Raw genomic sequence first — 72,089 nt, forward strand, 5'->3', positions numbered from 1 at the left:
ATCCGCCTCACTCCCGCCTCAATAACCCTATAATAAATAGTATTAACCCCTAATCTGCCCTCCCTAACATCGCCGACACCTAACTTCAAGTGTTAACCCCTAATATGCCGACCGGACCTCACCGCTACTCTAATAAATTTATTAACCCCTAAAGCTAAGTCTAACCTTAACACTAACACCCCCTAAGTTAAATATAATTTAAATCTAACGAAATAAATTAACTCTTATTAAATAACTTATTCCTATTTAAAGCTAAATACTTACCTATAAAATAAACCCTAATATAGCTACAATATAAATTATAATTATATTGTAGCTATTTTAGGATTAATATTTATTTTACAGGCAACTTTGTATTTATTTTAACCAGGTACAATAGCTATTAAATAGTTCATAACTATTTAATAGTTACCTAGTTAAAATAATTACAAAATTACCTGTAAAATAAATCCTAACCTAAGTTACAATTAAACCTAACACAACACTATCAATAAATTAATTAAATAAACTATCTAAAATTATCTACAATTAAACCTAACACTACACTATCAATAAATTAATTAAATACAATACCTACAAATAAATACAATTAAATAAACTAACTCAAGTACAAAAAATAAAAAAGAACTAAGTTACAAAAAATAAAAAAATATTTACAAACATTAGAAAAATATTACAACAATTTTAAACTAATTACACCTACTCTAAGCCCCTAATAAAATAACAAAGCCCCCCAAAATAAAAAAATGCCCTACCCTATTCTAAAATTAAAGTAGAAAAGCTCTTTTACCTTACCAGCCCTTAAAAGGGCCTTTTGCGGGGCATGCCCCAAAGAATTCAGCTATTTTGCCTGGAAAAAAAACATACAATACCCCCCCACCAACATTACAACCCACCACCCACATACCCCTAATCTAACCCAAACCCCCCTTAAATAAACCTAACACTAAGCCCCTGAAGATCTTCCTACCTTGTCTTCACCACGCTGGGTTCACAATCCGTCCACCGAAGTCTTGATCCAAGCCTCCGAAGTCTTTATCCAAGCCCAAGCGGGGGCTGAAGAGTGACGTCCATCCTCCGGCTGAAGTCTTGATCCAAGCGGCGGCTGAAGAATTCCATCATCGGGCAGAAGTCTTCATCCTATCCGGGCAGAAGAGGAGATCCGGACCGGCAAACATCTTCATCCAAGCCGCATCTTCTATGTTCTTCCATCCGATGACGAGCGGCTCTATCTTCAAGACCTCCAGCGCGGATCCATCCTCTTCTTCCGACGTCCTAAAACAGAATGAAGGTTCCTTTAAGGGACGTCATCCAAGATGGCGTCCCTCGAATTCCAATTGGCTGATCGGAACAGCCAATAGAATGCGAGCTCAATCTGATTGGCTGATTGGATCAGCCAATCGGATTGAACTTGAATCTGATTGGCTGATTCCATCAGCCAATCAGAATTTTCCTACCTTAATTCCTGAATTCTTGGATGACGTCCCTTAAAGGAACCTTCACTCTGTTTTAGGACGTCGGAAGAAGAGGATGGATCCACGCTGGAGGTCTTGAAGATGGAGCCGCTCGTCATCGGATGGAAGAACATAGAAGATGCGGCTTGGATGAAGATGTTTGCCGGTCCGGATCTCCTCTTCTGCCCGGATAGGATGAAGACTTCTGCTCGATGATGGAATTCTTCAGCCGCCGCTTGGATCAAGACTTCAGCCGGAGGATGGACGTCACTCTTCAGCCCCCGCTTGGGCTTGGATAAAGACTTTGGAGGCTTGGATCAAGACTTCAGTGGACGGATCAGTGAACCCGGCGTGGTGAAGACAAGGTAGGAATATCCTCAGGGGCTTAGTGTTAGGTTTATTTAAGAGGGGTTTGGGTTAGATTAGGGGTATGTGGGTGGTGGGTTGTAATGTTGGTGGGGGGGTATTTTATGGGTTTTTTTCCAGGCAAAAGAGCTGAATTCTTTGGGGCATGCCCCGCAAAAGGCCCTTTTAAGGGCTGGTAAGGTAAAAGAGCTTTTCTATTTTAATTTTAGAATAGGGTAGGGCATTTTTTATTTTGGGGGGCTTTGTTATTTTATTAGGGGGCTTAGAGTAGGTGTAATTAGTTTAAAATTGTTGTAATATGTTTCTAATGTTTGTAAATATTTTTTTATTTTTTGTAACTTAGTTCTTTTTTATTTTTTGTACTTGAGTTAGTTTATTTAATTGTATTTATTTGTAGGTATTGTATTTAATTAATTTATTGATAGTGTAGTGTTAGGTTTAATTGTAACTTAGGTTAGGATTTATTTTACAGGTAATTTTGTAATTATTTTAACTAGGTAACTATTAAATAGTTATGAACTATTTAATAGTTATTGTACCTGGTTAAAATAAATACAAAGTTGCCTGTAAAATAAATATTAATCCTAAAATAGCTACAATATAATTATAATTTATATTGTAGCTATATTAGGGTTTATTTTACAGGTAAGTATTTAGCTTTAAATAGGAATAATTTATTTAATAAGAGTTTATTTATTTTGTTAGATAAAAATTATATTTAACTTAGGGGGGTGTTAGTGTTAGGGTTAGACTTAGCTTTAGAGGTTAATAAATTTATTAGAGTAGCGGTGAGGTCCGGTCAGCATATTAGCGGTTAATACTTGGAGTTAGGTGTCAGCGATGTTAGGGAGGGCAGATTAGGGGTTAATACTATTTATTATAGGGTTATTGAGGCGGGAGTGAGGCGGATTAGGGGTTAATACATTTATTATTGTAGCGGTGAGGTCCAGTCGGCAGATTAGGGGTTAATAAGTGTAGGTAGGGGGAGGCGACGTTGGGGGCGGCAGATTAGGGGTTAATAAATATAATATAGGGGTCGGCGGTGTTAGGGGCAGCAGATTAGGGGTACATAGGGATAACGTAGGTGGCGGCGGTGTACGGAGCGGCAGATCAGGGGTTAAAAAAATATGCAGGTGTCAGCGATAGCGGGGGCGGCAGATTAGGGGTTAATAAGTGTAAGGTTAGGGGTGTTTAGACTCGGGGTACATGTTAGGGTGTTAGGTGCAGACATAGGAAGTGTTTCCCCATAGGAAACAATGGGGCTGCGTTAGGAGCTGAACGCTGCTTTTTTGCAGGTGTTAGGTTTTTTTTCAGCTCAAAATGCCCCATTGTTTTCTATGGGGGAATCGTGCGCGAGCACGTTTTTGAAGCTGGCCGCGTCCGTAAGCACCGCTGGTATTGAGAGTTGCAGTGGTGGTAAATATGCTATACGCTCCCTTTTTGGAGCCTAACGCAGCCCTTCAGAGAACTCTAAATACCAGCGGTATTTAAAAGGTGCGGGGGAAAAAAAGCCAGCGTTAGATACGCGGGTCGTTACCGACAAAACTCTAAATCTAGCCGTTACTTTGTTAGCTATTAATACTTTACAGAAGAAAATGTTCTTTTAATTTTAAAATATATTGTATATTTATATATATATATTTATCTGTCTATAAGTGGGAGGACACAACTGAAAAGAAGGCATACTTCTTGTCCGCAGTCATCATTCTGATTGACGCCTACGATTAAAATGGCTGCCGGTCTGAGGTCTCCCATAAACTGCACGATAACACAAATTGCTGGCATTCCTGGAGGGACCTTGAATGAAGTTAACTCGAGATCTCCTTAACCTTGAACTATCTCAACAAACTCTTACAAAGAGACTTTTTATATTTTCCTCCTTTCTGGCAAACAAAGCCCTAGGTTTGAAAAAGCATTTATATTCTGACACCATTGCTATCTTCATTATAGGAATGCTGACAATAACAATTAGACATTCAGTTGCATTCTGTTCTGTTACCTAAGTTTACTATAAGCCCAGTACATATAGTTTTATTTGCATGTATGAATCTGTTTTGATTGTTTATCACTGTTGTAGTTCTAGTTATCATACTGAAGCTCTAGATTTGATATTATTCTTAGGTTATATTGAATTGATTATACGGTTTCCATCGTTACACTCCCATATAGTAAAATAGATATTATTATTGACACACTGCCATTACGTATGTATATATGTATGTATGCATGTTTATATGTATGTATGTATATATGTATGTATGTATGTATATATGTATGTATATATGTATGTATGTATATATGTATGTATACATGTATTTATATATATGTATGTATACATGTATTTATATATATGTATGTATGTATGTATATATGTATGTATATATGTATTTATGTGTGTATGTATATATGTATGTATATATGTATTTATATATATGTATGTATGTATATATGTATTTATATATGTATGTATGTGTGTATGTATATATGTATGTATGTATATATGTATGTATGTATATATGTATGTATGTATATATGTATTTATATATGTATGTATGTGTGTATGTATATATGTATGTATATTTAAAATAATACTGGTTCCTCCCTCGTGGCTAGCGGCCAGAGCCGCGAGAGTGACATAAACAAGAGAACCCTTGAATATTGCATGATAATGTGTGTCTTAGTACGCAGGAAGCTATTTGCACTTATATAACCTCTATGTGGAATATGAAACTGTTTGTTTTGACAATGATTTAGCACCGTTGTTTATACTCCTAGTACTCACTCACACTGGTTAGTATTTTGTATAGATCGTTGTTTCTCAACTCCAGTTCTCTTTCTAAATCATGAAAGAAAAAAATGTGGGTTTCATGTCCCTTTAAGCTATAATGAATATCTGGTCTGTTAAAGTGAATGTAAATTTTCATGAATTAGTGCCCGGTTTTTAAAAATACTAAAAAAAAAACAGGGGCACTTTCATTCATGAAAGTTTACATTGCAGCATTGTTTTACAAATACTTACCTTTCTCTTCAGCAAAGCCGGCTCGCCGATCTCCCGCCTACTTCTCCTGCTGTACTTACACAGCAATGACAAAACCGGCTTCCTCCAATCACAGCGTGGCCTCACAAGATGGACACTCTGGGGGGGAACCCATGATTGGGGGAAGCCAGTTTCGTCATTGGTGATGTAAGTACAGAGGAACTGCGGGCAGGGGATCGGCAATCCGGCTTTGCTGAAGAGAAAGGTAAGTGTTTGTAAAACTACGCAGCAATGTAAACTTATATGAATTAAAGTGTCCCTGTTTTTATTAGTACTTTTAAAAACCGGGCACTAATTCATGAAAGTTTACATTCACTTTAAGGGTCCTGAGGACTGGAGTTGAGAAAAACTGGTATAAAGCATTTCCTTAAATCCTTAATATGGTATACAGCCACCCTATACAATACTCAACATAGTATATGTCCTTTTTTATATATACTGTATATTATCATACCCCATCCCTAACCACAAACATGCCGCTCCTTCTTATAAGAAATAGGTCAGAGCAGGGTGTAATTTATTTTAGTTCTCAATTGATATCATAGGATCTAGTTATGGCCTCTAATCAGCAAATCCTATTATATAAAAGGCCAAGTGTGTTTGACCGAAGCTGTCATGCGCAGTACAGACAGCACGAGGACAAACACACCTGGCCTTTGAGCCCCTGGCCCTGCTGGTGAATGATCTCAGATCTGCGCCTCGGCAGAAGTGGACGTGGCCGGGCGGGGGCGTGACCGGGCGTGGATGGTCGTGAAGGGGGCGTGGTCTGATGTGAAGGGGGCGTGGCCGGGCACGGTTGGAAGATGGGAGAGAGATAGAGAGAGGGGAGAGAGAGATAGAGAGGGGAGAAAGAGAGGGGGAGAAAGACAGCAAAAGACAGGGGGAGAGAGAGACAGTAAAAGAGAGGGGGAGAGAGACAGCAAAAGAGAGAAGGGGAAAGAGACAGCAAAAGAGAGGGGGGAAAGAGAGCAAAAGAGAGGGGGGAGAGAGACAGCAAAAGAGAGAGGGGGAGAGAGACAGCAAAAGAGAGGGGGAGAAAGACAGCAAAAGAGAGAGGGGGAGAAAGACAGCAAAAGAGAGAGGGGGAGAGAGACAGCAAAAGAGAGAGGGGGAGAGAGACAGCAAAAGAGAGAGGGGGAGAGAGACAGCAAAAGAGAGGGGGAGAGAGACAGCAAAAGAGAGGGGGAGAGAGACAGCAAAAGAGAGAGGGGGAGAGAGACAGCAAAAGAGAGGGGGATAGAGACAGCAAAAGAGAGAGGGGGAGAGAGACAGCAAAAGAGAGGGGGAGAGAGCGCAAAAGAGAGGGGGGGAAGAGCGCAAAAGAGAGGAAGGAGAGAGAGCGCAAAAGAGAGGGGGGAGAGAGACAGCAAAAGAGAGAGGGGGAGAGAGACAGCAAAAGAGAGGGGGAGAGAGACAGCAAAAGAGAGGGGGAGAGAGACAGCAAAAGAGAGAAGGGGAAAGAGACAGCAAAAGAGAGGGGGGAAAGAGACAGCAAAAGAGAGGGGGGAGAGAGACAGCAAAAGAGAGAGGGGGAGAGAGACAGCAAAAGAGAGAGGGGGAGAGAGACAGCAAAAGAGAGGGGGAGAGAGACAGCAAAAGAGAGGGGGAGAGAGACAGCAAAAGAGAGAGGGGGAGAGAGACAGCAAAAGAGAGGGGGATAGAGACAGCAAAAGAGAGAGGGGGAGAGAGACAGCAAAAGAGAGGGGGAGAGAGTGCAAAAGAGAGGGGGGGAAGAGCGCAAAAGAGAGGAAGGAGAGAGAGCGCAAAAGAGAGGGGGGAGAGAGACAGCAAAAGAGAGAGGGGGAGAGAGACAGCAAAAGAGAGGGGGAGAGAGACAGCAAAAGAGAGGGGGAGAGAGACAGCAAAAGAGAGAGGGGGAGAGAGACAGCAAAAGAGAGGGGGGATAGAGACAGCAAAAGAGAGGGGGGATAGAGACAGCAAAAGAGAGGGGGGGGATAGAGACAGCAAAAGAGAGGGGGAGAGAGACAGCAAAAGAGAGGGGGGGAGAGAGCGCAAAAGAGGGTGGAGAGCGAGAGCGCAAAAGAGAGGGGGGAAGAGCGCAAAAGAGAGGGGGAGAGAGAGCGCAAAAGAGAGGGTGGAGAGAGAGTGCAAAAGAGAGGGGGAGAGAGAGCGCAAAAGAGAGGGGGAGAGAGAGCGCAAAAGAAAGGGTGGGAGAGAGAGCGCAAAAGAGAGGGGAGAGAGAGCATAAAAGAGAGGGGGGAGAGAGCGCAAAAGAGAGGGGAGAGAGAGAGGGTGGGAGAGCGCAAAAGAGATGGGGGAGAGAGAGAGCGCAAAGAGATGGGGGAGAGAGAGCGCGCAAAAGAGAGGGGGAGAGAGAGCGCAAAAGAGAGGGGTAGAGAGAGAGCGCAAAAGAGAGGGGGAGAGAGAGAGCGCAAAAGAGTGGGGGAGAGAGAGAGGGCAACAGAGAGGGGGGAGAGAAAGAGCTCAAAAGAGATGGGGAGAGAGCTCAAAAGAGAGGGGGGAGAGAGAGCGCAAAAGAGAGGGGGGAGAGAGAGAGCGCAAAAGAGAGGGGGAGAGAGCAAAAGAGAGGGGGAGGGAGAGAGCGCAAGAGGTGGGACTGCTGTACTGCAAAAAATGGCCAGTGTGAATGGGCTTTAGGACTAGTTTCATAATATTTGGGTTAAATAGTTCTGGTTATGTTTACCTCTATACAATCCCTATATCTCTTCTATCTAACAACAATAAGGATCCAAGAGTGATCCGTATTCTTATTAACAGGGACAAAAATTAAGACAGTTATCTAAGATGTACAAATATGTTTTCTAAATAATGTCTGCATCTTTGCTAACTGTATAATCTTATGTAAGTTTGATATTTGTATAGTGTAACTTCTCAATAAAAAACAAAACAAAAAACAGTTTACTTCAGGTCTCAAGGTACGCTAAATATTTTAGCGCAGTTTTGGCTTGTGCTCAAGCGCAAACTAAAACTTTCAACTTGTAATACCAGTACAAATTAGTGTGGTTGTGATATCCTTTGAGAGTATCGGTTGCGCTTGAGCGAAGTCTGACGCGGTAACCCATCTCTGGTAAATGGCATTTTACCATAGACTTGTAATATCATGTTGCCTGCTAATAATAGCGTGGTCAAGCAATACTGCTTATCATTTGTGCGCCACTTGTAATCTAGCCCTTTATACTCTGCAGCTGGTATAACAAGACATTAATCGTGCAGTACTCTGTCCCTTTAAGCTGCTGGATACTACACCAGAATGGTCACTACTCACCGTGCTAGCGTATTTCCTCTTGTGTCTGTAGCTCGCCTCAGAGCTGTTCTGTAATTTTAACCCTTTACAGGTGCCAATGGGTGAAGTTCTGCATTTCTGTACTGGGCACCACTCTCTTGGTGCTCACATACTTGCATCTCATGGCAGAAATGGTTACCATTCATAGATCAGTGATGTTGCCGGCTTTTAAACACACATTTTTTGCAGTTTTATACTCAGTTTAAATGTTAAAGGAACATTCTAGTCAAAATTAAACTTTCATGATTCAGATAGAGCAGGCGATTTTAAGCAATTTTCTTATTTACTCCTATCATCCATTTTCTTTGTTCTCTTGGTATCTTTATTTGAAAAAGCAAAAATGTACGCTTAGGAGCCGGCCTAGTTTTGGTTTAGTACCTGGGTAGCGCTTGCTGATTGGTGTCTTAATGTAGCTACCAATCAGCAAGCGCTACCCAGGTGCTGAACCAACTCTTACATTTTTGCTTTTTCAAATAAAAATACCAAGATTACAAACAAAAAGTTGCTTAAAATTGCATGCTCTATCTGAATCATGAAAGTTTAATTTGGCTAGACGAAGGCCTATATTTTACAAAGTCTGGCGGACCTGATCAGGTCCGCGAGACCTCGCTGAATACGGAGAGCAATACGCTCTCCGTATTCCGCATTGCACCACAAGAGCTGCTGGTGCAACGCCGCCCCCTGCAGACATGCGGCCAATCGGCTGCCAGCAGGGGGTGTCAGTCAACCCGATCGTACTCGATCGGGTTGATTTCCGGCGATGTCTGTCCGCCTGCTCAGAGCAGGCGGACAGGTTATGGAGCAGCGGTCTTTGTGACCGTTGCTTCATAACTGCTGTTTCTGGCGAGCCTGCAGGCTCGCCAGAAACACGGGGCACCAAGCTCCATTCAGAGCTTGATAGATAGGCCCCTATGCCTTTAACTAAAAAAAACAACAAAAAAACAAAAACATCCACATGTAAACATATAAAAGAAAGTCCCCCCCTCACCTCCCTGTTCCAGAGAGATTCCAGAAAATGTTGGGAGATATGTATAGGTATTCACTGTCTTCAAGGCTACAGAAACAGCAACATACAAACCAGTATCCGAGAGTACAATTCCCACAATCCTCTGCTGCCAAATGCAGCTATTTTTTATGTCTTCATTATTATTTTTTTTATCTTTTTTCTTCTACTGAGCACACTCACAATATATTAAAGGGAGTTTTTTTTTTTTTTTTTTTTTTATTGTTTTATTCTTTTCACATCTGTTCAAGAATAATTCCTGAAACTACAATCAATTCTATAGCACAAGAGAAAAAAAAAATATCACAAACTACAAACAGCTCATCGCTTGTTCATTTTGTGATAGTACATTAGGAAGAAAGAAAAATAAAAAAAGAAAGAAAAGAGAGAAGAAAAAATAAATAAAAGTGAGTTTTCAGTGTTACTCTTTATTGTGATAAGGGACATAAAATAATAATTAAAAAAAAGCAAAATTTCAATAAATTACACACTATTGTGTTGAACTGATTTAAAAAAGAGAGTTTGAACCATTATATTTCAGCAACTACTGTTCATCTTTTCACCAAAAAATACTAGACAATAATATTTATTTGCATGCCAAAATTCATAAAGATTGATGAAGAGGTTTTTAGTGTAGGTATTACTAATAGTTTCATTGTTAAGAGACAGGTGGAACTGGTTTTTACACTGTTTTGACTCAAAAAATGCTCAATAATTTACATATAGTTTTCAGTTTCTACAAAGAAATGAGTTTACACAATCCAAAGTTAAAAAGTTAAAGGGCCATGATACCCAAATGTTGAGGCTCTTGAAAGTGACGCAGCATAGCTGTAAAAAGCTGACTTGAAAATATCAACTGAACATCTCTATGTAAAAAAGTTAGATATATTTTCCTCAAAATTTCCTAAGTATTCACACCCCATTGTAAAGGGAGCAAACAATCAGTAAACTAGTCCCAGGACTTGCAAGGGAGCATGCATCTGGCATGTGCCGGTGTTCTGTAATATTTGCCTACCTTGTTACGTTTTCCTACCTACTTAACGCGTACGGCCAAGCCTTAATCTAGATAGAGCACTTTCATATCCGCCATGTTTGTTTGAAATGGAGGCTGGTGTTAAAATAGTGATTGGATGGTTATATTTGGCTGTTTTGAGTGCAGATGTCGCTGAAACATAAAACATTAAAAGATAAACACAAAATATTATGTATGTCATTAGCTTGTGATGATAGCATTCATTTTTTTTATGTATTTTTCAGGCTAGAGATATGTTTCAATTATTTGTTTTTACATAGCCTGAAAAATACATTAAAAAAATGAATGCTATCATCACAAGCTAATACCATACATAATATTTTGTGTTTATGTTTTAATTTTGTATGTTTCAGCGAGATCTGCACTCAAATCAGCCAAATATAACCTCTGTTTGAAACAAAAAAAGGCAGATACGAAACCGCTCTATTTCCTCTGCGTCTGCGGGATTTACATGTAGGTGTGGCCGTACTTTACTTTACTTTGGAATCACAGGATTTCAGTGAAATCTCATGATATGACAGCAAAGCATAGCATGACATCAGCACTGCTGATGCTGATTGGCTATAGTTTTTTCAGCTTGCAGCTGTACAGTAGCTGAAGTATAACTGGTCACAGAGCACTTACTCTGGTGAGCTTAATAAATGTTGCTGTAAAATATCTTCCTTTTTAACATAGAGAAGCTCAGGTGATATTTTATTGTCAGCTTTTTACACGTATACTGCATCACTTTCAATTATTTTAGCATATGGGTATTATGTCCCTTTAATATTGCAAATTTTATTACAATTGTATGCTTGGGCTGCATTTGTTAGAATCTTCCTTTAAAACCTTACATGCCACTATAAATATTACCTTTAATATTCCCCATGTCCTCTATGCATATATTCAAGCTTCTGTGTAGTGCTTTGGGTGGGTAATATAGGATTGCAAGTGAAAAAGGAAAGACTTAAACATATTACCTCTAGTAGTATTTAGCACAAATATATTGTAGCCTTTTATGGCAGCCAAGGGGTTAAAGGGAAAAAAAATGAAACACAGACAAAGAACAAGGAAATCCAGAAGGTCTCCCATAAATTTGCACTCATTGGCATCTAGACAGTTTTGTTGTGTCCAAGGCTCTTGTGCTCCTGATCTACATTTTGAATGGAAGTAATTATAGGCTCATTCCGAGGAAAAATCCCCTCTTGCTTGTTCTGTGCCTGTGATAGAATCCCAAAGGAAAGGGCGTAAAGTAATTATGTCCTGCGGTGCCTCATTTCTAGTATAAATGTGCACTGAGTATTAATGCTGGCGATTATTCATGGGTAATACAGCTGAAGGCAGCACGTAGGCCAGTGGTGACTTTTGCCTTGTTCTAGTCCCTTAAAGGGACATTATACACTCATTTTTTCTTTGCATAAATGTTTTGTAGATGATCTATTTATAAAGCCCATAAAGTTTTTTTTAAAATTTTTTTTATAGTTTTGCTTATTTTTAAATAACATTGCTCTGATTTTCAGACTCCTAACCAAGCCCCAAAGTATTATTTGAATACCGTCAGCTACCTTCTCCATCTTGCTCATGTTTGTGTAAAGGGTCTTTTCATATGCAAAAGAAGGGGGAGAAGTGTCTTATTTCCCACTTGCAGTGGGCTTTCCAGCTACCTTTTCAACAGAGCTAAACTAAGAGGTTCTAAGTAAGTTTTTAAACAGTTTTATACTGGATTTTTCTATCAGTATCTGTGCATCTTATTCTTTATAGTAGTGTCTATTACATGTAGTTATATAAATATGAGTGTATAATGTCCCTTTAAGTCTGTTCCCAGATCTGTTTCCAATGATTTATCTAAGATTATTTCACGTTAACACTCTCAGACCACTATTGTAAACACACGCCGTTTAACTGTCTCATTTTTCTGTTCCCTATGTCATTTACATAAAGTGTGCATACAATTCAGTACAAACAAATGACAACACCCAGGGATATGTAGAGAGTAAATGTCTGCAAAAGCTGATGACTTAAATAAACCAGAATTTAAATAGAAGTCACCCAACTCAAAAAACAGAATACATATAAAATATATAGTTGATGCATACTGTCTTGTTCTTTTTTTATTACTACATTTAAATTGTTACTTTATTTTCATTAATATACAATGGTACAGTAAATACAGTATGATACAATAGCAAACTGACATAATGATACAGGAGGATTTGAGAACCCTGTTCCATAAGAACTTACAATGTAGGTGGTTAAAGGACCATTAAATACAAAATAATTGACTAATTAACGTGTGTATAATAAAAAGACAATACAATAAAACAATGAATTTCAAATAAGTAGTAGATTTCTGATAAAGCTTCCTTTCATTCCCCTGTCCTCTGTATCATGTGACATCCATCAGCTAATCACGGACTCATACAATTTGTGTATAAAAAGACTGTATACAATTTGATAATAGAAGTAAATTGGAACTATTTTTCATTGCATGCACTGTCATTAAAGGACCAGTAAATACAGTAGATTTGCATAATCAACAAATAAAATAAATAAATAAAATAAAATAGCACTTAATCTAAACTTCAAATGAGTAGTAGATTTTTTCTCTGTCAAATTACAAAGTTATGTCTATTTCCACTCCTCCTGTATCATGTGACAGCCATCAACCAATCACAAATGCATATACGTATAGTCTGTGAATTCTTGCACATGCTCAATAGGAGCTGGTGACTCAAAAAGTGTAAATATAAAAAGACTGCGCACATTTTGTTAATGTAAGTAAATTGGAAAGTTGTTTAAATTTGCTGCTCTATCTGAATCACTGTGTTACAAAGACAAAAAAACGTTAGGTTTATTTGCTCTAAACATTAGGAGGACAAATTGAAAATTATCACTGGGTAGAATGTTGTGAGCATATGTTATATAAGTATCTGCATGAACATCAGAGTCCCTTATGATCTAAAATTCTGGCAGGATTATATTTTCAGTACTGTGAAGTCCCACTAAAAAATTGAAAGGCAAATTTTAATTTGAAAGGTTTTTATCTTGCTATGTAGGGTTCTGGTGTGTTGGAGAGACACCTACTTTACAATACAATACCCAATAATCATCTGTCCCCAGTGGCGTCACTAGGGTTGGTGTCACCCGGTGTGGTACGTTATGGTGTCACCCCCCCTCTCCCAGAAAGCAAACACACAAACACAAAAGCACAGGCACACACATACAAACACTCAAACACACTTAAAAACACACTCGGATGCACACACAAACACTCGGAAAAACACTCAGACACATGCACAAAAACACTCATTCACACACACAGAAACACTCAGATACACACACACACAAAAACACTCAGACACACAAAAACACTCAAACACATACAAAAACACTCAGACACACACACATACAAAATATGTAAACTGCACTGCATTAATTATAAAGCTCATTCCTAGAGCTGCTCCCTGGCTCAGCAGAACATCAAATGAAAGATAAACAGAGCACTCTAAAAATAAATCACTAAAGAAAAGGTTTAGGCGCAAACTATGAAAATTCTGCTCTCTGACTCTGTTCCAAGTCTGTCAGTGCACAGCCCCGGGCTGCGTGTCTACCGCTTCTTATGGCCAAGCACCTCTACTCTCTGCTCACCCCCAGACCCCCACCTGCCCTCCCCTCCTACCTCTTCAGTCTGAACTTAGTGTACCATTACTTTAGAGACAGTGTCAGACAGTCATCCCCCTCATGATTTCCCAGTTCCCGATTAGAGAGACCGCACAGCAGTGAGTGACTCCACTGCTCCACATGCCACTGAGCAGTGAGCACAGATAGGCAGTCAGGTTTAGGCTAGCAGCACAACTTTGCAAGCCCCACGGCACGCCCACAACTTTCATACTGAAATTGGGCAGTGGAGGAGCAAAGTACAAACAAGCAAAAGCAGCCGGGAAGACTATTTGTGGAAATTGCAGCGCTGGCTCAAAAATATATGTCTACAACTTCCCCAGTCCCACTAATGTTCACAAATGCTGGCCCCTCTAATAAAAAAATATATGCATCTCCACATTGTATTTCTTTGAATTTCAATAAAATAAAAAAAATTAAAAAATTAAAAAATTTTTTTTTTGGTGGTGTCACCCCCTGGAGGGTGTCACCCAGGTGCGGCCCGCACCCCCGCACCCCCTAATGACGCCACTGTCTGTCCTTGGGTGAGAATTTCAGAAGCAGAGGAAAGTTCCAAAACCATGGTGCAGCATGGGAAATGTCTTCTTGGTAGACATGTATAAATATTGGACACCACTGATGTTCAAAGTTTAATTTTTTTTTTATTGCTTTACAGAAAGGTGGGAACTGCTGATCCTTAAGGCAGATAAAGATTTTATGGTGAATTTAACCTGATAATGATATCTAAGATAATGAAATATTTGGTGTTTCTTTTAAAAAATACTATAGGTTTGGTATTCATTTAGGCCTGAGTGTATTATAAAATCTACAATTACATGAAATTGTTCATTATCTTCAACAGACTATTGTCTAAAAAGAGAGAATATGATTTTAGAATAAATTATGACATTTTATTTCAAAATATGGGCGTATTGTTACCCTGTATTATATCTTCCTTTCAGATTTTGACTACAATATATTATACAGGTCATAAGGATAACTTACAAGCAACAGGTAAAACCTGTTCACTGAATAATATAGTATTTAAATAGATATAGATATCCTAAGCAAGGGTGTAAAATGGTACACTGGGTATAAAGTGACTATATCCCCTCAGTGGAAATCTATTATACAGTCTAATATTTATATTAGCAGGATAAGTAGTTCAGGGTGTTATTAATTTAGTAATATGTTTATAATTACAAATATAGACTGAAATCACAAATATATATACAAGCTCATGCAGCAAATACAATGTTGCATAGCTAAATGGCAATAGACAAATAAGACATCTGGCTATCAATGCTTTAACTTACAGCTGTGTCTGTCTGACTCGTAAAGTCCTCTATTCTCTCTTACATTCTGTATTCTACGGAGTCAGACAAATCTTTACACTGTGGGGCATATTTATCCCCCCCCCCTGTTTCCGGCGACCGCTGCTCCATAACCTGTCCGCCTGCAATCAGGCGGCGGACAGAAATCAACCCGATCAAAAACGATCGGGTTGATTGTGATTGGCCTCAAATCTGCAGGGGGCAGCATTGCACCAGCAGTTCACAAGAACTGCTGGTGCAATGATAAATGCCAAGAGCGTATGCTGTCGGCATTTATCGATGTGGGGCGGAGATGATATGCTACTTCATATCATGTCAGCTCACACATTGATAAATAAACCCCCAAAAGTGCACTCATACTAATAATGTGACCACAGTGCTCCATGGTAAATAAAGGGTAAAGTGTGTCATGTGTCACTGCAATGTCTCAGCCCAGTATGTTGTTACATAAAAATGTCACCTGTAAAATAAGAACCCAAAAGCAACTACTCCACCTCCAACAAAACTTTTACAGGGAAGGGAATAAATCAGGGAAACTCTTGGCAAGAGCATTAAAGCAACAACAACAACAGATTTACATTCACTCACTTAAATCCCCTCATGGTAAACAAATAGAAGATACCAAAACTATAGCAGAAGAGTTCAAGAAATTTTACCAGAAACTTTACAACCTCTTCCCAAATAGAAATCATCAATCCCACTTACAACTATGCCAAAAATACCTAGACAATATCCGAATCCCCCAACTAACGCTAGACCAACATAAATTTTTAGACCAACCCATACAACCCTCTGAAGTCCGCAAGGCTATAAAAACCCTAAAGCAAAATAAAGCCCCATGACCAGATGGCTTTTCAGGCCTTTACTACAAGACGTTCGCAAAGTCTCTCATCCCCTATCTGACAACATTATTTAATTCCATCTCGGATAACCTCCCCTTCCCAGACGCTATGCTTCAAGCCAATATTTCTGTACTAGCGAAACCTGGCAAGACCCCTAACATCCCTGCAAATTTCAGGCCAATCTCACTCTTAAACGTGGACCTAAAACTATATGCCAAGATTTTAGCCTACCGCCTCAATCAAATTTTACCCTCAATTATTCACCAAGACCAAGTTGGGTAGAGAGACAAAAGATAATACGGTCAAAATCCTTAACCTTCTTGAACACATTTCTTTAAACAAAATCCCTGCCATTTTCCTTTCTACTGACGCTGAAAAGGCATTTGACCGTCTCGACTGCACTTACCTTTTCACAACCTTGCAGCACTTTCTCTTCCCTAACTCCTTCATTCAGAAAATATTTGCTTTATGCACTAACCCTTCTGCTCAGGTTAAAATAAACGGCACCCTTTCAGATCCCTTTCAGATCTGGAATGGCTCCAGACAGGGCTGCCCCTCTCCCCCTTGCTGTTCATCTTATCTCTTGAGCCACTAGCCACCAAAATCCGGATGAACCAACATATCCAGGGGATAGACATTGGCAACCAATCCCATAAACTGGCTATCTTTGCAGACGACTTACTAATTACAATGACTGATCTACCTGACTCTCTTCAGGCAGCCCTCTCTGAACTCTCAGATTATGGACATGTATCCAATTTTTCAGTAAACATGACCAAATCTGAATATCTTCCCATCAACCTAACCCAAACCACCCTTGACACCTTCTGTCAAATCTGACTGCACCCTCAGACCTCAACCCAAATATCTAAAATACCTTGGCATATCCCTAACACCAGACAAAGGTCGGATTGGAGACTAATCCGTAAATCATATAATAAAATTTCCACAATCTACTCCCCCCTCACCACAATCCTATCTAACCCAGAATTAGCAACGGGCTTACACATAGACGACACAAACTTCCAGGTACTTGGGGATTCACTCCCAATACACCTCCTAACAGAAGGAAATAACATTAAATCTAAATCCAAACTTGATGCTTTGGGGCACCCTTTCCTCTCCTCTTGGTTTAAACTTCATCAAATCAGACATTACATATTTACTCATAGACATAGAAAAGACCTTTTAAGGCCCCTAACGAAGTTTGAACAGTTATGTGTATCTAAGGAGAACCCTACTTAAGTTATCTCTAACCTATATAAACTAACCTTAGCAAGTTGTTACCCAATCCACCCTCCCTACACCAAGAGTTGGGACAGAGAGCTCAACACCTCCACCTCCGCTCAGACCTGGTCACGTAGGGACTGTCTCAGTCAGGTCACTCTTCACAAGCTAAAGAAACCAATATAAAAATTATGCTGAGGTGGTACCTGACTCCAGCCAAACTATAATACATCTATAAAAAACACTTCAGGATTATGTTGGAGAGGCTGCAGACAGGAAGGTCACCTGTCCCACATTTGGTGGGAGTGCACTTATGTAAAACAGTTCTGGTCAGACATATTTAACAGCATCAATAGAACTCTGGGTTCTCAACTTGCCCCCACGCCGGAGCTGATAATGCTCAATCAACCTAATAATATTTCTTGTAAAATAAGAAAACATTTATTCCAAATTCTCCTCAGTGCAGCCAACCAACTCATCCCCAAACACTGGAAAACCCCACAAAGCCATTCTCTCTCAGAATGGAAAAACCTGGTAAACAAAAATGTAATGTTAGAAAGGTTTCATTACTTTAAACTCGGCCAACTAGCCTTCTTCCATGATATACAATTCCTCTGGGACTCTTTTCTCCACGGAGAGAATAACACAAATAATGGAAATCATACAAGTTGCAATAACTCCTAATCATTTTTGACAAATTGAGCACTACAGTACATACGCATCATTTTTCTTTTAATTATGTTTTTATTGTTTTAATTGTGTTTTTGTTTAAGTAGGTTTCCTTGTTTAATATGACATTGTTGAACTGTTGGTTCCAGGGGCTTCTAACCCTTAACACACTTTGGGCGAGTTCTCATACTTAAGTGCTTCAACCCTGCTTCCTCATTTATATGATAAAAGGTTTGTGTCCTTTATTCTTATGCTTATACCACCTGTATTCATGGACATACCAAAGTCTTAGCGTTGATGAAAAGAACTTTTACCACTAAAGGATGCTCAGGGATACTGTGGAGACTTCGCCTTAGTTGTACTTTTTGTATGTTACGTTATGCGAACCTGTACCAATGCTCAGCAATTTTGTAATTATTGGAAAATATTTACAAATAAAAAGAACATTAAAAAAAAATGTCACCTGTAGCACCACTGTAAAACATAATTTTTAGGGTATTAGAACTGGAGTAATTTATCAGGTTTAAATTATTAGAGTAAAGGTTAGAATTGGGGGTTAGAGTTTTAGTTAACCCCTTGTTGACAAGAGAGGGCTGAGTCTGTTAAATCCTAGTGTACTATTGCAATACAGAGTACAAAGAAAAAAATATGTACTCCTTTTTTTAACTGGTATGTGTCTAGTGCACATACACACTGATTAATAGTTATGCTTAAGGACTATAACAAAAGACAATGCAATAGCACTAAATCAGAATTTAAAGTGAGCAGTAGATTTTTTTTCTGACAGATTTCAAACAATACTTCAATTTACCAGCTCCCTGTATCATATGGCAGGCAACAGCCAATCACAAACTCATATACATATACAGTGTGGTCTCTCACATGCTTAGTAGTAGATGATTCCTCAGAAACTGCGGATAAAAGAAAAACTGCACACAGTCTGATAATAGAAGCAAATTTAAAAGTCTCTTAAAACTGCATGTTCTATCTGAATCATGACATTTTAATTTTGAATTGAGAGTCCACATTCCAGCATGTGCATGTGGTGCTGATCAAAGAGACTTTTATTTGCTGCTTTCTACAGCCTATGTACAGCCCCAGCATAATACTGATATGTAGTTTAGCTGGATGCATTGCAGCCTCTCTGAGGAAAATATAGGAAAAGAGGTCAAAATAAATAGGCAGTGGACATGTGATATCAAAATAATAGGATGTGTGGTGTAGTGTAAGTTAATTGTTCTCATTAAAAGCTTTATCAACTCACAAGTTGCAGTAAAATATTACAGATTTGTAGGGAGTGGATGATGAATCATGTGTAGGCTGACACTATTAGCCGAGGGAGCAGCAGAATATCATTGATATATTATCTGAGGGTGCATTCTCCATCACGCCCACTCACTGTCACTCAGCACTAGGGTGTGCCTATAAACGGCTCACCTTGCACAGTTCTACTACTGTAAATGTCAACTACTGAGATCTAAAACAACCAGGTTAGAAGATGAATTATTAAAAATACATCATGCAAATTCTTTATAAGGAAGCAGTTGAATTAAACACTTTGCAGAGATTCGGAGGTGGCTATGGCCTCTATTTATCAAGGTCTGTTGGACCTGATCTGACAGTGCGGATCAGGTCTGCCAGACCTCGCTGAATACGGCGAGCAATACGCTCGCCTTATTCAGCATTGCACCAGCAGCTCACAAGAGCTGCTGGTGCAACGCCGCCCCCTGCAGACTCGTGGCCAATAGGCCGCCAGCAGGGGGGTGTCGTACTCGATCGGGTTGATTTCCGGCGATGTCTGTCCGCCTGCTCAGAGCAGGCAGCCAGGTTATGGAGCAGTGGTCTTTGTGACCGCTGCTTCATAACTGCTGTTTCTGGCGAGTCTGAAGGCTCGCCAGAAACACGGGGCATCAAGCCCCATTCGGAGCTTGATAAATATGCCCCTATATGTGAACAATAAATGTCAAATATAGCACAATTTTATCCGGGAGAGGGTTTTTTTTAGAACTGTTTGTTTATTTTATATGACTGAATAGATTAGGGGGCCGTGAAAGTTGGGGACATCAAATCCAGAGTGACCACAATGTCACAGTAATTCACAGATCATGTAATGCTCTTCATTGTGTCGCTCTCTCAGGGCCAGGGGCTGGCAGCATTTTATGAGAACTGTGCCAAACGATTACTACGCCTGTGTGCCAGCCTTATCTTTTGTATAAATAAAGGTCAAATACTTGTTTAATATTCATTATAACAGTAATTAAAGGGACATAAAACCTTTCATGATTCAGATAGAACATACAGTTTTAAACTTTCCAATTTATTTCTATTTTTGTTTTGTTTTCTGGTTACCCATTGTTGAAAAGCAGGAGGTAAGTTCAGGAGTGTGCACGTGTCTGCAGCACTATATGGCAGCAGTTTTGCAACAATGTTATACATTAGCAAGGGCACTAGATGGCAGCACTATTTCCTGTCATGTAGTACTAATGTTATACATTAGCAAGAGCACTAGATGGCAGCACTATTTCCTGTTATGCAGTACTAATGTTATACATTAGCAAGAGCACTAGATGGCAGCACTATTTCCTGTCATGTAGTACTAATGTTATACATTAGCAAGAGCACTAGATGGCAGCACTATTTCCTGTCATGTAGTACTAATGTTATACATTAGCAAGGGCACTAGATGGCAGCACTATTTCCTGTCATATAGTACTAATGTTATACATTAGCAAGAGCACTAGATGGCAGCACTATTTCCTGTCATATAGTACTAATGTTATACATTAGCAAGAGCACTAGATGGCAGCACTATTTCCTGTCATGTAGTACTAATGTTATACATTAGCAAGGGCACTAGATGGCAGCACTATTCCCTGTCATATAGTACTAATGTTATACATTAGCAAGAGCACTAGAGGGCAGCACTATTTCCTGTCATGTAGTACTAATGTTATACATTAGCAAGGGCACTAGATGGCAGCACTATTTCCTGTTATGCAGTGCTCTAGATATGTGCACGCTACCTATTCTATTTAGGTATCTCTTCAGAAAAGAATAACAAGAAAACAAAGCAAATTTGATAATAGAAGTAAATTGGACACTTTTTTAAAATTGCATTCTCTATCTGACTCATGAAAGAATTGTTTGGGGTTTCATGTCCCTAATATCAGATTAGACTCCTGGCTGTGCTGCCAATATGTTAGCCAGATGTACACACCAGACCAGCCAGATCCTTGGTCCTACAGCCCCTCTTTCACCGTATGAGACCCCAAATCTAAATCACCTGACCCTAAAGTTCCTCTGTCAGCCCCCAACCTTAATGTCCCCAAGCCTCCCCAGGTGTAATCTACAGTCCACCGGCAGTGAAAGTCCTTAGTGCACCACTACAAGTGCCTTTAAAAATTATCTAGAGTGCCCTACGGTCCATAGGTTACTTACCCCTGACCTAGGTACATTGTAGCCTTGCTCCGCTAATATAGCTTGTGAACGTAGCTGCAGGGAGTACTGTATAATGGAAAATAGCAGGTCAGCGAGGAGCAGGGTTAGAAGAATTAATTTAGGAAACACAAATAAAAGGGTCAATCAATCAAATAAACGCCTAGATTTAGAGTTCTGCGTTAGCCGTCAAAACCAGCGTTAGGGGGTCCTAACGCTGGTTTTGGCCGCCCGCTGGTATTTAGAGTCAGTCAGGAAAGGGTCTAACGCTCACTTTCCAGCCGCGACTTTTCCATACCGCAGATCCCCCTACACCAATTGCGTAGCCTATCTTTTCAATGGGATCTTTCTAACGCTGGTATTTAGAGTCTTGGCTGAAGTGAGCGTTAGAAATCTAACGACAAGACTCCAGCCGCAGAGAAAAGCCAGGAGTTAAGAGCTTTATGGGCTAACGCCGGTTCATAAAGCTCTTAACTACTGTGCTCTAAAGTACACTAACACCCATAAACTACCTATGCACCCCTAAACCGAGGCCCCCCCCACATCGCCGCCACTCTATTACATTTTTTTAACCCCTAATCTGCCGACCGCACACCGCCGCCACCTACATTATCCCTATGTACCCCTAATCTGCTGCCCCTAACATCGCCGACACCTACATAATATTTATTAACCCCTAATCTGCCCCCCCAACGTCACCGCCACCTACCTACAATAATTAACCCCTAATCTGCCGACCGGACCTCGCCGCTACTATAATAAATGTATTAACCCCTAATCCGCCTCACTCCCGCCTCAAAAACCCTATAATAAATATTATTAACCCCTAATCTGCCCTCCCTAACATCGCCGACACCTAACTTCAAGTATTAACCCCTAATCTGCCGACCGGACCTCACCGCTACTCTAATAAATGTATTAACCCCTAAAACTAAGTCTAACCCTAACACTAACACCCCCCTAAGTTAAATATAATTTAAATCTAACGAAATAAAATAAATCTTATTAAAGGGACACTCAAGTCAAAATTAAACTTCATGATTCAGATAGAGCAGCAATTTTAAACAACTTTCCAATTTACTTCCATTAACAAAATGTGCACAGTCTTTTTATATTTGCACTTTTTGAGTCACCAACTCCTACTGGGCATGTGCAAGAATTCACAGCATATATGCATTTGTGATTGGCTGATGGTTGTCACATGGTACAGGGGGAGTGGAAATAGACATAACTTTGCAATTTATTTAACAAAAAATCTACTACTCATTTGAAGTTCAGACTAAGTGCTATTGCATTGTCTTCTTGTCATGCATTTGTTAATTATGCAAATCTACAATGTTGACTGGTCCTTTAAATAAATTAATCCTGTTTAAAACTAAATACTTACCTGTAAAATAAACCCTAATATAGCTACAATATAACGAATAATTACATTGTAGCTATTTTAGGATTTATATTTATTTTACTTGCAACTTTGTATTTATTTTAACTAGGTACAATAGCTATTAAATAGTTAATAACTATTTAATAGCTACCTAGTTAAAATAATTACAAAATTACCTGTAAAATAAATCCTAACCTAAGTTACAATTAAACCTAACACTACACTATCAATAAATTAATTAAATAAACTACCTACAATTATCTACAATTTAATCAACTAAACTAAATTACAAAAACAAACAAGCACTACATTACAAAAAAAACAAACACTAAATTACAAAAAATAAAGAAAGATTACATGAATTGTAAACTAATTACACCTACTCTAAGCCCCCTAAAAAAATAACAAAGCCCCCCAAAATAAAAAAATGCCCTACCCTATTCTAAAATAAAAATTAAACAGCTCTTTTACCTTACCAGCCCTTAAAAGGGCCTTTTGCGGGGCATGCCCCAAAGAAAACAGCTCTTTTGCATTGAAATAAACATACACATAACATAAACATAAACATACCCCCCCCAACATTACAACCCACCACCCACACACCCCTACTCTAAAATTAAATAAAACCCCCCTTTTATTTTTATCAGCCAATCAGATTCAAGTTCAATCCGATTGGCTGATCCAATCAGCCAATCAGATTGAGCTCGCATTCTATTGGCTGTTCCTATTTAACTTAGGGGGGTGTTAGTGTTAGGGTTAGACTTAGCTTTAGGGGTTAATACATTTATTAGAGTAGCGGTGAGGTCCGGTCGGCAGATTAGGGGTTCATTATTGTAGGTAGGTGGCGGCGATGGGGGCGGCAGATTAGGGGTTAATAAATATAATATAGGGGTCGGCGGTGTTAGGGGCAGCAGATTAGGGGTACATAGGGATAACGTAGATTGCGGCGGTGTACGGAGCGGCAGATTAGGGGTTAAAAATAATATGCAGGGGTCAGCGATAGCGGGGGCGGCAGATTAGGGGTTAATAAGTGTAAGATTAGGGGTGTTTAGACTCGGGGTACATGTTAGGGTGTTAGGTGCAGACTTAGGAAGTGTTTCCCCATAGGAAACAATGGGGCTGCGTTAGGAGCTGAACGCTGCTTTTTTGCAGGTGTTAGGTTTTTTTCAGCTCAAACTGCCCCATTGTTTCCTATGGGGGAATCGTGCACGAGCACGTTTTTGAAGCTGGTATTGAGAGTTGCAGTGGCGGTAAATTATGCTCTACGCTCCCTTTTTGGAGCCTAATGCAGCCCTTCTGTGAACTCTAAATACCAACGCACACTTTTGGCCACAGAACTCTAAACCTAGCCGAAAGTGATTTCTTAAATTAACACATCTCTATTCCATACCCATTTAAGACGTCATGGGCAATAGAAAAAGAAAATAATTCTACAATGGGAATTTCTGTTTGTTTAAATAGTTTTCACCAAAATAAAGTTGATTTCCCTGATATTTTGGGAGTAGCCTCATTCTATCTTACCACTTGTTTCTGAAAAACAGAGAGACCTGTTTGTTTCCTATTAAATTTCCTATTAAATTCTGCACTTACTACAAAGGCTTTCATCTACTTTTTTTAATCCCAACAATTATTCTCACTGTATTAGAAGTTAGTTTCTGTGTCATGTCCAGGCCTGTCTTCTCTGCACATTTAATGTCAATATATTGCTAGTTCTTAAATGTCTCTTTGAAAACATATTCATTTGATTTGGTTCTCTCCAACTCCCTCTTCTTTTGTTTCAGCTATTCCCCATAGATATCATTTATTAAGCCAGCTCTTAAACATACCTGTTCAGTAGGTTCCCTCATGTAAAATTGGTGCACATCAGATGGAAATTTCTGAGGACAACATGGTATTTGTTCTTTTAAATGTTATGTTATTATTATTGCATCTGTTGTTGTGTAATGTGGGAAAGTACTGGCACCTTATAAATACTAATAATATTATTAATAATAAAAATCATTAGGGATTAAAGGCCTAGATTAAGATCCCTCAACCACCCCCATACATCAACCATGGTCCCCTGTTAACCATCAAACAGTGTGACATAACACAGGCAGAAGAGTAAAGGTAAACACCATATACTTGTCTGTTTATCAGCAATTAACAAAATTAACCCCACTAAACATTTTTACACAGCACAGCATGGCAGCAAATTAGTTCTTAACTCTTAAGACCTACTAGAGGTCAGTGGCCACACTGCCCAAGACAGAGGCTTTGAGGCTTTCTTAACTTCATATGGCCTACCTCACGGGGAAGGGCACTTCTGGTCACAACCTGAAGCTTTCTGCTCCCCCAACAACCTGGCGATCACTCTGCCTATCCTGTGAGCACTAAAAAATAACTCTTGTCACCCATCCTAACTTTCTATTTCAGTTAGATGTTGCTCTCTCAAGCACATCTCTGCTGTTATCATTCTTAGTTCCTGAGTGGCCCTATCCTCTCACTATCTGGTACACCAAAAAGGCACCTAATGGATCATGGAACTACAATAACCTGCTAAAGAAAAACAAAGCATCCGGCTTCTTTTGACTAGTGCCCCAGTGCACCAAATCTTTTGTCAGCTCAGTTAACTATTCTAAGAGCATTACCTGAGAAGCTGTTGCTGCCAATCCTCCTCTATACCTACGAATAGATTCCCAATCCCTCCAGTATCTGTTGTATACTTTCCAGGTAATTGGAGCAAGAAAAACTCTCATTAAGGGAAACTGTACTCCAAGATCTGTCAGCAGCCCCTGAAACAGCTCCAACAGACCTTTGAACTCATCTGAGCATGCAGTTGGATGACTGCATTCCTTGCAAAATCATAGAAAGACTCATAGATCTTTTAGAAGGAGAAGAGAACAAACCACTGCCAGTATCAGCTTATAATGAGGTTTGCAGGCAACACCCCTTTAACTGTGACATAGTTATATACTACTCAGTACATCCCTTACTTTCCTTCAGTTTGTAACTCTAAAATTTTTTAATAGCTCTACACTTACATAATAACCTTAATATATTTTTTGATAGATGAGGTGCAGGTCCAAAGTAGGGTTTGTTTTGAGTTCTCTGTTATTCTTGTTGTAACCTTAATTTTTTACTACAAAAGCCCTTCTATTTGCCAATAAAATGTATAAAGCAATTCAAAAGAAGCCAAAATCTACATGTATCCTAGCAGCAAAACAAGTGAAGAGGCTCAGAATATTTCAAACTATTGTGCTTCAAAATATTTTAATATCACACATGAATCTATCACTCTATGATATTGGTAAATGCTTTATCTTAATTGTTTCAAATTTAATTTGTAGGAAGGCTTCTTTGGCATTACTAGTGGTTCCTCTTCTTGTGAAACCCTGTTTGTCAAATTTATATGGTTCCTGGAGAATTTATTATTGTGTGCCCCCTATAATTTGTTCCTGAGCAATCTATTATTGTCAGAACATAAAAAATACACAACATTATACTTTTACTACTACAGTTCTGGGGACCAATTTTAAAAAAGAACATTGCAGAACTAGAAGCAGTTCAGAGAAGGGCTACAAAACTAATAAGGGGAATTCAGGATTTAAACTATGAGGAGAGGTTAGACAAATAAGGTCTGTTTACTCTAGAAAAAAAGGTGTTTGTGAGGTGATATGATTACTTTATACAAATATATTGAAGGCCTATATGCAGAGTTGTCAGAAGTGCTGTTCCTCAGATGATCAGATCTGACACGATTGTCGGTGGGGATCAGTGAGCTGGACCACTGTTAAAAAGTTCCAGTCCGCTCTGCAAGCACCATTGGTGCTCAACTTTTGTGAGTATATTTCCAGCTTCTTTCACCAATATCCTCTTTGTCTGTGGTACTAGGCCTTTGTGGCACCTCTGTTTCTTTCTCTGCAGATCACCAAGTATCAGGATTTGACCGTCCTTTGACAGAGAGCTGCCTTTCATCCTGGATTATATGGATTTTCTCTGTTTAGTTTGTCTATGCTGTTTTGTGTAACTTTTAGGTTCAAGTGGGAATCGCCCCCTATGGGATTTGGTGTGTTTTTGTAACATTTTCTCTCATATTAAGAAGTGCTGTTTATTTGAAGTCAAAATGAGCACTTACTGCTGTAAGTGAGATGAGGGATGAGTTCTACTGTCCTATTGTTTTTGCAGCAAAACATCCTCTACTAAGCACGGGCAAGAAACTGACTGGAGCTAGTGCAGTTGTCTCCTAGCAACCACTTAAAAGGTGAAGCTCCTCCTTTGCTTTCCAGTAGAAACCACAGCCCCCTTGTGGGGCTGTAACAGCAATTAATCGGTCCAAGGTAAAATGGACCATAAACAGTGGGTGGGTGAAACTGGTGGATTTAAGGGACGCCATAATGGCAGTCTCCCTTGCTTGTGATAAGTAGTATCCCCGTCTGTTTTTGCTTGTGCCGTGTGCCCAGTGCTGTCCTGGTGGCAAGTATAAGTAGATTGTATAAACGCTCAGAAGAAGCATATTTGATATACTGCTGTTGCTAGAACTGTGTATATTGTTAGTCTCTTGAGACGAAGTGCTAGCAATCTATGTGCAAATTAGCAGCCGGCTTTATATCTTATTGCTGATTAGGTAATGTGGGTATATCTCCTCTTTTTAGGCCCTTCTAAAGGTTTTTTTAACCCCTTAATGACCACAATGTACCCTGTATGTCACTGGTCGTTAAGGGTTTTTTCAGGACATAATAGCACAAGTCTAGCAAGAACACGCTATTAATTCCCTCCCTCCAGCAGGCTTTGTGCAATAGAGCAGTCTCAATGCTGGTGGCAAGACCACGCTATAAAGCAATCAAGTCCCAAAAAAAGGCCAGCGACATACAGGGTACGTCGCTGGTCCTTAAGGGGTTAATGTTTGTATCAATAACATTTGGGATTTATATATGGCAATTTCATTGTCCCTGAATTAGTTTTTGAGGATAATTATTTTTCTATGGTAATTACAGGGTGCTAAAACTAATCAGTTTGTTTACCTCCTTCTTCTAAGCTTATATGATTATTTTTTTAGTATATATGCATCTGCTTGACCCGTCAAATAACGTCCCCTTTGAACCTTAATTACCTTACAGTTTACATCAATAAATAATACACTGATACTTGTTCTTTGGTAAAAACTTGGCCACAGCCTGTTTATTAAATAACATTTAAATCACGTAACTCTTGGATTTGTATAAACTTTATTAAATAGAATGGTCAACTATAATAGAAACAAAGATGCTAGCCCTAAACATAACTCTTATATTTTCCCTTTTCTTGTTGACTAGGCCATATTTAGATTCACCTGGACTTAAATAAGTCCATTACTTTTTCCACCCAAAGGTCCAAGGAACCCCTGTGCCCAAGAAAATACTTAACCTCCTCTCCCACCCCGTGGGGAGGTTAACCTATTCAATTATGGCCGTAGTCCAATTACTGACTTGATGGGACTAGCACCCGTCCCCAGCTGTGACAATAACACAAACCTTTCCAAAGACAAAGGGAGAGAGGGAGGGAAACTTACTGCTTAATATTAAAATTATGCTGTGCTAAAATGGCCGTCGCTCCTTTCCCTTATATATCCTCCTTTTTAAGACCCACCCATCTATTACTACTAGGAGCCTAACTCCTCCCAGGGGTCAAAGGCCCCCTACCCCTATGCTCCACTGTGTCCTGGGGCTGACTGACTCTATTCTTATTAAGTTACTTATGAGTTTATAACTCCTCAATTTTATATTTTTGTTTTTCATTGTAAATTTAAAAATGACTTAGATACATTTTGACTAAAATTCAGAGATGTGATTGCTTGTTTTAAATGGGTAAAACTTTCTATTTTTTTTTTTTTAATTCTTTATTTATGTTCCAAAAGTATGAGTAAACAACCTCTTAATTGGGCTTACATTTCACCTCGCAGGGTGTTTTGCTAATTCCTTACATGATTAAAAGAAAAACCTATAACATAGTCAAAATGTCAATTACCTTAATGCTTTCTTTAAACATTGCTTACAGTAATATAAACCTCCCTTTGTTCCATCCTTATACTTTTGGTATTTTTAACCTATAAAAAATAAAACAAACACAACAAGAACAAAACAGAACAAAACAAAAATAAATCAGTAAGGAAGGGAGAGAAAAAAAAAACATTATTACAAATTATAAGCCTTCCCCTCTCCACCACCACCCCTCCACAATCAGCCAATCTGCTAATTCCTTACATGATTAAAAGAAAAACCTATAACATAGTCAAAATGTCAATTACCTTAATGCTTTCTTTAAACATTGCTTACAGTAATATAAACCTCCCTTTGTTCCATCCTTATACTTTTGGTATTTTTAACCTATAAAAAATAAAACAAACACAACAAGAACAAAACAGAACAAAACAAAAATAAATCAGTAAGGAAGGGAGAGAAAAAAAAAACATTATTACAAATTATAAGCCTTCCCCTCTCCACCACCACCCCTCCACAATCAGCCAATCTGCTCTTTTAATTTACTCATCTTGCCAGATGTTGGTATTTGTTTAGGAAGGTTAACTGTTGAAATGCAGGAGAGTCCTGTAGTGAGGCTATAATGTGTCTTTGTATATAGCATGGATGGGATAGTAAAAACTTCTCCCATTTTGTCATCAACATTTTCAGTTAATTTTCTAAAAAGATCAAAGGATCTTTAATATCAATTGCTAGTTGGAGTGACATAGTCTTTACAAATGCAGCTATACTGGGTGCTTTATTCGCTTTGCAACTTCTTAAGATCAATTGTCTCGCAACCAGTATCGCCGTATTGACTAATTGTTTATTCTGAATCTCTTTCTCCTGCACAAGAAAAATAACCTGTTCTAAGTTAAGTTTAATTTTACTTGGTATATATTTATTAAGCCAGTATTCTACTTTACACCAGAAGTAATGGATTTTGGGGCAAGAGTAGAAGGCGTGTATCAGGTCCACCTCCGAGGAGCTACATCTTGTGCATTTAATGATTTTTGAGTTCTTCCATTTTGACATAGATAAGGGAGTAAGATAAGCTCTGTTCAATAATTTAATGTGAGATTCTCTAAATGAGATTGCTCAGGAATATTCTAAAATCAATGTCAGGCTTTTTTTTAAAAAAATTTTAAATATTGATATTTTTTTCTTTGGCTTCTGAGGAGATAATACTTCTATACAGGAAAGAAATTGAGTGTTTCCAAGACCGATAGATATTAATACAGTGGGGCAAAACATTTTTTAGTCAGCCACCAATTGTACAAGTTCTCCCAATTAAGAAGATGAGAGAGGCCTGTAATTTTCATCATAGGTATACCTCAACTATGAGAGACAAAATGTGGAAACAAATCCAGACAATCACATTGTCTGATTTGGAAAGAATTTATTTCCATATTATGGTGGAAAAAAAGTATTTGGTGACCTACAAACAAGCAAGATTTCTGGCTCTCACAGACCTGTATCTTCTTCTTTAAGAGGCTCCTCTGTCCTCCACTCATTACCTGTATTAATGGCACCAGTTTGAACTTGTTTTCAGTATAAAAGACACCTGTCCACAACCTCAAACAGTCACACTCCAAACTCCACTATGGTGAAGACCAAAGAGCTGTCGAAGGACACCAAAAACAAAATTGTAGACCTGCACCAGGCTGGGAAGACTGAATCTGCAATAGGCAAGCAGCTTGGTGTGAAGAAATCAACTGTGGGAGCAATAATTAGAAAATGGAAGACATACAAGACCACTGATAATCTCCCTCGATTTGGGACTCCACGCAAGATCTCACCCCGTGGGGTCAAAATGATCACAAGAACGGTGAGCAACCATCCCAGAACCACATGGGGGGACCTAGTGAATGACCTGCAGAGAGCTGGGACCAACGTAACAGAGGCTACCATCAGTAACACACTACGCCGCCAGGGACTCAGATCCTGCATTGCCAGACGTGTCCCCCTGTTTAAGCCTGTACATGTCCGGGCCCATCTGAAGTATGCTAGAGAGTATTTGGATGATCCATAAGCAGATTGGGAGAATGTCATATGGTCAGATGAAACCAAAGTAGAACTGTTTGGTAGAAACACAACTCGTTGTGTTTGGAGGAGAGAGAATGCTGAGTTGCAGCCAAAGAACACCATGCCTACTGTGAAGCATGGGGGTGGCAACATCATGCTTCAAGGCTGTTTCTCTGCAAAGGGAACAGGACGACTGATCCATGTACATGAAAGAATGAATGGGGCCATGTATCGTGAGATTTTGAGTGCAAACCTCCTTCCATCAGCAAGGGCATTGAAGATGAAATGTGGCTGGGTCTTTCAGCATGACAATGATCCCAAACACACCACCCGGGCAACGAAGGAGTGGCTTCGTAAGAAGCATTTCAAGGTCCTGGAGTGGCCTACCCAGTCTCCAGATCTCAACCCCATAGAAAACCTTTGGAGGGAGTTGAAAGTCTGTGTTGCCCAGCGACAGCCCCAAAACATCACTGCTCTAGAGGAGATCTGCATGCAGGAATGGGCCAACATACCAGCAACAGTGTGTGACAAACTTGTGAAGACTTACAGAAAACGTTTGACTGATTATTTGAAGTCAAAATGAGCACTTACTGCTGTAAGTGAGATGAGGGATGAGTTCTACTGTCCTATTGTTTTCGCAGCAAAACATCCTCTACTAAGCACGGGCAAGAAACTGACTGGAGCTAGTGCAGTTGTCTCATAGCAACCACTTAAAAGGTGAAGCTCCTCCTTTGCTTTCCAGTAGAAACCACAGCCCCCTTGTGGGGCTGTAACAGCAATTAATCGACACTGCACAAATGAAGTAAAAAATAAGTCCAAGGTAAAATCCTTAGCTGGGGGGTTTCTTATTACACCAAGGAAACAGAATGTTTTATATTTTTATTACTTGTTTAAGGCGGTAACGCCTGCCAATATCTTAGATAAATTTAAAAATGTAAGAAGAAAGAAGAATGTACCCTCCCAATCAGGAAGTATACAACAAGACTAGTTTTAGCACCCCATAATTACCATAGAAATAATAATAACAAATAATTGTATGAAAAAAATAATCCAGTGACACTACAATTGTCATATAAGTCTCAAATGTTATTTATACAAGTATTAAAAAATATTAAAAAGGCATAAAAAGAGGGGATATGCCCACATAACTTTCCAGATAGCTCAGCAAAGTACATCGCCCAGATGACACACCTATCTGTGTCATCTGGGAGTAAGAACAGCGTGGATGGACCATAAACAGTGGGTGGGTGAAACTGGTGGATTTAAGGGACGCCATAATGGCAGTCTCCCTTGCTTGGGATAAGTAGTATCCCCGTCTGTTTTTGCTTGTGCCGTGTGCCCAGTGCTGTCCTGGTGGCAAGTATAAGTAGATTGTATAAACACTCAGAAGAAACATATTTGATATACTGCTGTTGCTAGAACTGTGTATATTGTTAGTCTCTTGAGACGAAGTGCTAGCAATCTATGTGCAAATTAGCAGCCGGCTTTATATCTTATTGCTGATTAGGTAATGTGGGTATATCTCCTCTTTTTAGGCCCTTTTAAAGGTTTTTTTAATGTTTGTATCAATAACATTTGGGATTTATATATGGCAATTTCATTGTCCCTGAATTAGTTTTTGAGGATAATTATTTTTCTATGGTAATTACAGGGTGCTAAAACTAATCAGTTTGTTTACCTCCTTCTTCTAAGCTTATATGATTATTTTTTTAGTATATATGCATCTGCTTGACCCGTCAAATAACGTCCCCTTTGAACCTTAATTACCTTACAGTTTACATCAATAAATAATACACTGATACTTGTTCTTTGGTAAAAACTTGGCCACAGCCTGTTTATTAAATAACATTTAAATCACGTAACTCTTGGATTTGTATAAACTTTATTAAATAGAATGGTCAACTATAACAGAACCAAAGATGCTAGCCCTAAACATAACTCTTATATTTTCCCTTTTCTTGTTGACTAGGCCATATTTAGATTCACTTGGACTTAAATAAGTCCATTACTTTTTTCCACCCAAAGGTCCAAGGAACCCCTGTGCCCAAGAAAATACTTAACCTCCTCTCCCACACCGTGGGGAGGTTAACCTATTCAATTATGGCCGTAGTCCAATTACTGACTTGATGGGACTAGCACCCGTCCCCAGCTGTGACAATAACACAAACCTTTCCAAAGACAAAGGGAGAGAGGGAGGGAAACTTACTGCTTAATATTAAAATTATGCTGTGCTAAAATGGCCGTCGCTCCTTTCCCTTATATATCCTCCTTTTTAAGACCCATCTATTACTACTAGGAGCCTAACTCCTCCCAGGGGTCAAAGGCCCCCTACCCCTATGCTCCACTGTGTCCTGGGGCTGACTGACTCTATTCTTATTAAGTTACTTATGAGTTTATAACTCCTCAATTTTATATTTTTGTTTTTCATTGTAAATTTAAAAATGACTTAGATACATTTTGACTAAAATTCAGAGATGTGATTGCTTGTTTTAAATGGGTAAAACTTTCTATTTTTTTTTTTTTTTAATTCTTTATTTATGTTCCAAAAGTATGAGTAAACAACCTCTTAATTGGGCTTACATTTCACCTCGCAGGGTGTTTTGCTAATTCCTTACATGATTAAAAGAAAAACCTATAACATAGTCAAAATGTCAATTACCTTAATGCTTTCTTTAAACATTGCTTACAGTAATATAAACCTCCCTTTGTTCCATCCTTATACTTTTGGTATTTTTAACCTATAAAAAATAAAACAAACACAACAAGAACAAAACAGAACAAAACAAAAATAAATCAGTAAGGAAGGGAGAGAAAAAAAAAAACATTATTACAAATTATAAGCCTTCCCCTCTCCACCACCACCCCTCCACAATCAGCCAATCTGCTCTTTTAATTTACTCATCTTGCCAGATGTTGGTATTTGTTTAGGAAGGTTAACTGTTGAAATGCAGGAGAGTCCTGTAGTGAGGCTATAATGTGTCTTTGTATATAGCATGGATGGGATAGTAAAAACTTCTCCCATTTTGTCATCAACATTTTCAGTTAATTTTCTAAAAAGATCAAAGGATCTTTAATATCAATTGCTAGTTGGAGTGACATATTCTTTACAAATGCAGCTATACTGGGTGCTTTATTCGCTTTGCAACTTCTTAAGATCAATTGTCTCGCAACCAGTATCGCCGTATTGATTAATTGTTTATTCTGAATCTCTTTCTCCTGCACAAGAAAAATAACCTGTTCTAAGTTAAGTTTAATTTTACTTGGTATATATTTATTAAGCCAGTATTCTACTTTACACCAGAAGTGATGGATTTTGGGGCAAGAGTAGCAGGCGTGTATCAGGTCCGCCTCCGAGGAGCTACATCTTGTGCATTTAATGATTTTTGAGTTCTTCCATTTTGACATAGATAAGGGAGTAAGATAAGCTCTGTTCAATAATTTAATGTGAGATTCTCTAAATGAGATTGCTCAGGAATATTCTAAAATCAATGTCAGGCTTTTTTTAAAAAAAAAATTAAATATTGATATTTTTTTCTTTGGCTTCTGAGGAGATAATACTTCTATAAAGGAAAGAATTTGAGTGTTTCCCAGACCGATAGATATTAATACAGTGGGGCAAAACATTTTTTAATCAGCCACCAATTGTGCAAGTTCTCCCAATTAAGAAGATGAGAGAGGCCTGTAATTTTCATCATAGATATACCTCAACTATGAGAGACAAAATGTGGAAACAAATCCAGACAATCACATTGTCTGATTTGGAAAGAATTTATTTCCATATTATGGTGGAAAAAAAGTATTTGGTGACCTACAAACAAGCAAGATTTCTGGCTCTCACAGACCTGTATCTTCTTCTTTAAGAGGCTCCTCTGTCCTCCACTCATTACCTGTATTAATGGCACCAGTTTGAACTTGTTTTCAGTATAAAAGACACCTGTCCACAACCTCAAACAGTCACACTCCAAACTCCACTATGGTGAAGACCAAAGAGCTGTCGAAGGACACCAGAAACAAAATTGTAGACCTGCACCAGGCTGGGAAGACTGAATCTGCAATAGGCAAGCAGCTTGGTGTGAAGAAATCAACTGTGGGAGCAATAATTAGAAAATGGAAGACATACAAGACCACTGATAATGTCCCTCGATTTGGGACTCCACGCAAGATCTCACCCGTGGGGTCAAAATGATCACAAGAACGGTGAGCAACCATCCCAGAACCACATGGGGGGACCTAGTGAATGACCTGCAGAGAGCTGGGACCAACGTAACAAAGGCTACCATTAGTAACACACTACGCCGCCAGGGACTCAGATCCTGCATTGCCAGACGTGTCCCCCTGTTTAAGCCTGTACATGTCCGGGCCCATCTGAAGTATGCTAGAGAGCATTTGGATGATCCATAAGCAGATTGGGAGAATGTCATATGGTCAGATGAAACCAAAGTAGAACTGTTTGGTAGAAACACAACTCGTCGTGTTTGGAGGAGAGAGAATGCCGAGTTGCAACCAAAGAACACCATACCTACTGTGAAGCATGGGGGTGGCAACATCATGCTTCAGGGCTGTTTCTCTGCAAAGGAAACAGGACGACTGATCCGTGTACATGAAAGAATGAATGGGGCCATGTATCGTGAGATTTTGAGTGCAAACCTCCTTCCATCAGCAAGGGTATTGAAGATGAAATGTGGCTGGGTCTTTCAGCATGACAATGATCCCAAACACACCGCCCGGGCAACGAAGGAGTGGCTTCGTAAGAAGCATTTTAAGGTCCTGAAGTGGCCTAGCCAGTCTCCAGATCTCAACCCCATAGAAAACCTTTGGAGGGAGTTGAAAGTCTGTGTTGCCCAGAGACAGCCCCAAAACATCACTGCTCTAGAGGAGATCTGCATGCAGGAATGGGCCAACATACCAGCAACAGTGTGTGACAAACTTGTGAAGACTTACAGAAAACGTTTGACTTCTGACATTGCCAACAAAGGATATATAACAAAGTATTGAGATGAACTTTTGATATTGACCAAATACTTATTTTCCACCATAATTTGCAAATAAATTATTTCCAAATCAGACAATGTGATTGTCTGAATTTGTTTCCACATTTTGTCTCTCATAGTTGAGGTATACCTATGATGAAAATTACAGGCCTCATCTTCTTAAGTGGGAGCACAATTGGTGGCTGACTAAATACTTTTTTGCCCCACTGTAAATGAATATGTTTCTCAAATTATTTGGGCTAAACTCTGTCATTTTATTGGTGTCAATGAAATGTCTTGTGTTTTGCAGTTTATATTCTTCAACCAAAGAGTCAAACGTTTTGACAGTCTTAGTCTGCATGTCAATTAGTTGACTAATCCGTATTAGTCCTTTCTTGGCCCAATCACAAAAGGCGTACGTTTCTATTCCACTTATGAAATAGGGATTCCCCCTTATGGGTAAGTATTGTGATATTTTATAATCTATCTGAAGAATTTGACATACTTTCTTCCAAGCTAGAGTTATATTATGGACTGTATATTGAAAGTTTATTCTCTCAGATGACTTTGTCAGAGGATGATGTAACAGGGCTCTGAGAAACAAGGGAGATGCCGCAACTTCCTCACTTTGATAATTAGTTGTGTATTCTGCACCTGTTAACCAATCTAGCGCTATTTTGGCTAAGCAAACCCAGTTATACACTTTTAAATTGGGAAGGGCAAGCCCGCCATCAATTCTCAAATGTGATAGATTCTTAAGTGCTATGCGTGGCTTCCCTCTACCCCAAAAAAATTGTGTACATTGAGAATTGAATTTTTGAAGATCTTTTGTCGGGATAAAAGCCGGAATGTTCTGCATAAGGAATAGAATTTTAAATGAGAGCATCATCTTAAAGGGACAGTCAACACCAGAATTTTTGTTGTTTAAAAAGAAAGAAAATCCCTTTATTACCCATTCCCCAGTTTTGCATAACCAACACAGTTATAATAATACACGTTTTACCTCTGTAATTATCTTGTATCTAAGCTTCTGCTGACTGCCCCCTTATTTTAGTTCTTTTGACAGACATGCAGTTTAGCCAATCAGTGCTCATTCCTAGGTCACTTTACGTGCATGAGCTCAATGTTATTTATATGAAACATGTGAACTAATGCCCTCTAGTGGTCAAAATGTATTCAGATTAGAGGCAGTCTTCAAGGTCTAAGAAATTAGCATATGAACCTCCTAGTTTTAGCTTTCAACTAAGAATACCAAGAGAACAAAGCAAAATTGGTGATAAAAGTAAATTGGGAAGTTGTTGCCCTATTTAAAACATGAAAGTTTTTTTTGGACTTGACTTTCCCTTTAATGAGGGATACTTTTGCCGAGAGGGATAATGGTAATTTGGCCCAGTTTTTTAAACAATCAATACATTTCTGCCATATAGGTACATAATTTAAGCTATACCAGTCAACTGGATTCTTTGATAAAATTATCCCAAGATATTAGATTTTCCCCAACGCTAGTTTAAAAGGATTCTCAAACATACTCTTCTTTTTTTAATGATCAACCGGATTTCTGACTTATTTAGGTTAATTTTATAACCTGAAAATGTACTAAATTCTCCATTTATGTCTAGGATGAGCGGAATGTTTTTCCTGGAGTTACATATATAAAAAAGGATATCATCCGCATACATCAATTCTTTTATCACCCAATAAAACCCCTTCTAATATATCCCTGCAAATAATTGCCAAAGGTTCCAATGATATATTGAAAAGTGATGGTGAAAGCGGACATCCCTGTCTGGTTCCTTTCTGAAGTATTAGACCCGGAGAACTTAAACCATTTATATTTATATAGAAAATAGGGTCTTGATAAATTAATTTAATATAATTTGTGAAGTTTCCTACTATCCCAAAGCTGTTCAGGGCTGTAAAGAGGTGGTCCCATGAAATACAGGAAAAAGCGAAAGAAAAAGTGACAGTGTACTAGCACTCTTGCAAATATCAATTAGAAGTGTATAGAATGGCAAGGAGGGTCACCTTGAATCAGGTTAAAAATAAAATATAACTTTTATTCTATCCAGTTAATATATACATATAAATGTATAGTGTAAATATGTACAAATGAGTGTATGTGTCTTAAAACTTAGATTAAAATTGTATATAAGGGACAAATATCCACCAAAACTTATAATGATCTATAGTTCTGAGCCCCACACAGTTTCAGTGCAAACTAACATTTGCTCAATTCTGCAGTAAGTTATCTACAAAGGGGATTGACCCCATCAACAAAATTAACTAAGTAAATGCAGTGAAGAGCAGAAGTAAGCACCGGTCTGTGTGGGTGCCAGTAAGCCCAATTGTAGGCCCAAGAAAATACACAATTAATTACAGCTATATGAGTGGATATAGTCCCCTTTGCCATAATACTTGCAATAATTTTGTAGTCGACATTAAAGGGACAGTCTAGGCCAAAATAAACTTTCATGATTCAGATAGAGCATGTAATTATAAACAATTTTCCAATTTACTTTTATCACCAATTTTGCTTTGTTCTCTTGGTATTCTTAGTTGAAAGCTTAACCTAGGATGTTCATATGCTAATTTCTTATTCTTATTTCATATAGATAACACTGTCCTCGTGCACGTGAAGTTATCTGGGAGCAGGCACTGATTGGCTAGACTGCAAGTCTGTCAAAAGCAATGAAAAAAGGGGCAGATTGCAGAGGCTTAGATACAAGATAATCACAGAGGTTAAAAGTATATTATTATAACTGTGTTGGTTATGCAAAACTGGGAAATGGGTAATAAAGGGATTATCTATCTTTTAAAACAATAAAAATTCTGGTGTAGACTGTCCCTTTAAGTAAAGATATTGGGTGATAAGAATCCATAGATTCTGTGTTTTTGTCCTTTTTGTGTATTAATGTAATATTCGCTGCTGCAAAGTATTTAGAAGGTTTAATATACTCAATTAAATATCTGTTATATAATCTTACAAGTATATGGATGAGATCCTCCTGTAGTATCTTATAGAACTCAATTGGAATTAAATCTGGACCAGGAGCTTTACCATTTAAGGAATTCTTTATGGCTTGCGCTATTTCATCGTTCTATATCTCCTTATTTAATCATTCAAGCTGCTCCCTACTAATCTTGGGGATAGTAATATTATTCCAAAAATTAATTTTTGCATCTTGATCAATTTTATTAACGGAATATAATGGTTGAAATAAAGTATGAAACTGGGATAATATGTCTTTGGGGGAGGTATACCTTTTATCATTAACCTTAATAGCTCCAATAAAATTTATTCTCTTTCTACTTTTAACTAAGTTGGCTAGAGATTTAGCTAGTTTTGGTGAGAACCTGTTAAATCTTGCATTGTTATTGATATCAGATTTTAATAATTGTTGATTTAAAAAAGCTTCTCTCTCTAATTTCGCTTTCTGATAGTCAGACCAATTTAGTTTATTTTTTTATATCTTATTGCTGATTAGGTAATGTGGGTATATCTCCTCTTTTTAGGCCCTTTTAAAGGTTTTTAATGTTTGTATCAATAACATTTGGGATTTATATATGGCAATTTCATTGTCCCTGAATTAGTTTTTGAGGATAATTATTTTTCTATGGTAATTACAGGGTGCTAAAACTAATCAGTTTGTTTACCTCCTTCTTCTTAGCTTATATGATTATTTTTTTACTATATATGCATCTGCTTGACCCCTTGAGTCGTCAAATAACGTCCCCTTTAAACCTTAATTACCTTACAGTTTACAACAATAAATAATACCCTGACATTTGTCCTTTGGTAAAGACTTGGCCACAGCCTGTTTATTAAATTAGGTTTAAATCACGTAACTCTTGGAATTGTTTAAACTTTATTAAATAGAATGGTAAACTATAACAGAACCAAAGATGCTAGCCCTAAACATAACTCTTATATTTTCCCTTTTCTTGTTGACTAGGCCGTATTTAGATTCGCCTGGACTTAAATAAGTCCATTACTTTTTTCCACCCAAAGCTCCAAAGAACCCCCGTGCCCAAGAAAATACTTAACCTCCTCTCCCACCCTGTGGGGAGGTTAACCTATTCAATTATGGCCGTAGTCCAATTATGGACTTGATGGGACTAGCACCCGCCCCCAGCTGTGACAATAACACAAACCTTTCCAAAGACAAAGGGAGAGAGGGAGGGAAACTTACTGCTTAATATTAAAATTATGCTGTGCTAAAATGGCCGTCACTCCTTTCCCTTATATATCCTCCTTTTTAAAACCCACCCATCTATTACTACTCCTCCCAGGGGTCAAAGGCCCCCTACCCCTATGCTCCACTGTGTCCTGGGGCTGACTGACTCTATTCTTATTAAGTTACTTATGAGTTTATAACTCCTCAATTTTATCTTTTTGTTTTTCATTGTAAATTTAAAAATGACTTAGATACATTTTGACTAAAATTCAGGGATGTGATTGTTTGTTTTAAATGGGTAAAACTTTCTAATTGTATTAATGTAAGTTAAACTGGCAGAATCTTTATCTTAGATTAGGTAGGATTTGTATAGGTTAAACTTGATGGACTTTTGTCTTCTTTTGTCCTCATCTACTACATATTTACGATGAAAATTACTCCATATTGATTAAAGTTATAGAAAGGGACATGAAATACTTGGATATTGTAATAAAAATGTTTAATTATGCACAGTAAAACAATATTGCAATATACTTTGATTACTTAGTTTACCTGATTTCATAATTAAACCAAAAATGTAATTAAAATAGTTTATTATGCATATTAAAACATGATATAGATAGATAGACAAACAGATAGACAGATAGATGATAGATAGATAGATAGATAGATAGATAGATAGATAGATAGATAGATAGATAGATAGATAGATGCACACATTCACGCATACACACATATACACAATTAAAATAATTTTCTTGTACAACCACAAACAAATGTCTCATCTGAACATACTTAGAGAGCTTGTTTATTAGCACATTTTGCCTGTGTCTATAGTAGACCATAAGTATACTTCTCAAAATCATAAAAAAAGAAAAACAGCAGAAGAGTTTACCAAGTGGCTACTGAACTTTAATGGTTCTAGTGACACTCTATACAATTAGTGTTTATAAATTTATTTGATTTACATATTTATGTATTAGACCACATACTGAAATATAATAAATTACAAAGAGTTTAATGGTTTTGTACATGTTTTAAAAACAAACATATGTGTAGTTCAGATCATCTGCTGGTGATTGGTGGCTAAACACAAATTAACTTGTTTGAACTCCTAGCGGTTCAGAACAGATGAACAAAGTTTTAATTTAACAACACAGATGAAATTGTAAAAATAACAAAACCCCCAGCAAATAAAATAAACATGATTTGAGAAGTTGGCCAGTTTGTTCTATATGTTACCGTGAAGTGTAAAATGCTGATTACAGGCAATGTGTAGGAAACATTCAAATATTAATGTCCTGTAAATTTGCAGGAATGTTAAGAATAAAGCAGAATATTTACTTTTTTGCAGCAGAGCTTATTCCAGTGATGATGTATTTGTACTTTTTATTGTGACAAGATTTTGCCTGATTATAAAGCAAGACCAGCATGAGATCTGGTAAAAAAGGCTCTGAGTTGTAAGTATAGAAAGTACCTTGTGGAGATAGTCTTGTGTTGTACTTATGCTGCCAATATTCTCCCAAACATCCTTTATAATTTTAAAATAAATGTATCCTTTTCTCTTGTTAAGTGTGTTCAGTCCACGGATCATCCATTACTTATGGAATATATTCTTTCCCTAACAGGAAATTGCAAGAGGATCACCCAAGCAGAGCTGCTACATAGCTCCTCCCCTCACATGTCATATTCAGTCATTCTCTTGCAACTTAACAGATAGGACGTTGTGAGAGGGCTGTGGTGTTTTTTATACTTAGTTTATTCTTCAATCAAAAGTTTGTTATTTTAAAATGACACCGGAGTGTGTTGTTTATTCTCAGGCAGTATTTGGAAGAAGAATCTGCCTGCGTTTTCTATGATCTTAGCGGCAGTAACTAAGATCCACTGGCTGTTCTCGCATATTCTGAGGAGTGAGGTAACTTTCAGAAGGGAATGGCGTGCGGGAAACCCTGCAAACAAGGTATGTGTAGTAGATTATTTTTCTAAGGAATGGAATTGACTAAGAAAATACTGCTGATACCGATGTAATGTAAGTAAGAGCCTTTAATACAGTGAGAGCGACTGTTAGCAGGCTGTTTTAAATATATACAGTAAAGTAATTTTCGAAGGAATGGAATTTGACTGAGAAAATGCTATTAATACTGAAGTGATGTTATAAGCCTTTAATGCAGTAGGATGACTGTCAGGCTTATCTATAGAGATACATGCTCCTTAAGAAAGGGATGTTTAAAACGATTTTGCTGGCATGTTTAATCGTTTGTGAGGTACATTGGTGATAAAACTTGTTGGGGCATAAAATTTTTCCACATAGCTAATAATGTTTCTGCATAGAAACAGTTAACTGAAACTCCCAATATTGTAATATTGAGTAGGAGGGGCCTATTTTAGCGCTCTTTTGACGCAGTAAAAATTTAGGCTCTGTCTTCCTGCTTCATTTTGCTTGACACGGATCGTCTCCAGACAGCTTAAGGGACTTCAAAAGTCATTTTGAGGGAGGTAATCAGTCACAGCAGACCTGTGACAGTGGTTTTTTGACTGTATTAAAAAACGTTTTTTGCTTATAAAAACCGTTTGGGTTTTAAGGGGTTAATCATCCATTTGCAAGTGGGTGCAATGCTCTGCTAACTTAATACATTTACTGTAAAAATTTAATTGCCATAACTGATTTGGTTCATTGTTATTTCAACTGTGACAGTTTTCTGTGCTTCTTAAAGGCACAGTAGCGTTTTTCTTAATTACTTGTAAAATTATTTACAGTGTTTTCCAAGTCTGCTAGTCTTATTGCTAGTCTGTTTAAACATGTCTGACACAGATGAATCTGTTTGTTCACTATGTTTAAAGGCCACTGTGGAGCCCCACAGAAACATCATCGGTTCCTAAGATTTGCCTTCCTAGACAGGCATTACCAGTTTGTAGCTCTTCCCTTCGGGTTGGCTACGGCCCCGAGAATCTTTACAAAGGTGCTGGGCTCTCTTCTGGCGGTTCTAAGACCGCGAGGCATAGCGGTGGCTCCGTATCTAGACGACATCCTGATACAGGCGACAAGCTTCCAAATTGCCAAGTCTCATACAGAGATAGTTCTGGCATTTCTAAGGTCGCATGGGTGGAAGGTGAACGGGGAAAAGAGTTCTCTATCACCACTCACAAGAGTCTCCTTCCTAGGGACTCTGATAGATTCTGTACAAATGAAAATTTACCTGACGGAGGCCAGGTTATCAAAACTCTTACATGCTTGCCGGGTCCTTCATTCCATTCCACGTCCGTCAATGGCTCAGTGCATGGAAGTAATCGGCTTAATAGTAGCGGCAATGGACATAGTGCCATTTGCGCGCCTGCATCTCAGACCGCTGCAATTGTGCATGCTAAGTCAGTGGAATGGGGATTACTCAGATTTGTCCCCTCTACTAAATCTGGATCAAGAGACTAGAGATTCTCTTCTCTGGTGGTTATCTCGGGTCCATCTGTCCAGGGGCATGACTTTTCGCAGGCCAGACTGGACGATTGTAACAACAGATGCCAGCCTCCTAGGCTGGGGCGCAGTCTGGAATTCCCTAAAGGCTCAGGGATCCTGGACTCAGGAGGAGAAACTCCTCCCAATAAATATTCTGGAGCTAAGGGCAATATTCAACGCTCTTCTAGCTTGGCCTCAGCTAGCAACACTGAGGTTCATCAGATTTCAGTCGGACAACATCACGACTGTGGCTTATATCAACCATCAAGGGGGAACCAGGAGCTCCCTAGCGATGGTGGAAGTCTCAAAGATAATTCGCTGGGCAGAGTCTCACTCTTGCCACTTGTCAGCGATCCACATCCCAGGAGTGGAGAACTGGGAGGCGGACTTTCAAAGTCGTCAGACTTTTCATCCGGGGGAGTGGGAACTCCATCCGGAGGTATTTGCTCAACTGGTCCATCGTTGGGGCAAACCAGATCTGGATCTCATGGCGTCTCGCCAGAATGCCAAACTTCCTCTTTACGATTCGAGGTCCAGGGACCCGGGAGCGAAGCTGATAGATGCTCTAGCAGCTCCTTGGTTTTTCAACATGGCTTATGTGTTTCCACCGTTTCCTATGCTCCCTCGACTGATCGCCAAGATCAAACAGGAGAGAGCATCGGTGATTCCGATAGCGCCTGTGTGGCCACGCAGGACCTTGTATGCAGACCTAGTGGTCATGTCGTCCTGTTCTCCATGGACTCTGCCTTTCAGGAAAGACCTTCTAAAACAGGGTCCTTTCAATCATCCAAATCTAATTTCTCTGAGACTGACTGCGTGGAGATTGAACGCTTGATCCTATCAAAGCGCGGCTTCTCCGAGTCAGTTATTGATACCTTGATACAGGCATGAAAGCCTGTTACCAGAAAAATCTACCATAAGATATGGCGTAAATACCTGTATTGGTGCGAATCCAAGAGTTACTCATGGAGTAAGGTTAGGATTCCAAGGATATTGTCTTTTCTCCAAGAGGGTTTGGAAAAAGGCTTATCAACTAGTTCTTTAAAGGGACAGATTTCTGCTCTGTCTATTCTTTTGCACAAGCGTCTGGCAGAAGTTCCAGACGTCCAGGCTTTTTGTCAGGCTTTGGCTAGGATTAAGCCTGTGTTTAAAACTGTTGCTCCTCCGTGGAGCTTAAACTTGATATTAAACTTCTATCTTGGAAAGTTCTGTTTTTGATGGCTATCTCCTCGGCTCGAAGAGTCGCCTTACATTGTGATTCTCCTTATCTGATTTTCCATTCAGACAAGGTAGTTTTGCGTACTAAACCTGGGTTTTTACCTAAGGTAGTTTCTAGCAGGAATATCAATCAGGAGATTGTTGTTCCATCATTATGTCCTAATCCTTCTTCAAAGAAGGAACGACTTTTGCATAATCTGGATGTAGTCCGTGCCCTGAAATTCTATTTGCAGGCAACTAAAGATTTTCGTCAAACTTCTTCCCTGTTTGTCGTTTACTCTGGACAGAGGAGAGGTCAAAAAGCTTCGGCAACCTCTCTCTCCTTTTGGCTTCGTAGCATAATACGTTTAGCCTATGAGACTGCTGGACAGCAGCCCCCTGAAAGAATTACAGCTCATTCCACTAGAGCTGTGGCTTCCACCTGGGCCTTTAAGAATGAGGCCTCTGTTGAACAGATTTGCAAGGCTGCGACTTGGTCTACGCTTCACACTTTTTCGAAATTTTACAAATTTGACACTTTTGCTTCTTCGGAGGCTGTTTTTGGGAGAAAGGTTCTACAGGCAGTGGTTCCTTCAGTTTAAGTGCCTGCCTTGACCCTCCCATCATCCGTGTACTTGGCTTTGGTATTGGTATCCCATAAGTAATGGATGATCCGTGGACTGAACACACTTAACAAGAGAAAACATAATTTATGCTTACCTGATAAATTTATTTCTCTTGTAGTGTGTTCAGTCCACGGCCCGCCCTGTCTTTTAAGGCAGATCTAAATTTTATTTATAACTTCAGTCACCACTGCATCCTATGGTTCCTCCTTTCTCGTCTTGTTTTGGTCGAATGACTGAATATGACATGTGAGGGGAGGAGCTATGTAGCAGCTCTGCTTGGGTGATCCTCTTGCAATTTCCTGTTAGGGAGAGAATATATTCCATAAGTAATGGATGATCCGTGGACTGAACACACTACAAGAGAAATAAATTTATCAGGTAAGCATAAATTATGTTTTTCTGTTTATTAGCTGTTGCACGTGGCTTCGCTCGCATGGATTTTGTGATTTGTAAAAAATAGTTAAAAACGCGACCACTCACAACGACGTGTGCCCTTACGCGTGTGCCCATTCGGGTTGCACACTCTGACATGAACGTTGTGAGTTTTCGTTAATTCTCTGTGTTTCTCGTACATGGGCACCAATCAGCTAAGTTGTGAGCAGGCATCCGTCTGGTACATCAAAAACATGTTGTTACTATTCTGTTTACAATTACTTTAATATTAAATTTGGATTATATATTATGGCTCAACTGTAAGATGTGAAAAAAAAAGAATATTAATTTATTTAGTGATATCCATATCTTGAGAACTACTGAGGTTAGAAATGTGGCATGTAAAACTTACTTTAAAATGAAAATATTAAATTACAATTTTTACATTTCTAGCATCTTCGGTTTTTGAGATATAGGTATCCTCATAAATCACAAACCCACCTTTTCCCCCCACTTACGTGGATTTTCGGGAAATGGTAAAACATGTGTTTCTTTATTTTTAAAGAAGAATCTAAAACCAATTTTCACATCTGTTACATCTTGGTTTTTGAGATATAGGTATCCTCATAAATCACACCCCTCTTTCTGACCCCCCTTAAGTGGATTTTCGGAAAATGGTAAAACACGTTTATTTTTATAGAAGAGTGTAAATACCAAAATCAGCCCCCTTAAAGAGATAGATAATTCCTTTATTACCAATTCCCCAATTTTACATAGCCAACACGGTTATATTAATATACTTTTTACCTCTGTGATTGTATCTAAGCCTTTGTAGACTGCCCTCTTATTTCAGTTATTTTTACAGACTTGCATTTTAGCCAATCAGTGCTGACTCATAAGTAACTCCACGTGCGTGAGCACAAAGTTATCTTTATGGCACACATGAACGAATGCCCTCTAGCTGTGAAAATCTGTCAAATACATTCAGATAAGAGGTGGCCTTTAAGGGCTTAGAAATTAGCATATAAGACCACCTAGGTTTAGCTTTCAACAAAGAATATCAAGTGAACAAAACAAATTTGATGATAAAAGTAAATTGGAAAGTTGTTTAAAATTACCTGCCCTATCATGAATCATGCAAGTTCAATTTTGACTAGACTGTCCCTTTAATGTAAATGATAATCAATATCAACAATTATAGTAGCTTTAAACAACTCCAATTTCAAGCATGTTGTATCTATTTATATCTGTGCAATGGATGTATTTTTGGACAAATACACACTTAGGGGTAGATTTATCAATGTGCGGGTGGACATCGATAAATGCCACCCCCTGCACATTTGCGGCCAATAGCAGGGGGTGTCAATAAACCCGATTGCTGTCCGCCGCCTCAGAGGTGGCAAATGAGTTAAGAAGCAGCTGTCTTATATTTATTTGAAAAAACAGAAATATAAGCTTATGATCCGGCCCATCTTTGGTTCAGCACCTGGGTAGCGCTTGCTGATTGGTGGCTAAATGTAGCCACCAATTAACAAGCGCTATCCAGGGTTCTGAACCAAAATGGGCCAGCTCCTAAGCTTACATTTCTGCCTTTTCAAATAAAGATACTAAGAGAATGAAGAAAAATTGAAAAAATAGGAGTAAATTAGAAAGTGGCTTAAAATTGCTCTTTCAGAATCATGAAAGAAAAAATGTGGGTTCAGAATCTCTTCAAACTAATGTAAATGTTCCTTTACTGCAGGTGAAAAGGTATCTTCTGTAGATTTATACTTACCTATAGCGATCTGGGGGATATGCTAGTCCTGACCCTTCTTCACTGAGCCCAGGCCTGCGCTGATAGGAGCTTTAGCACAGTGGATCCCAAAGCTTACACTACAGGTCCCTCCCCCTTTAGCGCAGGTTCTGGGATCCGCCATGCTAAGCCTCCTATTAGAGTGGCCCTGGGCTCTGTAAAAAAGGGTCAGGATTAGCGCGACTTCCCAGCATGCTATAGGTTAAGTATTTTACTTTTTAAAGCTAATTTAAAGGAAAACTAATGTTTACTATCGAATTTCGTTACAATATATTAATTTTCTTCAAATTAGCTTTAGCATTCGTTCAGATATTCATTTTGTAAAAAAATTAAATGAATATTCATATTTTCGCCATGAATATGCATTTGTAACAAAACCAATGCACGTCTAGAACACATGAACTCATTTTGTATTAGTTCATTAGTTTGTTTTAGTTAATGAGTGAAATTAGATTAGTTATTGTATTAATTTTAGGGCAAATTTGTTCAAATTTATTATATTTTTATCTGGTATCCATAAATTATCTATTTTCTATTTTTGTGCTATGTTTGGAAATATCTATCTCCATCAAGTAATATATCAGCACTAAAATTATTAAGTCACATGGACTGTGTTTTTTTTTTTAAAATTAAAGGGACATGAAACCCAATTTTTTTTTTCACAATTCAGATAGAGAATACAGTTTTAAACAACTTTCTAATTTACTTATATTATCTAATTTGTTTAATTCTCTTGGTATCATTTGTTAATTGAGCAGCAATGCTCTACTGGTTTCTAACTGAACACATGAGAGAGCCAATGACAATCTGTATATATATATATATATATATATATATGCAGCCACCAATCAGGAGCTAGAACCTAGGTTCTTTGCTGCTCCTGAGCTTGCCAAGATAAACGTTTCAGCAAAGGATAAAAATAGAAGGAAGCAAATTAAATAATAGAAGTAAATTGGAAAGTTGTTTAAAATGGTATTCTCTATCTGAAACATAAAAGAAAAATTTTGGGTTTTATGTCCCTTTAAAGGGGCATGAAACACAAATTTTCTTTTATGATTCAGATAGAGAATACTATTTTAAACAACTTTCTAATTTACTTCTATGATATTTTTTTCATTTTCTTGGTTTCCTTTATTGAAGGAGCAGAAAGGCACTATTGGGAACACGCTGAGCACACCTGTAAGCCATTGACAGTAGACATATATGTGCAGCCATCAATCAGCAGCTAGCTCCCACTTCCTGAGCCTACCTAGGTATCCCTTTCAGCAAACGATACTAAGAGAACTAAGCAAACTAGATAACCGACGTAAATTGGAAAGTTGTTTAAAAGTGCATGTTCTCTCTGAATCACTAAATAAATATTTTGGGTTTTGTGACTCTTTAATAAAAATATGTTTCTGTTTCCAATCCTTAATAAACCTTAAAAAAAAACAAAAAACCTATAAATTATATTTCACTGACAAATTGACATTGATGGATGTAATGAGGTTACCACTCCCTCTTTGTAATTTACCAAATAAATTACTTCTGTATCATATAATAGTTTGTTGGAGGGGTGGAACGTCAGGGTGCAGTAACCTGTGAAATTTCTGTGCATCAGTTTGTAACTCTTGCTCTGGGTCAGCGGTTGCTTGACCTTATTTTTGTACAAAGAGCAAGAAATAGGTTCTCTACCTGCCCTGTGAAAATATAAATAATATTCAATTCCCAATAATAAAAGAAGCAGGCTGTATAGCTGTAATGTGTGGGGGAAAGGAAATACAAACAGAGCTCTGGACTGGGTTAGAGAACTATAATACAATCAGCCCTTATGTTTGCAAATGTAATTCAAGCAGAACCAGAAATAATTTCACACAGCACTTTATAAGGGAACGTCTTAATTTGTCTCATTCATTTATGGGGCCAGTCGGGTATTACAAGCTTTGAAGTGATCAGACCATTAAGAATTCTACATTTGAAATGATCAGACCATTAAAGGGATACTAAATCCAATTTTTTTGTTTAATGATTCAGACAGATCATGCAATTTTAAGCAACTGTCTAATTTACTCCTATTATCAAATTTTCTTCGTTCTCTTGCTATCTTTATTTTAAAAGCAGGATCATTTTTGGTTTAGAACCTGGATTATGCTTGCTTATTGGTTTGCTAAATGTAGCCACCAATAAGCAAGCACTATTCAGGGTGCTGAACCTAAAATGGGCCATCTCCTAAGCTTTACATACCTATTATTTAAATAAAGATAGCAAGAGAATGAAGAAACATTGATAATAGGAGTAAATTAGAAAGTTGCTTAAAATTGCATGCTCTATCTGAATCATGAAAGAAAAAATGTGGGTTTAGTTATCCCTTTAAGAATTGTACAGTGTGTACAGCTCTGATCTAGAACATCTGGAAACAATCTATTCCCCTTGACAATGATAAAACCACATTGAGATTTTAATATAAAATGTTTTTGGTATACAGAGTAAAACAACTTTGCAATATGCTATCATTATGTATTTGCTCCCTTTGCAGGCAATTTAGCTCTTAAAATTGTGGCTGTTTTAATTATCAGAACTGAAAAAGGACCCTGAAGTCTTCTGACGGCTAACTCTGCTGCATATACTGTAATTTTCATGGCTTTAACAGGTAACTGCAAAACAAAGCATGATATTCTAGTATAATGATCATAAATAGCCTTGCCAGCTGTGGACTCAAATTTAGATTGTCTCTTCTGAATGAGGCAGGTGGAGTTTGGATGCATAGAAAAAGAGAAGGAAGAAATATAACAGATAGATAGAGAAAGAAAGAGAGAGAGAAGAGAGAGAAAGAGAGAGAGAGAGAGAGAGAAAAAGAGAGAGAGAAGAGAGAGAAAGAGAGAGAGAGAAAGGAAGAGTAGAGAAAACATAATTTATACTTACCTGATAAATTATTTTTTTTCCTGGTATGGAGAGTCCACAAATCCATTCAATTACTAGTAGGAGTTCAACTCCTGGATACCAGGTGGAGGCAAAGAACACCCCAGCAAAGCTTCACGTATCCCCCCACTACTCACAATCCCCAGTCATTCAGCCAAGGAATTATGGAAAGAGAAGGAGACACAAAAATGACAAAAAGCTGTCTTAAAAATAATAGTGGGTCATGGATTCTCCATGCCAGGAAAGAAAAGAATTTATCAGATAAGTATAAATTATGTTTTTTTTCCAATGGCATGGAGAGTCCACAAATCCATTCAATTACTAGTGGGAACCAATACCAAAGCTAGAGTCCACAGAATGGAAGGGAGGGGTTCACAAGACAGGCAAACCTAAACAGAAGGCACCACCGCTTGAAGAACTTTCCTCCCAAAAGAAGCCTCAGCTGAGGCAAAAACATCAAATTTGGAAAATTTGGAAAAAGTATGCAATGATGACCAAGTGGCCGCCTTGCAAATCTGTTCCATAGAAGCATCATGTTTAAAGGCTCAAGAGGAAGCGACAGCACTAGTGGAGTGAGACGTAATTTTCTCTGGAGGCCAGCCAATCGAATAACACTTCTCAACCAGAAGGAGACAGTAGAAGAAGTGGCCTTCTGACCCCTCCGTTTACCTGAAAAGACAACAAAAAGAGCAGAAGATTGACTAAAATCTTTCTTAGCCTGTAAACAGAACGTTAAAGCATGCACAACATCCAGATTGTGCAATAACCGCTCCTTCTTAGAGGAAGTATTAGGACAAAATGAAGGAACAACAATAATAAGATAAGTAGAATCACACTGTAGAGCCGAAAGCTCCGAAACTCTACGGGCAGAGGAAATTGCCAGCAGAAACAAAACCTTCCAGGACAATAACTTGATATCATAGGCTCAAATGGAGCTTTCTGCAGAACTTTAAGAACCAGATTAAGACTCCAAGGAGCAAATGACCTAAACACAGGCCTGATTCTAACCAAAGCCTGGACAAAAGATTGAACATCTGGCAAAATTGCCAGACGCTCCTGCAGAAGAATCGACAGAGCCAAAATCTGACCCTTTAGGTACTGACTGATAAACCCTTCTCCAGGCCCTCCTGAAGAAAGAACAGAATACGTAGAATTCTCACCTGACTCCAAGAAAAATACATAGATCCGCACCAATTAAGGTATTTAAGCCATACCTTATAGTAAATCTTGCGAGTAACAGGCTTACAAGCCTGAATCATAGTCTCAATAACCTTCACAGAAAAACCTTGTCTGGACAAGACTAAGCGTTCAATCTCCAAGCAGTCAGCTCCAGAGAGACTAAGTTCGGATGGAGGAAGGGACCCTGAAGTGAGGCAATTTCAATGGGGGAAATAACAACATCATCACTAGGTTCACAAACCAAGTTCTGCGAGGGCACGCTAGAGCTATTAGAATCACTGAAGCCTGCTCCTGTTTGATACAAGCTTTCACCCGAGGAAGGAGGGCAACCAGAGGAAACAGATAAATTAGACCGAAATCCCATGGCACTACTAGGGCATCTACCAGAGCTGCTTGAGGATCTCTTTATCTTGCTCCGCATCTTGGAAGCTTGGCGTTTTGACGAGATGCTATCAGATCCAGCTTCGGAGCTCCCACTTGAGGGTTAACATCAAGAAATCTTCCGTATGGAGACCCCATTCCCCTGGATGAAACGTCTGCCTGCTCAGATAATCCGCTTCCCAGTTGTCCACCCATGAGATATAAATGGCAGAGAGAGGACAATTGTGAGACTCTGCCCACTAATGAATGCGAGTCACCTCCTTTATAGCTAAAAAGCTCTGAGTTACTCCTTGGTGGTTGATATATGCCACTGAAGTGATGTTGTCCAATTGAAATCTGATAAACCGGACTGAACTCAATTGAGGCCAAGCTGATAGAGAATTGAGAATTGCTCTCAATTCTAGGATATTTATAGGGAGGGCAGACTCCTCCTGAGTCCAAAGTACCTGAACTCTTAGGGACCCCAAACTTCTCCCCAGCCAAACAGGCTGGCATCCGTGGTTACAATCTCCCAAGAAGGTCTCAGGAAACAAGTGCCCTGAGACAAAAGGTCCTGGGAGATCCACCAAGACAGAGACATCCTTGTCTGAGAGTCTAAAACTAACCTCTGAGAGAGATTCAAATGGTCTCCGTTCCATTGATTGAGCATACATAACTGTAGAGGTCTCAGATGGAAGCAAGCAAACGGAATAACCTTGGAAATGATCTCTGCCAGACCAGGACCAAATAAAGTCTTACCCTTAAAAGGTAGAGACAGAAGCTTGGATTTAGAAGTCACATCCGCAGACCAAAATTTTAACCAAAGAGCTCGGCAGGCTAGTATCGCAAAACTAGAAATCTTGGTTCCCAGCCTAACAACTTGCATACTGGCATCACAGATAAAAGTATTAGCCAGCTTTAGAGCCTTAATCCTGTCCTGGATCTCCTCTATAGTAGTCTCCTCTGAAATTAGATCAGACAAAGAGTTACACCAATAAGAGGCTGCACCAGCAACTGTCGCAATACTAGCAACTGGTTGCCACTGCAAACCCTGATGAAGAAACATCTTTCTTAAATAACCCTCCAGTTTATTATCCATAGGGTCTCTAAAAAAGGAACTATCCTTGAGAGGAATAGTAGTTCTCTTGGCTAAGGTAGATATAACGCCCTCTACTCTAGAAACAGTGTGCCACAGATCTTGCAATGAATCAGCCACAAGAGACGGGTTAAAAGGAACAAATAATGTCAGACATGTGATCTGGAACAGGAAAAACCTCCACAGATTTAGGTTTGACATCAAAAACTCTATTCAGTTTATTAGCCTTTTTAGGAGCCTCTGCAACAGTTTCAGTGTCATCTAAAGTTTACATCTAAAATTAACCTCCTCAGAATCTATTGTACTAGGAACTGCAGATTCTGAATCAGAGATCTAGCCCTCAGAAGCTGCAGAGGAATGATCCTCGCTAGATAACTGAGAAAGACTAACCAAATCAGTCTTGGCGGAATCAGAACCCATAGAAATGTTCTTAGATTTCCTCTTCCTTTTACCAGAACTAGGTAAAGCACTTAGGGCTGCAGAAACTGCAGAAGTCAACTACGCAGCAAAATCTTTAGGCAAACAAACACTCCCAGAGACTGACTGAGAGGAACCGCAGATGTGAATCTGTCAAAGACTGGGACATGTTAACAGAAGGCTGAGACAACATCTGAACAGCATTATCCTGAGGAAAAAAAAGCTCAGATAAGGAATCCTTATCCTTAGATAAAAAAACCTTAGTAAGGCAAGGGAAACAAAATTACACAGAAGGTATAACCTGGGCATCTGCACAATAAAGACATTTATCAAATGACAGAGAAAGCTTGGGATCGGCTTCCATAGTAAATAAAATAGCCCTTTACTTCCCTCATACTCTATTTTCAATATAGAAAAATTAGAATAAAATTCTAAGAATAGATACATAATTATTAAAACCGGCACCTCTACACCCCAGTCACGCTGGAGCGACTCACCCAAACGGTAACCAGGAATCCAATCCACACCAGCAGATAAATCCTGTTCAAACTGCAGATTCTAGAAAGCTGCAAACATCAGAGAGAAGCGACAGGCAGGAAAAACCATCTAATGCCTGAAAATCCAGTCTGTCTCCTTGAAAATCCAGCTTCCAAACAGCCGGCTAGAAACAAACTGATCAGCACTCAGGAAGTTACTGAACGGTCACATGATCGCAAATTCAAAAGTAAGGTGTGGTCCAACAACTTTCTTAAAGAGATATTACCCAAACAAAATAAAAGGTAAACGTGTGCAAACAAACCCCATAGCCAAAATCAAAAAAGTTTTCACATGACAAAAAAGTGCCCTGAGCTGCTGCCCAATAAAAGGGATATTCAGTCCCATAAGGATCCACCTTGTTCTTTAAGTATCTTCTTTTTTTTTTTTTTTTTTTTTTTTTTTTAAACAAGGAACTCCTAAGTGCTGCATCCTTCCCACCTAGAAGGTAAAAACACTTACCTGTGGATCTGCTGTAGGGCAGGTACAGCAACAGGTGTGACAGAATCCTCACTGACATACACCTGTACATAAAGAAAAAACAGAGTAACCAACCCTTGTTTTCTATATAGGGGTAGCAAAAATGTTGGAAGGTAACCAAAGACCACCTCGCCATCTTCCAACTGCTAAAAGCCACCATTACTCTTACTAAAGAGAATTACATGGACACAGCATAACCCCAATCCTTGCTTGCAGGGAGAAGTACCCATTAAAGGCTTAACAACTTGATTTCTTCAGACACCTTCGCACATCACCTACAATGTTACGCAGACAAAGAATGACTGGGGATTGCGGGTAATGGGAGGAGCTTTGCTGGGGTATTCTTTGCCACCACCTGGTGGCCAGGAGTTGAATTCCCACTAGTAATTGAATGGATTCATGGACTCACCATGCCATTGGAAAGAAAAGACAGAGAGAGGGGAAGAGAGAAAGAGAGAACGGAAGAGGAGAGAAAATAGAGAAGAGACAGAAAAGAAAGAGAATAGAATAGAGAAAGAGAGAGAAAAAGAGAGAAAATAGAAGAGAGAAAGAGAGAGAGAAAGAAAGAAAGAAAGAAAGAAAGAAAGAAAGAAAGAAAGAAAGCATTTGACACCGTCCCACACAATAAACTTATTCACAAACTATATCTCCTTGGTCTAGATTCAAAAATTGTGAACTGGGTGGAATGCTGGCTTAAGGACAGAAAACAAAGTGTCTTAGTAAATGGAGTTCATTCAGCAGAGGGGGCTGTTACTAGTGGTGTTCCTCAGGGGTCAGTTCTGGGGCCTGTTTTGTTTAACATATTTATCTGCGATATCAGCAAAGGGCTACAGGGGAAAGTATGTCTCTTTGCAGATGATACAAAAATTTGCAACAGAGTGGATGTTCCAGGGGGGGTAGACAAAATGAGAAGTGATATACAACAATTGGAGGATTGGACAAATGACTGGGGTCTAAAGTTTAACACAGCAAAGTGTAAAATAATGCATTTAGGGAAGAAAAATCCAAATGTTAATTACAGACTCAATGACACTTTACTGACTGTTACAGACGAGGAACAGGACTTGGGAATTATTATTTCAGATGATTTAAAACTTAGTAAACAATGTAGTAATGCAGCGAGTAAGGCTAGCAGAATGCTTGGATGTATTGGTAGAGGTATTTGCAGCAGAAATAGTAAGGTTCTTATGCCACTTTATAGATCATTAGTTAGGCCTCATCTTGAGTATTGTGTGCAGTTCTGGAGACCATATCTTCAGAAGGATATTAACAAACTTGAATCTGTGCAAAGGAGGGCTACCAAAATGGTACATGGTCTAAAAAATAAAACTTACCAGGATAGGCTCAATGACCTAAATATGTATAGCTTAGAGGAGAGAAGGGAAAGAGGTGATATGATAGCAACTTTCAAGTACATTAAAGGGTTTAGTAAAACTGAGGCTGTGGGTATTTTACATAAAATGGAAAATTCAAGAACAAGGGGTCATGAGCTCAAGCTAAAGGGTAGTAGATTCAGAAGTAATTTGAGGAAGCACTTCTTTACAGAAAGAGTGATTGATTTATGGAATAAACTTCCTCAAGAGGTAGTAGCAACAAACACTGTGGGGGACTTTAAAAATGCATGGGACAAGCATAGGGCTATCCTACGAACTAGATAAGTTTATACTGTTAGGTAAGGTCGGGCAGACTTGCTGGGCCTATGGCTCTTATCTGCCGTCAATATCTATGTTTCTATGTTTCTATGAAAGAAAGAAAGAAAGAAAGAAAGAAAGAAAGAAAGGAAAGAAAGAGTGAGAGAGAGAGAGAAAGAGAGAACGGAAGAGAAGAGAAAATAGAGAAGAGACAGAAAAGAAAGAGAATAGAATAGAGAGAAAGAGAGAGAAAAAGAGAGAAAATAGAAGAGAGAGAGAGAGAGAAAGAAAGAAAGAAAGAAAGAGAGAGAAGTAGAGGAGAGAAATTGAGGCCAATTTATCAAAGGTCTTGCGGACCTGATCCAACAGTGTGGATCAGGTCCGCAAGCAGGGCTGGATTTCCCATTAGGCACAGTAGGCATGTGCCTACAGGCGCCTTGCAGTGAGGGGCGCCTGCCTGTCAGTAATAAAAAAAAAAAAATTAAATTTTTTTTTTTTTTTTTTATGAGGGCATTTATTTTAGTAAAAATTGTGCTGCCAGATGCCTACAAAGTCGAGTGTTTCATTGGGAATATGTTACAGCAGTTGAGGGAGCCATGAAGGAGAGAGGGGCAAAGATTAAAACTAAAGCTCTCCCATTTTTGCCAGGCATGTTTAGTTTCACTTTTATTTTATGTACTTCTGTTGCCTCACACAGCCAAGCTCCATGCTGATGTGGTGCAGAAACTTTTGTTGAGGAATGAAAGCTTCAGAACAGGTTAGGACTGTACAAGGCTTCTAATGCTGCCTAGAATGAAAACATAACAAGCAGAGCACTTTAACCCCTTGGCTACCAGAGAGGGTTGCAGTGTATTCACTTGTTATGTGCTGTTGGGCATTTTTATAGCCAGGGGGTTAAATTCTGCTTCAGGATGAATGTTTTTGTGCCTACAGCCACCTGAGATGTAAATCCGGCCCTGTCCGCAAGACCTTGCTGAATGCGGAGAGCAATACGCCCCCTGCAGACTCGCGGCCAATGGTCCGCCATCAGGAGTTGTCAATCAACCGAATCGTACTCGATCGGGTTGAATTGTGGCGATTCCTGTCCGCCTGCTCAGAGCAGGCGGACAGGGTTATGGAGCAGCGGACTTTAGTCTGAAGACTCGCCAGAAACACGGCCCTTCAAGCTCCATTCGGAGCTTGATAAATGGGCCTCAGAGAGTGAGAGAGAGAGAAAGAGAGCATTTGCAAGATATAAAAAAAAATCCACAACTCTAATAAATGCTGCTCAAAATAGGAGAAAATTGAAATGTAAAATATCAAAAATATAGAGAAATCTTGTGAAAGTGGGGTGAAAAAGATTTTTGGATGTTTGTGGTGTATTTATTTTTTCAAATTTTCCCCATGCAAGTTTTAAGGTGTGTTTTACACCGCAAATACATTTGAAACCCTTGTAATAAACAAGAGATTGTGGAGTTTCTGTACAGATTAAAACAATGTGATTCACTTTACCTGGGAATTCTGATACATTGTGACAGAGCCCTAACAGCAGTTACTGACAATTATAACAGCATGATCAAGGGTTATCCTTCCTAAAGTCTGAGGGCCCCAATGCCTGCTATAGTGCTAGATTACAAGTGGAGTGCTAATTTATTGCACGCCTGTAAATGGACAAATCCGCCTGTTTATGGGCGCGAAAAATAACCAGCTATTACAAGTGGCTGGTGATTGCTACCACGAGCTTTTGGTAGCAATTAGCACTCAGAAAATTAATCAGAGATCAGGTCAGTTTCTAGAAGTGCCCCAAATGCCCCCAAAATAAAGGTTATTTTAGTTTTTTTATGAAAAATAATGTAGCTTTTATTTTCATAAAAAACTACTGTACTAGGCAGTTTTTAGTGGTTAAAAGTGGCTGTGTGGGGTGTTAGAAAAAAAACAAAAAACGGCACTGAAATGTGCCTTTACATTGCGGTCTATGGGAACTGTGTGTTCCCTCTAAATATATATGTATATGCTTATATACATAAATAGTATGTGTATATACATATATTAACACATAAATATATATGTATATAGTCTTAAAAATGAAATTTAGTAAAAAATCCAATACTAAAAACAAAAAGCCCCCTTCCAAACAAATATGCTTAAAAATCAAAGTAGCTTTATAAAACAAAAAGCCTTCCTGAAACTCCTAAATAAAAAAACAACTAAAAAACCCTAAAAAATAAATATCTCCCCTAAAAAAGCACTAGCACCAGTATATTCTGTATCTCTACAGGGCCTCAATTATAAATGAAGTGTCATGAAATATCAATGGTTTTGTTAGTTCATTAAAAGATCTATCACAATCTGCCCTGTGTCCCAGGATGCACTCCTGAAAAGCCTCTGACTTATTTTACTGTAGTCAAGTAAAAACATATGTAAATGAGCCCTTGCACAATTCAACCAATCACTGTGTATCTTGTAGGAGTGTCAGAGTTCTGCATTGCACAGAACATACAGCAGCCTAGTCTAGACGCTACCAAGTTCAGATATAAATTAGAGAAGAAACAGGCACAATAAATAATGAAAGTTTTTTTTCTATTTTGCATAAGAAACTATTTTATGGGGAATTAACATTTTGAGATTAGCAGGAAATGCAAGTTTGTGCACAACAGATGCTGCTGTGGTAATATTTTGTGATAAAACAGAGCAAAGAAAATGTTGTCTAATTTTATTTTAATTAATAATGCAAACCATTTTCAGGAGGTGATCCCCAAAATATCAAATGTTCAACCAATATCTTGTTCTGCAATATAATAAAATAAACATTCTCTCTGGGGCCAATATTTGAATAATTCTGTTTCATAGTCCAATTCCAAATTAAAGGAACATAGAACAGTCCATCGTACATACAAAAGAGCACCAATTAAACTTGTTAACGTTTTCTTTTTGCTCAACATGTCTGTGTCTAGATGGTAAGTTCCCACGGGAATAGGGCCCTCAACTCCTCTTGTATGAATTTGTCAAATTTTGTCTTGTCTCTTTCATAGTTTTATTTAAACAAATTGCACTATTGGACAGTGCTGTGGAATATATTGGCCCTATATAAATAAAGTATAATAATAATAATATTATTATAATAATAATAATAATACCCTGTTATCAATAGCTCTCTGGTAGATAAGAATAATTGCTACAGATCTCTCCACCAGCATTAAAACAAAATGTAGCTTTACTTAGGATAATAATAATAATATAATTGTGACAGATTAAAAAAATACTTAAATCTTGATCAGCACATTTTCTGTAGACATTGGAATGCAACATCTGAATCCTAGGTTTGTTTATTATCAGGCAGGAACGCTGTATCTCTTTATATAGAGCAGAGTTGCAACAGTCTTGTATATATCCCTTTGTATAACAGAGGACGCATATAGGTGGTCCATCACCTCGTAAACCTTACTCTTCCCGGACCCAGACTCCCTACTGTGTTTTATCCTCAGTCACTTTCCTGATTATCTCACAGACAAGAGAATACCTGACATGCAAATCTTCTGCTGTCCATGTTAAACTATTAATCCTTTCACTGCCAGAGTGCCCGGCAGGGAATCTTGTGTAGACCTTATGGCACATAAACATTATAAGATTATGCAACCTCTATGATGTCTTCAGTTGTCTTATCAATATAATTTTCAGTAATGGACACGATATAGGAAACACTGCTCCCTTATATCTATTCTCATTATTACTTTAGTCACAAGTAGAGTCTTGCTGTCCAACAATTGCATCAATAATGATAATTATTATTATCATTTATTTGTATAGCGCCACCAAATTCCGTAGCGCTGGGTAATAATTATGTTTTCTGCTACCTATCCAAGACTAGAATGGAGTCATATATGTTATGTGGGTGGGGTCATGTAATGTGGGTGGAGTCACTAACATTCAGTGGGAAGGGCTGAACAATTGTGGGTGGAGTTAGCAGCATGGGTGGAAGCTCCCAAACAATTATGATCCAGCTATATTTGGGACAGTTGGTGGCTCCATCTCTTGGGTTCCATCATATTTGTTTTCTAATAACATTGTAATCTACTTTAATCCATTACAAGAGCTGAGCTAAGCACTTCACTTGGCATTTTAGGGGTTCTCAAATTCAAAGTAATTCCAGTCTATAAAAATGTATTTTTTTAATCATGTGGCCACTCATAAACTGCACTAATACTTTGTGTTTATACAACTGAACAGGGATTCTAATCAATCAGAAATTACCTTTTAAATATCTTTTTTTCCGGATTTCTTGACCAAGTGAAAATCTATTATGCAGCTTCTTTGCACATGCTCAGTTCAGATAATAATTCACTTCCTGGTTTTAGTAACAGTGAAGGGACATAAACCCCATATTTTTTCTTTCATGATTTAGATAGAACCTACAATTTTAAACAACTTTCCAATTTATTTCTATTATCAAATTTTTGAAGTTTTCTTGTTATTCTTTGTTGAAAAGCAGTGACGTAAACTCAGGTGCACGTCAGCAGCACTATATGGCAGGAGCACTAGATTGCAGCATTACTTCCTGTAATGTAGTTTACTTCCTGCAATGTTGGAGCTCACTAAACAAAAAAACAAACAAAAAAGGCCCTTATACATACTACTTATATTTATGTATAAAATCAGTTTAGTTCAAGCTATAAAATAGATTTTAGCTAGAATATACCAATAAGTGCACAACTCCTATACTGTTATTGGTGGACAGCAGCATAGCACACACAAACAAAAACAAACAGCAATACATACTGTAATACCTTTTTAATATGTCCACTTTGCATGCAACAATGAAAAGACATTAACATCATTTTAAATTGACTTGTTTTAAAATTAGTTTACCTTAAAGGGATACTAAACCCATTTTTTTTTCTTTCATGATTCAGATAGAGCATGCAATTTTAAGCCACTGTCTAATTTACTCCTATTGTCAATTTTGTATTTGTTCTCTTGCTATCTTTATTTGAAAAGCAGGAATGTAATGCTTAGTAGCCGGCCCATTTTAGGTTCAGCACCCTAGATAACGCTTGCTAATTGGTGGCTACATTTAGCAAACCAATAAGCAAGCACTACCTAGGTGCTGAACTAAAAAGCATTCCTGCTTTTCAAATAAAGATACCAAGAGAATGAAGAAAAATTCATAATAGGAGTAAATTAGAAAGTGGCTTAAAATCACATGCTCTATCTGAATCATTAAAGAAAAAAATCTGGGTTTAGTATCCCTTTAATCGCTTTCTTATGAATTATCATTAACTACAAAATAAGATGATTATAAATAAAGTTTAAAGGGATACTGAACCCAAATTTTTTTAGAGCATGCAATTTTAAGCAACTTTCTAATTTACTCCTATTATCAATTTTTCTTCGTTCTCTTGCTATCTTTATTTAAAAAAAAGAAAAGCCATCTAAGCTTTTTTGGGTTCAGACTCTCAAGAGCACTTTTTGATTGGTGGATGAATTTATCCACCAATCAGCAAGGACAACCCAGGTTGTTCACAAAAAAATGGGCCGGCATCTAAACTTAGATTTTTGCATTTCAAATAAAAATACCAAGAGAATAAAGAAAATTTGATAATAGGAGTAAATTAGAAAGTTGCTTAAAATTTCATGCTCTATCTGAATCACGAAAGAAAAAATTTGGGTTCAGTGTCCCTTTAACAAATACATTACTTAATATGACAGTACAAACTAGGAGCTTTGATGTTTATGTAGCGACCTGTCATGCTATGGCATATGCACACACAAAAAACGATGAATTATAAAGAAGAAAAAAAAAAGAACATTTACAAACATCAGACACAATAGCAGCCAATCCAGAGCTGATATATAAGTGCATATTTGGGAAGTACATACATAGGCAGCAGTGAACTGCAAGAGGAACCTCCAGATGGAGAGTGGAACAGTTATCCTGGAGATAAGAGACATTGGTCTAAGTTTAACAAAATATTGTTTTAGCTTCTGCTTTGTATAGAGTGCAGCTATGTGTTACTTACAATAAGGATGCAGGCGTCTCAGAAAAACAAAAAATATATAGGTTATCACTGGGGGGTCATGTCATGTGACCAGCCCTATTGCAGTTAATCTGAAGATTCTCAAATTATCATACCAGCTGCAAACCCGGACTTAGAGCTTGATTATGAGTGGAGCGTAATCGTTTGTGTGCGAGCGTTATCAGGTTTATCGTGCCTGTTTGAGCGCATCGGGTTAGCACTTGTATTACAAGTTAAAAGTAAACGCATCAAAAATACATTACAAAGTACAGTTACACTCATAATAACACCATCTAATAAAAAATATTAAAAAGAATATTGCTCACAAAAGTTATAAGGGCTTAAACATATGAGGTCTCAGGTGTTAGAAAAAAAAAATCAGGCAAAGGGTTTTAATATAGACAACATACATACATACACATGTCTAAAGATGTATATATATAAATATATATGTATATTTAAATGTTTAGATGTGTGTACATATGTATTTATGTATTTATATGTGTATATTTGTATTTACAGACATATATATAGTATATATATATGTAATATACTGTATTATAATATATATAGTAATATATATGTAATATACTATATATAATATATATATATATATATATATATATATATATATAGTAATATATATATATATATATTATTTATAAAATATTTTACCAGGAAGGATATATTGAGATTTCTCTCGTTTTCAAGTATGTCTGATATATATATATATATATATATATATATATATATATATATATATATATATATATATATATATATATATATATATATATATATATAGTATATATGTGCACACATTGGAGCCCTTTGCAGTTAAAGGGACATGAAACCCAAATTTTTTCTTTCGTGATTTAGAAAGAGCATACAATTATAAACAACTTTCTAATTTACTTCTATTATCTATTTTGCTTCATTCTCTTGGTATTCTTTGCTGAAAAGCATATCTAAATATGCTTAGTAGCTGCTGATTGGTAGCTGCACATAGATGCCTCCTCTGATTGGTTCACTGTGTGCATTGCTATTTCTTCATTAAAGTATATCTAAAGAATAAAGCAAATTAGGTAATAGAAGTAAATTGGAATGTTGTTTAAAATTATATTCTCTACCTTAATCATGAAAGAAAATGTTTGGGTATAGTGTCCCTTTAAGTAGATGAAAACATGTAAAATATTTATGCAATATTCATTTTTAATAACGTGTTATACTGTGTATTTACTGTAAATATTTCACATTCTAATGTTCTGTACACAGCGGAATATGTTCTATGTATTTCTAAATAGATATTCATATATATATATATATTTATATATAGGTATAGATATATATTAAACCAAAAACTCATCAGATATATGTAGGAATATGTATTTATTAATAAATAGAACATATTCTTCTATGTGAAAAACATTGGATTGTGAAATCTTCTTATTTTTATGTTGGGTTAGCACCCTTAAGAATATGTGTTCAGGTCAGCGCGGGAGTGGGTGGTGTTTTTACTTTTTTTTCTTCATTGATTTCTATGGGGGAATAGGTTATCGCATGCACGATATTCTAAGTTCGGCTTTTTCCGCTCGTCGGGTTAGTGTGAGATCGATAACTTTTTACTTTCAACTGATAATACGAGTGCAACCCGACGCTTGCAAAATGTTTACTTCTAGCACAATTAACTCTTGAACGGGAGCGTTAATTAGTGCTCCACTTGTAATCTGGCTCTTAGTAATTGTGTGATCAGAAACTCATCAGCCAATTGTCTTTATAAAGGGATGTTACTCATAATCACCTAGATTACGCGTTTTACGTTATGAGTCAAATAGCAGCGTTGTGGCCCATAACGCATCATTTTCCCTAACGCAGCCATTACAAGTCTTGTCGGTATAGGTGTACCTTTTAGCCTGTAACGCAACATCAGAACCGCACTATATACAACCGTGTTTGTATATTTTTTTTGGAGCAAAAGAGCTGTTTAACTCAGGGCAATGCCCCCCAAAAGGCCCTTTTAAGGGCCCTTAGTAGTTTATTCTTGATTAGGCTTTTTTATTTTGAGGTGTTTTTTTTTTGTTTTTAAAGGGTATTAGAATAGGAATAATCTTTATTTATTTTTTTTGGAAAATTTAGTTTTTTTTTGTAATGGTAAGCTAGCTACAATGTAACTATTAGTTGTATTGTAGCTACCTTAGGGTTTATTTTATAGGTAAGTATTTAGTTTTAAATAGGAATTATTTAGTTAATAATTGTAAATTTAATTTAGATCTAATTTCATTATGTTAAAGTTAGGGGTGTTAGGGTTAGGGTTAGGATTAGGTTTAGGGTTACGTTAGGGTTAGGTTTAGGGGTTAATAGTTTAATTTAGGTTGTTGCGATGTGGGGGACTGGTGGTTTAGGGGTTAATAGGTTTATTTAGTGGTAGAGATGTGGGAGGCCAGAGGTTTAGGGGTTAATAACTTTATTTAGTTGCGGCGATGTTGGGGAGCGGCAGAATAGGTGTTAATAACTTTAGTATAATGGTGGCGATATCGGGAGCGGAACATTAGGAGTTAATAATTTTATTTAGATGGAGGTGATATTGGGAGCAGCAGATTAGGGGTTAATAACTGTAGGCAGGCGTCAGCAATGTCAGGGGCAGCAGATTAGGGGTGTTTAGACATGGGGTTTATGTTAGGGTATTAGGTTTAAATTGTATTTTCTTTTTCCCCATAGACATCAATGGGGCTGCGTTACGGAGCTTTTGTTTCCGCGATCGCAGGTGTTAGACTTTTTTTTGCTGGCTCTCCCCATTGATGTCTATAGGGAAAGCGTGCACGAGCACGTTAAAACAGCGCTTGTTTTTGGTGCGGTATGGAGCTCAACGCAGCCATATCACCCGCACAAGCCGGATTTTTTTAAACTTGTAATGGCAGCGCTACAGGGGGTTAAATAACTCAACTTTTGTTGCGTCTTTACTTTCCCTATAGCGCTCAAAACTAGTAATCTAGGTGAAAGTGTTTAAACCCTTAATGACACACGTCTTCCAGGGTACGTCATACACAAACTGGTCTTTAAAGACCAGAGACGTACCCTGTACGTCGTTAGGGGTTTAAAGCAGCTGGAAGCGATCCTGACCGCTTCCAGCTGCTTTCAAGGTATTGCTGTGAAGCCTCGATATTGAGGCATCACTGCAATATCTTTTTTGGCACACCAGCGATGGTGCCGATCGTTGGTGGGTGGGAGCAGCTGCAGGGAGATGGGTGGGCGGCCCATCGCTGGACTAGTTCCGGCAAGGTGGGCGGGAGCGTGCGCGCGTGCACGAGGCGCGCGTGCGCGTGCATGATTCACATGTGCGTGCACGAGGGGAGTGCACGATCACTCATATTTCTATGGGAGAGGGAGGAGGGAGAGGGAGTTAGAGGGGAAATATTTCTTTGTAAAGGGGATCTGGGAGGGGTAGGAGGTACTAGATTGAGGGGGGAGGGGGGGCAGCTACACTACAGAAAAATGGGGTTAAATAAAAAAAATAAAAAAAAGCACATTTTGTTAAGAAATTGGGTACTGGCAGGCAGCTGCCAGTACCTAAAATGGCCACAAATAGGAAGAGGGGGAAGTAAAGAGAGCTGTTTGGGGGGGATCGTGGAGTTTGGGGGGTTAGGGGGGGAACCTACACTGCAGAAACTATGAATGTATTTAAAAAAAAATGTTTCCAAAAAAAAAACGGCTTTTATTTTAGTACTGGCAGGTTTTCTGTCAGTACTTAAGATGGCGGTGACAATTGTGGGATGGGGGAGGGTATAGAGCTGTTAGTGAGGGGTCAGGGAGGAATCAGGGGGGGGGATGTGTCATTTGGGAGACCGATCTCTACACTAAAGCTAAAGTTAACCCTACAATCTACCTAATTAACCCCTTAACTGCTGGGCATAATACAAAGTGTGGTGCGCAGGGACATTTAGCTGCCTTCTAATTATCAAAAAGCAATTTAAAAGCCATATATGTCTGCTATTTCTGAACAAAGGGGATCCCAGAGAAGCATTTACAACCATTTGTGCCATAATTGCACAAGCTAATTGTAAATAATTTCAGTGAGAAACCTAAAGTTAGTGAAAAAGTTAGCGATTTTTTTTATTTGATCGCATTTGGCGGTGAAATGGTGGCATAAAATATACCAAAATGGGCCTAGATCAATACTTTGGGTTGTCTACTACACTACACTAAAGTTAAAATAACCCCTACAAGCTCCCTACAAGCTACCTAATTAACCCCTTCACTGCTAGACATAATACACGTGTTGTGCGCAGCAGCATATAGCGGCCTTCTAATTACCAAAAAGCAAAGCCAAATCCATATATGTCTGCTATTTCTCAAGAAAGGGGATCCCAGAGAATCATTTACAACCATTTGTGCCATAATTGCACAAGCTGTTTGTAAATAATTTCAGTGAGAAACCTAAAGTTTATGAAAAAGTTAGTGATTTTTTTTATTTGATTGCATTTGGCAGTGAAATGGTGGCATGAAATATACCAAAATGGGCCTAGATCAATACTTTGGGTTGTCTACTAAAAAAAATATATACATGTAAAGGGATATTCAGGGATTCCTGGCAGATATCAGTGATCCAATGTAACTATCGCTAATTTTGAAAAAAAAAATGGTTTGGAAATAGCAAAGTGCTACTTGTATTTATGGCCCTATAACTTGCAAAAAAAAACAAAGAACATGTAAACATTGGGTATTTCTAAACTCAGGACAAAATGTAGAGACTATTTAGCATGGGTGTTTTTTGGTGGTTGTAGATGTGTAACAGATTTTGGGGGTCAAAGTTAGAAAAAGTGTGTTTTTTCAATTTTTTCCTCATATTTTATAATTTTTTTATAGTAAATTATAAGATATGATAAAAATAATGGTATCTTTAGAAAGTCCATTTAATGGCGAGAAAAACGGTACAGTAAATGAGTAAGAGGAAAATTACAGCTAAACACAAACACCGCAGAAATGTAAAAATAGTCCTGGTCCTTAAGGGAAAGAAATTGAAAAATGGCCTTGTCCTTAAGGGGTTAACTAAAGAAAAAATATTAAGAAAAAAAAAACTAGATATAATGTATTGTGCTGTAAAATATACCTGAATATAGTGTTTATCTCACTATCCTCAGAGTGGTTGAAATGCCTCCATTATATACTGTAGTCAAACTCACTGACCCTGCAAGGTGCTCTATAGTTATTGCTAAAATCAAAACAAAAAGGATGTGCATGTTAAATAAATAAAACATTAGAAGATCAATTATTTACTGTAACTAACACATGATTCAGAATTCATGTGTTGTATTAGATCAGGGTCGTTGTTATATTTTGTTATGCATATGTGTAATGTGTACATAAGACCTTTTTGTATTGTATTATTGCTCATATTAATGTAATAATAATAATAATAATTAAAAGGATGCTTCTGAGCCTTACTTATATGTCCCTTTAGTAATTGAGATTCCATTACAGGGACATTTTTGTTTTCATGATTCAGATCATATCATTTAAACAACCTTTTAGTTTACTTCTATTAGCAAATTAGCTTCATTCTCTTGATATCCTTTGTTGAAAGAGCAGCCCTGCACTACTAAGAACTAGCAGAAGAAACATATATGTACAGCCACCAATCAGCAGCTAGCTCCCAGTAATGCACTGCTGCTCCTGAGCCTACTCAGGTATGCTTTTTAACAAAGGATACTAAGAGAATAAAGCAAATTAGATAAAAGAAGTACATTGAAAAGTTGTTTAAAATTGCATGCTCTGTCTCAATCATGAAATTTTAATTCTGACTTTGCTATCCCTTTTATGAAATAAACCTCTGTTCTTGGCCATAACACCTATGTTTTATAGATCTATAGAGATTGCCAGTGACGTCCCCAGTGAATCTACACTCATTCCCATTAGAACCACACGTTCTTGACATTTGCATTTATAGGTAACTGCTTCTCTAGTGTTAACACTGAACTCTTTGAAATGAAAAGACCCCGCTTCACAGTCAGTGATCAGGCGTAGAAGAGCCCAAAATTATCTGTGAAGGATTCCCACAGAGAAACTTGCAAATCCCTTTCTAAGCCATTTTGGATCAGCAAAGAATCTAGTATAGATAAGGCCCTCCCCTTATTCCTGCTGTTTGTTTTGCTGACCCGGAGATGAGGGGGTTGCACAAGGGGGTAGGGAAAGTGGAGAACTGACTGAGGAATTTCAGGCAAGGTTGGAGTCTCTAGGTTCACTTTAATGGTCTCATCATGAGGCCTGCCATAAAGATTAGTCTAATTGATGACAAGAGCCGTGGGAATCCACATAGCAGAGAAGCCACCTACCAAACAAAAAGAGGAAGGGAGGCTTTGTTATGGAGGCTTTATGCACCTTTTAAAGGCAGAGGTCCACCCAAAAACATTCTATGTATAGAGCAGTAAATTATTCCTGTGTAACAATATCTCTGTCAGGCGCACCTTTAAAGGGTGCAAGACCATAATATGAGTCCGTCAGTAAAATGATGATTCTTTTGTGTTGCTTCAAGAAATAGACCCTTGTAAATAGCCAGGTTAAACACAGGAAGCAAAGTGATAAACTTGATGGTTACATTTGCAATGCAAGTAACAAAGCAAAGTCAACATATCCAAGAAACCTTTCAGTTTACTTCTGTTATTAAATTTACTTTGTTTTATTTGTATCTATTGTTGAAAAGCATACCTAGGTAGGCTCAGGAGCTCCAAAGCACTCCTGAAAGCTAGTGCTGATTGGTGGCTACACACATAGGGCAAGATTACAAGTCACACGTTATCAGTTTATCGAAGGCGATATGTTTTTTTCGCAATCAATTTCCATTGTGCAGGAATTACAAGTCTTGAGAAATCGTGTGCATTTGCCTTTTAGGCAACAATCCTTTCCGCGCTCGAAGAGCTGTAGTTAACAGTTTTGCACAACATAAAAGTTTCACAAAAGACTTCAAAAATACATTACAAAGTACACTAACAGTTATATGAACACTGTCTAATAAAAATTTATTTATAAAAATATTGCACAAAAAAGTTGTAAGGGATCAAAGGGAACAAAAGCAGACACAGGGATTTTACATTGACATACATACACATATATAGAGACACATGCATTTATATGTATAGAAAATAGATATGTTTAAGTATGGCGATAGTGAAAAATTTTCAATATCTCATATAGATCTCGAGATAGCTATATATATATATATATATATATATATATATTAGCCCCTTAACGACCAAGGACGTACAGGGTACGTCCTACAAAAACTGTCAGTTAATGACAAAGGATGTACCATGTACGATATTGAGGCATCACTGCAATACCTTTTTTTATCCACCGATGCACAGAGAGCCACTCTGTGGCCCTCTCTGCATCGGCCAGCGATGGTGCCGATTGTTGGTGGATGGGAGCCATAGTAGGGAGGCGGGTGGGCAGCCCATCGCTGGATCACTTCCTGATCCACTGCGCACAAGTGGGGGGCAGGAGCATGCGCTCGGGTGTGTGCGCGCACGTTAGTACTTTAAAATAAATGACATTGAAGGTGATGGGATTGAGGGAGAGGGAAAGGAAGGGTTAAAAATGTTAAGAAAGGGATCTGGGAGGGGGTAGGCTGTGGGGGGAGGGGGCAGCTACACTACAGAAAATTGGCTTTTTTGCCAAAAAATAAATAATAAAAAGCATTTTTTTTTAGCAAACTGGGTACTGGCAGACAGCTGCCAGTACCCATTTTTTTTTTTTTTTTGATCACCTTTGGCGGTGAAATGGTGGCATGAAATATACCAAAATGGGCCTAGATCAGTACTTTGGGTTGTCTACTAAAAAAATATATATATATACAAGGGATATTCAGGGATTCCTGACAGATATCAGTGTTACAATGTCATTATTGCTAATTTAAAAAAAAAATGGTTTGGAAATTGCAAAGTGCTACTTCTATTTATTGCCCTATAACTTGCAAAAAAAAAAAAAACAAAGAACATGTAAACATTGGGTATTTCTCAGGACAAAATTTAGAAACTATTTAGCATGGGTGTTTTTTGGTGGTTGTAGATGTGTAACAGATTTTGGGGGTCAAAGTTAGAAAAAGTGTGTTTTTTTCCATTTTATCATCATATTTTATAAAAAATTTTATAGTATATTATAAGATATGATGAAAATAATGGAATCTTTAGAAAGTCCATTTAATGGTGAGAAAAACGGTATATAATATGTGTGGGTACAGTAAATGAGTAAGAGGAAAATTACAGCTAAACACAAACACTGCAGAAATGTAAAAATAGCCCTGGTCCCAAACGGACAGAAGATTGAAAAGTGTTGTGGTCATTAAGGGGTTAATATATATATATATTTCACAATAAATAGAAATATCAATCCAAAAATCATCACATATATAGAGAAATATTTATTTATAAATAAATAGAACATTTTCCGTTTCGCAATATAAAATATTTGCATTTTCATGTACACTTTTCAAGGAGAATACGTCATGGGCTTTGTGCAACATATTAGGGTTTTAGTGTGTTTTTTTTCTATTTGTCTTCTCCATTGACTTCTATGGGGAATACGTGAATGCGCACACTATTTGGCTGTTTACATTACACGGCTTAAAGCGCACGCAAAGTAAGTTATTTTGCAACTTGTAATAGCTACACAACTCCAAATGTGAAAAAGCCATAGCGTGTGTGGTGTTTTCGCAACTGATTTGCCGCAGACTTTAAAGGTATGTGAAGTCAAAAATTATTAATTATTCAGATAGAGCATGCCATTTTCAACAACTTTCCAATTTACTTCACTGATCTAATTTGCTTCATTCTCTTGGTATCCTTTATTGAAGGAGCAGCATTGCACTACTGGGAGCTAGCTGAACACAGAAGGTGAGTCAATCACAGAAGGTATATATGTACAGCCACTAATCATCAGCTAGCTCCCAGTAGTGCACTACTGCTCCTGAGCATAAGTATGCTTGTCAACAAAGGATACCAAGAGAATAAAGCAAATCAGATTATAGAAGTACATTAGAGATTTGTTTAAAATTGTATACTATATCTGAATCATGAAAGAAACTTTTTAGGTTTTATGTCCCTTTAACTATAGTTTTGTAGGGGTAAACACATAGCTATATGCAAGCAATTTTTTATGCACTGTTATGTCCCTTTAAATGACACTGGAAAGCCCATTTTTGTTTTTAATTTTTTTTTCTTTGCTAAAAGCAAAATATGTTCTTTTCAACCTATGTGTGTGTGTGAATATATGTGTATGAGTGTGTGTGTGTATGTATGTGTTTATAAATGTGTGTGTGTAAATATATGTGTATGAGTGTGTGTGTATGTATGTGTTTATAAATGTGTGTGTGTAAATATGTGTATGAGTGTGTGTGTATGTATGTGTTTATAAATGTGTGTGTGTAAATATGTGTATGAGTGTGTGTATATATGTGTTTATAAATGTGTGTGTGTAAATATATGTGTATGAGTGTGTGTGTATGTGTGTGTTTATAAATGTGTGTGTGTAAATATATGTGTATAAGTATGTGTTTATAAATGTGTGTGTGTGAATATATGTGTATGAGTGTGCGTGTATGTATGTGTTTATAAATGTGTGTGTATAAATATATGTGTATGAGTGTGTGTGTATATGTATGTGTTTTTAAATGTGTGTGTGTAAATATATGTGTGTGTTAATGTGTGTGAGTATGTATGTGTTTATACATGTGTATGTGTGTAAATATATGAGTGTGTTAATATGTGTGTGTATGTATGTGTTTATAAATGTGTGTAAATATATGTGTATGATTGTGTGTGTATGTGTATGTGTGTATAAATGATCATGTATGTAAGTGTGTTTGTGTTAATATGTGTATGAGTATGTGTGTGTGTAAATGGGTGTGTATGATTGTGTTGGTGTATAAATGATTATGTGTGTATGAGTGTGTATGTATGTGTGTGTGTTTGTGTATAAATGTGTTTGTGTATGTATATGATAGTGTCTGTTCGTGTGTGTGTGAATAATATATGTGTATGAGTGTGAGTGTGTATATGTATGTGTGTATCAATGTTTATGTGTGTAAATATGTGTGCATGAGTGTGTGTATGTATAAATTTGTGGAAATACTGTATATGTGTGTGTGTAAATGTGTATGTGACTGTCTTAATGCGTTTGTACATGTGTATGTGTGTGTGTGTGTAAATATGTGTGTGTATGTATGTGTGTGTAAGTATGTGT

Source organism: Bombina bombina, chromosome 2 (assembly GCF_027579735.1).
Source record: "Bombina bombina isolate aBomBom1 chromosome 2, aBomBom1.pri, whole genome shotgun sequence".
Taxonomy (NCBI): Eukaryota; Metazoa; Chordata; class Amphibia; order Anura; family Bombinatoridae; genus Bombina; species Bombina bombina.